General features: G+C 45.4%; 1 protein-coding gene across 2 annotated transcripts; it reads right to left on the bottom strand.

Annotated features, from left to right (window-relative positions):
* Positions 1-5,331: 5,331 nt before the first annotated feature.
* LOC108923413 (FYVE, RhoGEF and PH domain-containing protein 5-like) lies at positions 5,332-54,061 on the bottom strand. Of its 2 annotated transcripts, none has more exons than XM_018734124.2 (21): positions 53,976-54,061; positions 48,909-51,653; positions 38,514-38,640; positions 37,851-37,909; positions 35,849-35,879; positions 30,563-30,714; positions 30,154-30,310; positions 23,535-23,625; positions 23,180-23,230; positions 22,919-22,977; positions 22,017-22,088; positions 21,760-21,828; positions 14,447-14,530; positions 14,115-14,194; positions 13,906-14,002; positions 13,552-13,689; positions 13,368-13,470; positions 13,151-13,281; positions 12,509-12,637; positions 11,956-12,110; positions 5,332-8,533 (listed from the first exon to the last, which is right to left on the bottom strand). In XM_018734124.2, the coding sequence occupies exons 2-21, from the start codon at positions 51,578-51,580 to the stop codon at positions 8,497-8,499; spliced, it is 4,494 nt and encodes a 1,497-aa protein (XP_018589640.2). In that variant the 5' UTR covers positions 51,581-51,653; positions 53,976-54,061; the 3' UTR covers positions 5,332-8,496. The 2 variants fall into 2 exon arrangements, with proteins under 2 accessions (XP_018589640.2, XP_029103648.1); XM_029247815.1 differs by having other exon boundaries at positions 12,509-12,640; positions 48,909-51,528.
* Between the last annotated feature and the right edge of the window lie 6,887 nt (positions 54,062-60,948).

Genomic DNA, 60,948 nt, shown 5'->3' with positions numbered 1-60,948 from the left:
CCGACTCACCGGTTTGCCCGATCGCTCGCCTGTTTCTTGGATTACGGTTCTTGGATTTGCCCCTTCGGATTCCGTTTGCACATCGGTGACCCTTCGCCTGCTCCCTGACAATGTCTACTGAACCGCCCCTTGACCAAGCTTCCCGTGCCCCGCACTTGGGTCCGACGCAACCGGCTGGGGGAATAGCGTGACGGATGTGCTCTATTTGCTCATCCTTCCACATTTGAAACGTTCGATATTATGGATTTTCTTGCGGAAAAAGTGACATTTACGTGTATTTGTTTCACTGGTACCTTTCTCCACAGGGTCTAGCAGCGCTCGGCGACTTGCGACGACTTGCAGATTTTGACAGTCGGACGGACGGTTTTTCCTGGAGCCGTTCGGGGTAAAGTTCCTCTGTCCCGGTACTCGAGCAGGAGGTGGGATTTGAACGCAGGTCCTTCAGTTACTAGGTGGCACCTTTAACCCCTACACTTTGATCATTGAGGAGGAAGAGACATTTTCCCACGACAGGTGACACATCCATTCTACTTGTGACAGCAAATCATGACCAATTTAACCTTTAGTCGTTTCAGCAACTAAACGCCGTCTTTCACTATTACGTGTGTGCGTGGACCACATCGTGTGCAGTAGGCCGTGACTAGCGGGTGCCAGATAGCGTCGCGCTGGTGGGAATTGACGGCATCACCGAGCGGCACAAGGAGTTTCATCGGAACAGGAATCTTCACTTAAACAAAACTCGTGGCCTCATTTAACCCGCACGTCTCCAGTGCTCACTTCCGTTAATTACTTCAATGCCATTTTCCCATCAGCGCGCACACACACCTGTGTCAATCTCGGCGCCCATCCTGCGGCCGGAGCCCCCGAAGAAAGACGCGTCCGAACGGCGCCGAGCGGACGGGGACGCGACTGGCGCCAACGGCCCACGCAGAGACCTGCTCTTGTTCCTCACGAAACGAGGTCATTTACACCGAGTTCCCTGATGTTGCGCAGCAGCAGGAGAGGGACGGCGACCGATGATGGATTGTCCAGCGTGAAAATGGAGCAAGGTGTTTGTAACCTTCAGGTACTTCGGAGGGAAACAAACTTTTCCGTCCCCTTCTGCCATTCCAGCACTCTGCATTATGGGTCAGCGAAGCCCCGGGGAGCCTGGGAAATGGAGCAGCTCCACCCACCCGGCTCTCTCTCTCTTTCTGCTTCTGACCTGGATAAGGCGTCCTCCTCGGCGTGGTAGTCGGCTCCAAACTCCTGCTTCCGCTTTTGTTTCGTGGGGCTGGAGAGGCGAGGAGGATGTTGATGTTGGGCATGGATCCCATCCCCCTGTTTCACTGTTGAACTCACTTACATTTATTAATACTGGATTGGATGAGATAAATGGGGCAAAATATATTTTGTTCCTCATTGGCCTTATTAATGTATTCCATTGGTTCACTTGTTGCACTTTAAAACTATTCTCATGAAATGTCCATGGGTTGATGCTAAGTACAATATTTTACACTTTAATCACGTAGTCCAAGTTGTGCCAGTATTCACACCAACTGTGGACCAGCAGGCAGTGTTGCTGTGAAAGTGCTGTGAAGCTCCACACCTTATTTTTCTTGGTGCCGTCATAAGATGGGAACACGACGAGCGTTTGTGACAGGTGCCGGGAGAACATTAAACACGCCACTGTTGCTGAGCAGAGGGATTTGCCCACGATCACCTTCTGTAGAATTGAAAGTCCCAAGTCCGTTGTTCGTAGCACAAAACTCTCGCACTAAAAAAGTGCCAAACTCCAGTTTGACATTTAGGAGACCGAAATGCCAGGGCACAGGATTCGTACATTTAGTCCATTCCGCCAATATGATGCTCTGCGACGGTTCCCTGTCTTTCCCCCAGCCTTTCTGAATGGTGTTCCACAGGGCTCACTGCTAGGCCCCCTACACTTATCCATTTGCACCTCTTCCCTCGCTTCTTTCATAGCTCCTTATGACCCCTCCCCGTCACTGAGCAGTACACTTTTGTTTACTCTGAGTTGTATGTCGCGTTGGACAAAAGTGTCTGCTAAACGAATAAATGTACGTCTGAATGTAATATGAGTTTGGATTTCATTAACAGATATTACAACTTTTGCAACGCACACATCTGCTGTATTTACCGACTCCGCCATGGACGGTCCCAAGGACAGCTGAGAGAGGAGGATGGTTGGGCGTGGGGTTGTCTAGCTACTCCACACCGTGAAAACTTCGCTAGCTACAGAAATGCCAACGAGGAAATTTCAGCTGGAGAGCTCTTGTAGGGAGCCTATGCCCTGGGAGGGGTGGAATGCATAAGGAGAAGAAGAAGAAGGAGAAGAAGGAGAAGAAGGAGTAGAAGAAGATGACAAAGGAGAAGAAGGAGAAGAAGAAGAGAAGGAGAAGGAGAAGACCTTATTTACAGCAGTTGCAGAGATTTCATGGAGAGAAAAATGACCAAACCCTCTCTGAAGGTTTGGAAAATAATGACTGCTGGCTTGTTGAAAATTTCAGAAAATGCTTGTTCATGTTATGAAACGAGGCAACACAATGATGTTTGTCATTGTCACAAAAGCAAGGGAAGGACTTCAGTTGCGCGTGACGTAGTCGTACGCAGGACTTATTTTTACACATTGATATCAACTCTTTGTATTGAATTAAAGTATTTTGCTCCTTATTGTCAACATACCAGAATATTCCGGCTGTTTGCGTTGCCTCAGTTATCATGCTTTTGATGCAGTGCTGCCACCTCAAGGTTTCACACCAAACGTCCTCCTCATTTTGCAGGTATTTGTGAGGAGAAAAAGACATCTTGCTATTATTTCCTTGTAATATATACTCTGGGTGTGTATACGCACGCACGCACGCACGCACGCACTATAGGAATAGTGGCATAGCAAGTAGCACTGCTGTCTCACAGCACCTGGATGGTACGAGAGAATGTGGGTTCGATCCTCACTCAGTCTACGTGGAGCTTGTATGTTGTGTCTGTGTGGGTTTCCTCCCCTTTACTTTTTTATGTTGCAACTTTCTGCTAAAATTGTTTCATTTTCCCTCGTCAATCCATATTCAATACCTCACAACGGCAAAGCGAAAACAGGACTAGATATTTTTGCAAATTTATTAGAAATTGAAAAGCGAAATATCATACTGACAGAAGTATTTATAGTCTCACAGCGCCTGGGTGGTGCAAGAGGATGTGGGTTCGATTCCCTGCTCAGTCTGTGTGGAGTTTGCATGTTCTCCCTGTGTCTGCGTGAGTTTCTGCTGGGTGCTCTGGTTTCCTCCCACACTCCAAAGACATGCTGTTCAGGTTCACCCATAGTGTGTGTGTTTCACTGATGCATGGATGAGTGACCTGCTGTAAGTAGTGTATCTAGCAGTGTAAGTCACTGTGGTGAATAAGGTGTGTGGGCTGATAGCACTACATAGAGTTCATTGGAAGTGTCTGATAAATAGATAAATGTATAGAAACGGTAGATATACATGTATACGTACTCATTACAAAGATCGTACTGTGGTTGTTGACACTATACCTTGTTTACACAAACATTCCAGATACCTACAAGGCTGCACCCCACCCCCACCTCGGCTCCTCGGACCACATCATCGTTCTGCTAATCCCGGCATACAGACCACTCCCGAAACGTGCCAAACCAGTCCAGAAACAGGTGAGAACCTGGTCTGAGGGAGCTGTCTCAGCACTCGAGGACTGCTTTGAACACACAGGCTGGAAGATGTTCAGAGAGGCTGCTACATACCAGAACACCACAGACTTGGAGGAATACGCAGAATCAGCGACTGGCTACATCAGCAAGTGCGTAGATGATATGACTTCCTTCGCGACCATCGCCACACGTGCAAACCAGAAACCGTGGATGACTGCCGAGGTGCGCTCACCGCTGAAAACCCAGGACACTGGCTTTGGGTCTGGCGACAAGGCAGCGTACCGCACAGCGAGGGCCAATCTATCCCGGGCTATGAGAGAGGCGAAGCGCAACTACGCAGGAAGAATCCACCTTTACTTTCTAAACTACAAGGACACAAAGCGCATGTGGCAAGGCATTCAGGCCATCGCAGAATACAAAGCTACATCACTTGTCTGTGATGGTGATGCCTCGCTCCCAGACGCGTTGAATGACTTCTACGCACAGTTCGAAGCACGGAACAACATGCCAGCAGGTAAGGCCACCCCAACTCCCACCGACCAGGGACTTCGTCTGTCTGCTGCAGATGTCAGGAAGACGCTTTCCAGAGTCAACGTCTCCCTGAGCCAGGCTGTTGTCCCTGTGTGCTTCAAGATGACCACAATCATCCCGGTGCCAAAGAAATCATCGGTGTCCTGCCTGAATGACTACCGACCGATTGCACTCATGCCTATCATCATGAAGTGCTTCAAGCAGCTAGTTGTGAAACACATAAAGAACAGTCTTCCCACCATACTAGACCCATTCCGGTATGCCTACCATTCCAAGCGTTCAACAGAAGATTCCATATCTGCTTCCATATCTCCACCTTTCCCTGACCCATCTGGACAAAAAGGACAACTATGTAAGGATGCTGTTCATTGACTTCAGTTCAGCACTCAACACGATCATCCCTCCGAAACTGATTACAAAGCTGAGCCTGCTGGGTCTGTCTACCCCCCTCTGCAACTGGATCCTGGATTTTCTGACTGGGAGACCTCAGTCCGTCAGGATCGGCAACACCACCTCCGGCACCACCACGCTGAACACCGGCGCTCCCCAGGGCCGTGTGCTCGGTCCACTGCTCTTTACCCTGCTGACTCATGACCGTGCTGCAAAGTACGGTTCAAATCATATCATCAAGTTTGCTGATGACACTACAGCTGCGGGCCTCATCAGCAACAATGACGAGTCAGCGTACAGAGAGGAGGTGAACCAGCTCGCAGAATGGTGTAGAGACAACAATCAATCTCTCAGTGCTGATAAGACTAAAGAGATAATTATTGATTTCAGGAGGACCCAAGTAGACCGCTCACCTCTGCACATCAATGAGTCAAAAGCTCCAAGTTTCTTTGTGTGCACATGACAGAGAACCTCTCCTGGACCCTGAACATCACCTGCCTAGCCAAGAAGGCCCAGCAGCGTCTCCAGCGCTACCAGACAGCGACCCCAGCACTACACTACACCGCAACTGCCTTAAGCTCACAGCCATGTCCGCGTCCACGTCCTGTCCTGCCCTCCGTTCAGTGTTGCACCTCCATGGTCTCCGGAGAAACGACATTTTGTTCCACTGTGTACAAGCTGTATAGAGGAATGACAAGAAAAACAACTTGGAACTATATAGAAATTATAAATATAAATGTATACGTGTCAGACGCAAACAGGGACACAAACCAATACGAGAGATATATAAACATCCTAAAGAACAAATTCTGATGCAGTTGTCTAACACGCTGCAAACCAGGGTAACTGAGCCAAAACTCCCCTGGAATTGAGGCAAACAAAACACATCAGTCGTGTACATAGCGGTACGGGTACATTTCTATGAGCACGTGTCGTAACGGTAACAGCGGTCATAAAACTGGATGCCAGCAGAATACAGCAGAGCACATTTAAAATAAAAGTTTATTTCACTTTATGCCCCCATTCAGTGTAAAACATTGATTTTACAGATTGTACAAAATAACTTATATGAGTAAAAACCCAGCGACAGCTAAATCATTGAGCTGCTAATGTTACCACAGACATAGGTGGTCCTGTGTTAATAATAACTTGTGAGCAAAGAAAAATTGCATTCCTATCGGAGTTACTTTTAGCCAGTGCAAATAAAGCAAAAGAATGTTCACGTTCATGTTTATTTATATATTTACAATTAACGTTGCGCAAAGGCCATTTGAGAAGTAATAACATAAATGGCAAATACCCAGAGCACAAGAGATGGAGCGTAGAAGCGTCAGACCCCAAGTGATTCTGTTCCTCGTAAATAAATGTGCACATGAAGGACACATGAGCTCTCCATGACTGAAGTCTGCACAAACCCTTCGGCCTTTTGGCACGTTGCATAATACTGAAAAAGATCATTGTGAATACGTTCCGCCTACGGAAGGAGGCGATGTGATCAGCGACAGCGAAACTGTTAGCTACTCACACAGTCCCTCCCAGCCACTAAAAAGATCCAGATAATAGTAGGTAGAAAAGTTTTTTCAAAAAACGGCTCAGTGTAAAGAGACGGCGAGGCAGCTGTACATGGCAGCTCCTCGCGACAGGATTCCAGCTTAATGACTGCAACACGTGGCCAGTAACTTAATTCGGCTACTGCGATATTCTACAGCGCTACGTTGAACATTTCACTCTTGCCTGACATTAGAGAAGAAATGTTTTTAAAGGTATCGCTACTTTTCAGAATTCATAGAACACCCAGACGACTTAACTGTAAATACACCCACACATAGGCACTGGACCGACTTCGGTAACAGAGGAAAACAAATAAATGCGGAACTAAATAGAGCAGCAACTAGATGGCAACGTCACTGACTTGTTTGTAAAGTTGTTTTTCAACTATGGGATGTGAGAATGTTGCCAGCATCTCTACGGATCCTTTTCGTGGATAAATGACTCCAGTCCAGGCCATTTTCCCCACTGCCCGCTACACTGCACAACATGTATAGTCCTTTAATAAGCTGTAATATCTTCATCGCTAATCGCTCATAAATCCTGCATTCAGAAAAGCGAGCAAGTGGAAAAAGTGCACATTCAGTTCTTCCTCATTTAAATTACATGAATGAAACATCAATGAAAATGCCTGCTCACTCATGATGCACGTTGCTTTGACAACTTATTTCACTTCTCCTCATTTTGACTCCATGTCTCAGTGCCGCACGGTTCCTTGGGCCGGATCTCACACCTCCTGTTCCGTCGCAGAGACGGCTTTGCTCTCAGGGAGACGAGCCCATATCTGTTGGTCTCGCAGAAACACATACTGTACATCTGTTGTGTCCTCAGGAAGGCGATACCTCTCCCAGCGCAGCACCGCTCCGCAAGGCCGCCGCCGTGGCAGCACGGCTACGGAGATGGAAGAGGGAAAAAACCAGTTCTCTCATTGAACGCGGGATTTTTTTGGTGTCCGCTGAGTGAATAGATGATGACAGGCACTAGAAAAAGTGCTGGACGAACAAGTGGAAAAAGATGCAGAAGAGCCATAAGGCTCTGGAGAAGCACATCAGAGAGAAAGAGAGAAGCGGGAGGCTGCGTGAGCAGCCGGGTCGCTCATTAGGCAGCCTGGCGGGACGCGACGGCGGCCCAAAGCCAGGGGTGACCTGGCAGGACAAGGAGAGCACGACGCAACGGAAACTAGTAGGACAGCGAGCCTGAGGATGTGAACTTGGCAATGGAGGAGGAGGGCTTGCAGCAGCGCCTTGCTTTGCACATTTGTCCACACCGACAGCGCGCACAGCACAGCGCTGACATGCGAGCCGCCGGAACAGTCCTGGGGTGAAAGGTCAGTGAAAAAACTAATCGGAAGGTAAAGACAGCTAGTGTGTGTACAGCAGACTGGGCCACTTTGAGCCATCAGAAGAGCACTGAGGTAAACAACCACGGTTTTACCCAGAGGTATATCGGAAAAGTGTAGTGTCTGTCCAACACATTCAACGATCATCGTTTCATTCATCTGTCAGTCATGGAGACTCAACGTTTGGTTGTAACCATATCACACCGTGAGTGCTGAGACAACTGAGGTGATTCATGTCATTGACCTGATACAGGGACAGGGACAGGGACAGGGACACTTAGAGCAACCAAGTGAAGTGATTCAGCCTCTGAAAATCATCATCAGCATATTTGGCCAAATGCAAGATCTAAGACAGGAAGCGGCAGCACACACAACGCAACACGTCTCCTCATGGAGGCTGTGAGCAGATAACGGAGAATTGCTGCAGTCAGGTGTGATGGACTAGATCGCTGGCCAGCAGAGCCCCATCGGGGGGCTCTGGGGACAGAGGGGACACATGGCATCACATGGCACACATGTTGGAATGAGCTGCAATGCCATGCTTACAGCGAAATGGTGTTTAAAATGTTAGTAGGAAATAGGAATATATGGAGTCCATGGGTTTTTAGCACTGATTTTACTCGTTCGATAGCTCTTCTGCAGAGATGAGTGCCTATAGTATCCACTGGAAATATAAATGCAAGAAGCAGCAACACAAAGCAACTGCGTTGACCTCAAAGATCTTTTGGTTGCACTCATGTCTTGGTATCCCGCTGCAGACCTGGAGATCAACTATTATCGGTGTGTTCGTTTGCCTCTTAACAAAGCTTCTCCTTTATGCAGCACATCCGTGTGCAAAGGCACCGTGTCTCCATCAAAGAGCTGGTCGGGTGGATCTAAAGAGGCGGAAGGCGTTTCCTCTTTTTGTTTTTATATCCGGGCCTTGTGACAGCCAGCTTGGTAACTGCTGGGAAAGGTGGAGTGGAGGGGGTCTTAGGGTGGGCCGTCTCAGGCTCGGCGAAGGAGGGATCGGGTCCACTGGCTAATGCTACAAGACAGTGGCCTCTTCCATGGCACTGACCCACCTGCAGAGCAGGAACACACAAGAGCATCACATCACATCAGTGTACATCTAACAGTTACGTTCATTCATTTAGGAGACGCTTTCCTCCAGAGCAACGTACAGCGATTATTAACTAGTATCTGGCTGACACCTTTATCCCAGGCGACTCACAATGCAAGACACACTCCACTAACGCCCTGCTGATACACACATTTGCGATTAAGCCCATAAGTATTTGGAGAGTGAAACAATTTTCATGCCACTACGATGGATTTGACATGATACAATCAAGCTGTGCAATCAAGTGTAGACTTTGAGCCATGTAGGAATTACAGCCATTTTCACGCACAGTTTGAGGGGCTCAAAAGTAATAGGATGAACTAACATAATCATAAACTACACTGTCATCTGTAATACTTGGTTGCAAATCCTTTGCAGCCAATGACTGCCTGAAGGGTGGAACCCACAGACATCACCAGACTCTGGGTTTCTTCCCTGGTGATACTCTGCCAGGCCTTCGCTCCAGCAGTCTTCAGTTCCTGCTTGTTCTTGGGGCGTTTAGCCCTCAGCAAGAGAAATACACGTTCAGTTGGATTCAGGTCAAGTGATTGACTTGGCCATTGCAGAACATCCCACTTCTTTGCATTAAAAAAGTCTTGGATTGCTTTCACAGTACGCTTCAGGTCATCGTCCATCTGCACTGAAGTGCCGTCCAATGACTTTTGGAGCATTTGGCTGAATGTGAGCTTTATGTATCGCTCAAGCCTGATGATCCATCGCATGTGGTGTCGTTAACTAATTGTTTTACCAGTATAAAATTATGGATGAGTAATAATTTTTTATCTCTAAATGCCAGTAAAACAGAGGTACTTGTGGTGGGTGGTGATGCTAAAACTCTCGACATAATCACATCAATCTTTACAACAAATGGTATTACCTTCAAGCGTACCGATTGTGTCAAGGATTTGGGTGTCCTGCTGGATGGAAAGCTGTCATTTGTATCGCATGTAAATGCTTTGACTAAGTTGTGCTTCCTTCAATTAAGAAGCATAGCTAAAATGTGGCGATTCCTTTTGTAGACGGGATTCTGAGAAACTGGTTCATGTTTTTGTTTCCAGCAGGCTGGATTACTGTAATGCTTTACTGTCGGGTTGTCCGTACCAGACTGTATCCAGGCTACAGTTGGTACAAAATGCTGCTGCGAGAATTGTTACTAGAACTAGGAAGTATGACCATATAACACCGGTACTTAAATCCTTCCATTGGTTCCCGGTCTCTTATGGAGTTGATTATAAAATCCTACTTTTGACCTATAAGGCAATACATGGCATTGCTCCGGCTTACCTTTGTGAGATCATTAATTTTTATATCCCAGGACGATATCTCCGTTCATTAGAATGCAGGTTACCTTAAAGTACCTGTGATCAATAAGACCTCAGTAGGAGGTCGCGCCTTTAGTTATAGAGCACCTAAACTGTGAAATAGTCTACCAGTTACTGTCAGAAATGCCCCGTCTGTTTCTGTTTTCAAATCCCGACTTAAGGCTTATATGTTCACTCAGGCATTCCACCTCATAATGTAATTCGACCTGCCTTGCTTGTTTATTTTATCACCTTTACAAAAATGCATTTTAAATTTACTGAAGTAACAAATTACTAACTCTGTCCTATCTTCTCGTTGAGCACCACCTCGCTACATAAGACCTGAGGAGGCTGGCCAGTGGTGACAGACGAATCTCGTGCTGACAGAGGATGATGTCCATTTGCCGTGACGATCGAGACGTTCCATGCCGAGCTGGGGATCCAAGATGTCATTTACCAACATTATAATTACTTGTTACACACTGGCTTACAAATTGTTACTTTCTAGAATGCCCAGGAGGGGTGGGCAACCACTGGCCCGTGGACCCCCAGAGGTTTTTTTTCTCCCTCAACCTTCAGTTGGGAGTTTTTGTTCCTTTTCCCGGTGGCCAGTAGGTATACTTATAGCGCTATAATAAATTCTTCATTATGGTAGCTATTAGTTGACTGTCTTCTTTGTTTGTATAAATTTTTCTTGCTTTATGACTGTGTTAAAGCGCTCTGTGTCACTGCGTGAGAAGAGCGCTCTACAAAAATAAAATAATAACAATAATAATAATAATAATAATAATAATAATAATATAGCCCTGTACACTCGAGAATTCATCCTACTGCTTTACTCCGTAGTCACATCATGAATAAATACAGGGGAACCAGTTGCACTGGCAGCCATACATGTCCACACTATAACACCACTTCCTCCATGCTTCACAGATGAGGTGGTATATTTTGGATCACGAGCCGTTCCTTCTCTTCTTCATTCTCTTCTTTTCCCATCATTCTGGAACAAGCTGATCTTAATCTCATCTGTCCATAGGATGTTGCTCTGGAGCTGTACAGACTTTTTGAGATGTTTTTTGGCAAACTCTAATCTCGTCTTCCTGTTTTTCAGGTTTACCAATGGTTTACATCTTACGGTAAAACCTCTGTATTTACTCTGGTGAAGGCTTCTCTTGATTGTTGACTTTGACACAGATACACCTGCCTCCTGGAAAGTGTTCTTCATCTGGCCAGCTGTTGTGAAAGGGTTTTTCTTCACCAGGGAAAAAATTCTTCTGTCATCTACCAGGGTTGTTGTCCTTTTGGTGCTTCTGAGCTCACCAGGGTGCTCTTTCTTCTTAAGAATATACCGAATAGTTGATTTGGCCACACATACTGTTTTTGCTATTTCTCTGATGGGTTTGTTTTAATTTTTCAGCCTAATGATGCCTTGCTTCACTGGCAGTGACAGCTCTTTGAACTTGAGGGAATGAGGGAATAACACACACCTGACCATGGAACAGCTGTGCAGCCAACTGTCCAATTACTTTTTGGTCTCTTAAGCAGCGGGGGAGCACATGTAACAAGTGCTGTAACTCCGACATCGGTCTCCCAGGTTGGATACAAACACTCTCGAATTAATGCTTAAACTCTGCACTTTAAGCACATCTCGATTATTTCATTTCAAATCCATTGTGGTGGTGCAGAGAGCAAAAAGAATGAAAATTGTGTCACTGTCCAAATACTTATGGACCTAACTGTACACAGCAGTGCCGCCTAACACACATAAACAGTCTCCAGTTCACCTGAAACATACATCTTTGGACTTTGGAAGAAAACGCACGTGAACACAGGGAGGACACAGACTGAAGAGGCATTAAAGACATGTGTGGTACCAGCACTAACCACTGTGCCCCCAAACAAACTATGACACATGGCTGCTCTTACTGATGTATCAGTCAAGAGTATCTAACTTGTTTTTCTGGTTCATCCAAGTTACTTTCCAGAGATTATTCAGCAGAGGACAAGTGAGCTCTAGATAAAGGCACAACAGTGTCAATGATCCCCTCACCCTGGGCAGTGGTGTGGACTGAGCGGGACCGACCTGTGAGCAGTGTGGGTGTCCTCTGCTCTGAAGGTGTAGTACAAGGTCTTCCTGTGATACAGCTGGAAAATGTTGGCTGTGTCGTCTCCCTCCGGCTTCTCTGGCAACTTCACAGTGAAGCCCTGCAAGGGAAGGCTTTCCGAGGCCACCTTGTCCTAGAGGAGAGAGAGCGAGAGAGAGAAAGTGTGTGTGTGTGTGTGTGTGTGAAAAAGAGAGCGAGAGATGCCAAAAAGAAACACAGGTCAACAAAACATACATGGACTGGTTGGTTCACACCAAAGCCACTGCTCTGCTAAACAAACATTAATGGTGAAAACAATCACAAAATTACTTGCTCTTTTTCAGGTACTCAACGTGTTTACCTGTTGACATTTGTCTTTTTGTTTCAACATTTTCAAAAGATTATTCTCAGCTACGCACACTTTGAATTTCAATTTCTGAGACAAATCAAGACAACTCTTTATGAAAAGAGTGCAATGTGAAGATGGTGCTGGGACAAGAACTGAGTGTGGCACAGAGGGTGCTGCCAGGGGGAGACTTTATGCCCCCTCACCTCTCGTGTTGAGAAGGTGTAGAGCACCTTGTCTTTGATGAGGAACCAGAGCTTCTTCCAGTTCCTCTTGCTCCGCTTGCGCCTCTGCAAACTGCCACTCATGGTGGACCCTTCGGCTGAGCCCGGCACCTGCTGATGGATCGAAGACGCTCAGAGGAGCTGCCCCTTGCTGGACAGCGGTCCCATAGCGTTTCACACCCTGACTGACACTGAATATAGTATTTTGGATAATCTTTTCTTGCAAGCATGACACCACCCACTTACGTCTAAAAATATTCATTTAGCTGATGTGACTTACGCTCATCTGCCAATTTGTGCAGCTGGGTAATCTTTACTGCAGCAACTCAGGGGACGTACCTTACTGAGGGTTACTACAAAAGAAGGAGGCATCTGAACTTGTGTCAAATCCTTCCAGTGCAACGTGATTGCTTTAAGGTGGTTGCTCTAACCACAGCATCAGCTGCCCCCATAGCTCATACACACCATAATGGCGAAAGGATGCTTTTTTACTGATGCTGTTGACAACAGCAAGAAGTCACTCCAGGGACTCCCCATGACAAGTGACAAATAACCAGCAGGTTAAAGAAAACTTTAGTACTTTGGGGGGTTTAGAGGAGTTGCTGTCACTGGGTCCGTGGTCACCTGGCTCAGATTGGGAATGCTCCTCCTGGTCCTCCACAGACTGGGCGAGTAGATGTTCTGAAAGACAGCTGACAGGGGTCGGCTGGACCTGCAGGGCTGCGGACTGACGTGTCCTCCATCAGCATTGCCATCTGCGGGTGACCAATGACCCAATTCAGGTGACCTACAGTCCCCTCCATACTGAAGTATGAAGAAAAGGAGCGGGACGTGCCCCTACCTCTCTTCTTCAGCTCGGCATAGCAGTGGTCACACACTTTGCCCATCCTGTCCTTCAGGTACTTGAGTGGGTACTTGTTCCTGGCGCAGGACCTACACACAGCCTGCCAAGAGTCGGGACGCGCAGTTTAACAGCTGCGCTGAAGAAGAGGGCCAACGAGAAGGGGATGTGTGACAAGACCCACCTTTCCGCAACCTTGGCAGTGGTGCCGCCGTAGCGTAAGGGAGAAGTCGGTGGTGCAGCTCATGCACATTGTCACACTGGACATGGGGACCAGGGTGGGTGCTTTTTCCCCAAGGGCAACCCACAGCTTCTCTCTGGTCTGGAGGAGGGAGAGCTTGAGAAGCAGCACAAGCTGACTAAGCTCCTCTTCCCTTTTACACACCATACTGGTGTTGTTCTGCTCTTATACGCAACCGTGTCTCATTGACAGTGCACCCGTCACCCAGCCCCTTCACAGCATGCTGACACACCCTTTAATACTGAATGTCTGACCGCACCCTGAGCCTTGCTCTCCTCCTCTCCTCCTCCTCCTCACCTCGCTGCTGGAACTTCCAAAGGCTCCCAGTCCTCTGGCATGCTCTGCCACGGTTCGACTGAGCGTGTGGAACCAGTCCTCTCTCTCCCCACAGGAGCTACGAGCAAAAGGGCAAGGATGTGGAAACGAGTCTCCTGTGATCGCTGGTCTACTTTGGACTCAGTTTGGAGTGACACTGAGGAAATGAAAAGGCTGCAGGGGTCACACACCTGGCCGACAGGGTGATGCAGATGTCGGCCACCTCAATCTTCAGCGCATTTTGCACGTTTTCTATGGCAGGTTTGCTCACCTGAACGCAGAAAGAGCTCAGTATGTTCCGCATACAGGAAGGAAACAGAACAGAGGCAACGGCGCAGTGCAACAAGCTATATTATCGGCTCAGCTAAGAAGGATGTTGTATCTGTAAGTAGCTTCCCAGTAACCCTTCTTGCATATTTTATTGGCGAAAACATGAAGATTGTTTAATCTGCACATTTATTACAACTCAAATATTCTCTACAAAGAAAGTAATGATGGGGAATTTATAGCGGTGGATATTTACCCTCATCCCAGTTAAAGAGAGAGTGTTCTTCAGTCTGTATTTTCCGTCCTGCTGAGGGTAGGTGTAGAGCATCAGGTCGTTCATCTGTGTGTGGGAAACCAGAACACGAAGGTTGTTTTCAACAGAACCGTGGCAGGGTACTCCTCTGGACCACAAGGTGGCACAGTAGGACTAAAAGAGCTCCAGTGGATGTCTCTTTTTGCCCAGGACTCATACAAAATGTTATTCTTCTACCATTTTCAGTACAGACACACACACACACAAAACAGAGGCACACGTGGCACAACAATTTTTTCATATTCATCTTTCTCACTCATTTTGGAGAATAAAAGTATTGCATGCCTTGGATCATCAGGTATTCAGGGACAGGGGACGGACTGAGCTCAGCCACGACACAAACGTGCTTTCAGTGTATCTCTCGTTTCCAGGATGGTTTCTCCGCATCGCACAGCTCGCTGGGGGCTGTTTGTAGAAGCAGCCTTTGGTACACCTCCATTTGACAGTTTAGCTGCCTTTTCCCGTTACTTCATTTAAAATTTGGAATGTTTTTGAATCATAAAACAATGCATAATTCTACCGTAAAAATAGAAATTCTCCATTAAAACAAATCATTCATTTTCACCAAACTAACTGAACAATAGACACCTTTTGGCACGTATGTTCCTCCTTCCTTCGCCCTGTTCTGCGCTGTCTGAAGCACTGCAATGAACACCCCAACACACATTTCGGTCTATTGTGCTTGGGCAATGTGGTCTAGGACCTAACAAAAGGAATGACATAATCACCCACAAATGTGACTCAGTGCAGCACAAATGCGTGAACCAAACACGCACCACGCAGAGGCCGGCATCCAGGAATTCTCCTGGCCCTTTTGCTTTCTCTGAGAAAGTCTTGGGCAGTACAAGTGCTGGCATTGCTCTGACAGCTCAGCCCCGCTCCGGCACCCCTCCTCGCGCTTGGTCACCTTAGGTTGACTACATAATGTATAGTGAAAACTTTCCATAGTTTGTATAGTTTAGCTGTAAAGACCCATAAACCGGGAAACTGTCCAGATTTACCCCCAAACATATCCACTAATCCCAGGGTTGGGGAAGACTGAAATACCTCAAACACACAGCAGTAGAAGGTATTACTACAATAAACACCTTTTCTCTTTAACTCTCTCTCTCAGTTTGTCCCACTTTTCCCCCTAAAATCCACGAGAGAAATATTCATAGTGCACTAATTCACTGTGACCCACTGCTACATTTAGTACATGTATACAGTACACCACTACTGCACCTACTACATTTGGTAGAGCACCTTCTCCCAGAGTTTGAATGAAGAACAAATTAGTAAACTGAACTCAGGTGTTGGGTCCACGTTCTCTTCTGCTGAATTCCTCGGGATTTTTGAACAAACACGAGTCTCTACAGAACCTGCCGCATCCGAAAAACACCAACAGCTAGAGCCTGTTGCTGGCTGTCCCAGGAGCTCTCAGTGAAAAACATCTTCTTCTGAGTTTTTCTTTTGCAGTTTATTCACAGCTATTTCAGTCACACCCTCTCTTGCTGTGTTCATTTTTTCACCTAAGTGAACCAGACTTTTTGTTACTGTTGGAACTCCAGTCCTTCATACTTCCTTCACAACATCTCTGGTGTGTGCATCCATAAAACCTGTGACTTCCCCCCGAACAAGCTCCTCCTAGAGCTCTCTCCAGCGATCCTGATGGACGAGCAGAGGAGGTGTTTGTGAAGGAGGTGCACGGGTTGTGTGTTCCGGGACCTTCTGAGAATGTGGCAGGGAAACACGGCGCCCCACCCGAGCGTTTGTGCACTGCTGTGATTTATGGTGGAGCACTACTGAACAGACAGTGATTCCAGAAGCGGCATCTCTGTCTCCAACTCGCTGTCCATAACTTAAACTTATAAGAGAATGACCAAAGCAAAGTTACTGAACTGTGAGGTTGACATAACAAGCAATCACCAATATGCCTGTCAGTATTAGCATGACCCGTTGCAAACCCGGCTTCAGTGCCTCAAAGTGGCGCAACAGTGGCAATGGCTGTCTGGTAGCTATGGCGGTTGGATATACTCTGTATATCCTGGCAGGTTCAACCATGCCGCATTGGTACCGGACTATCGGTCATGCAGGTGGATCGCCTTAGCAGAAGCGGGCGTATGGTCCATCCTGTAGAGGCTGGAAGCTAGCTAAACTGAAGAGGTGCAATGGCCTGCCTGCCTAGCCAGCGGGGTGGCGTCATTTTCTGGCTAAAACAGCACGAAGAAATGGGCCTCAGTACCCTGCACGTCAATCGGACCGTGCCACGGCGGCGGTACGCCATCCGAGCGACGAGAGGCCGCTAAGAATCTCAGGTTCCAAGAAGCCGCCACGGAACAGGACTAACCTTGCCATTTGCACCTACAACTGCAGGTCTTTGGCAAGGGGGAACGGATTGAACCACCTGATGGAGGAGAAGATGAAGATCAGATGCGACGTGTTGGGTCTGTGCGAGACTCGGCAGAAGAAGGAGATGAGTGCGAGGTGGGAAGATGGATGCGCTGTAAGACTAGGAAAAGCGGATGGTAGCAGATCAGTTGGGGGTGTCGGGTTCATCATAAGCAAAGAATGGACTACGAAGATCGCCTCATGCCATTTTGTGTCATCGCGTATCGGAGTGCTCAACGTGAACCTCTTGGGAAAGGCCACCCTTAAGATCATCCAGACCTACGCTCCCACCAGTGCCAGCGACGACGATGAAGTGGAAGAGTTCTATTGCCAGCTAGACATGGTGCTAGCTCGGAAATCCACTTACACCGTCGTGATGGGAGACTTCAATGCAAAGGTCGGAAAAGGGAGGCAAGGTGAAAGGTATGTTGGAAAGTTTGGAACTGGAGAAAGAAATGAAAGAGGGGAACGTTTGGTCACTATGGTAGAGGCGAGAAAAATCTACATCGGGAACAGCCTGTTCAAGAAGAACAGCGAGAAAAGATGGACCTGGATAGCCCCTAACGCTGCACATCGCAATGAGATCGACTACATCCTGGTCGACAAGCGGCGCATTCTGCAAGACGTCTCTGTCGTAACGCCATTCAACACCGGCAGCGATCACCGCCTGCTCAGGGCCAAGATCGTCATCGACAGGACAAAGGAGAAGAAGACACTGCAGCTGACGTCGAGGGAAGAACGTGTGAAGGTCTACGATGGAAAGTGACTGCAGGAAGCGATGGAGAGGAAATCCTGGTGCCGAATTGACGGAATTGACGATGATTATGACTCACTGATCGAGAAACTGAAGGAATGCTTGAGGGAGGCAAAGGAGGCGGGCCCAAGGGAGCAGAAGGGAAGAATCTCGGAAGAAACCAAAAAACTTCTCGAGAAGAGAAAGAACATGAAGAGGACTGCGGAAGATCACCTTGAATATTCCATTCTCAGCAGGGTGATACGACTGCAGCTGAAGAGAGACTTCGAAAAATACCGGATGGAAAAGCTCCTGAAGGCCGCCGAGGAAAGGAAGAGCCTCAAGAAATGTGAAAGGGGGATGGCACTCTATAAATCGGAAGTGACGAAGCTGAAGAACTCGGATGGTGCTACAGCCGATGAAAGAGGCGAGGTGGTAAAGATCTGTAAAGACTTTTACACTAAGCTTTTTAAATCTGCTGTGAAGATTGAACCACCACCGTCACTTCAAAGGAAGGAGAATGTGCCCCCCATTCTCGTAAGTGAGGTTGAAAGGGCCGTCAATTTGATGAAGAGGGAAAAAGCACCGGGGAAAGATGGCATAACATCTGAAATGCTGAAGTTGGGCGGAGAACAGCTCTGGAAAATCCTCGCCGAACGGTTCAGTCACTATCTGAACACGTGCAAGATACCATCGCAGTGGAAAGAGTCAAGAACCATCCTGCTGTATAAGAAGGGAGATAGAGAAGATCTGAAGAACTATCGTCCCATATGCCTCTTGTCCCACATCTACAAGCTGTTCACGAAGATAATCCTAACACGATTATCAGAACACTTGGATGGACAACAACCAAGGGAACAAGCAGGCTTCCGAAGAACCTACAGCACGATGGATCACATCTTCACTCTGACCCAATTGCTGGAGCGAGCGAAAGAGTACAGGCTGCCACTATGCGTCGCGTTCGTGGACTACGAGAAGGCCTTCGACAGCGTCGAGATCAACGCAGTGCTAAAGTCGTTGGAGATGCAAGGAGTCGAGGCGCAATACATCGAACTCCTACGGGAGGCGAATTCCGGATGTACCACCGACATCGCTCTGCTGTCGTCGCCGATTAGAATACCAGTCGAGAAGGGCGTCAAACAAGGAGACACCATCTCTCCGAAGCTCTTCACCACATGTCTCGAGCAGATCTTCAGAGACATCGACTGGAAGGGCGGCGTAAACATCAACGGCGAGCTACTGACCCACCTCCGTTTCGCTGACGATATCGTCCTCGTCGCCGAAACCACAGATCTACTTCAGACCATGCTAACCGAGCTAGACATCAGAAGCTCGAGAGTAGGCCTCAAAATGAACCGCATGAAGACCAAGTTCATGCGGTCAGATTACGCAACAAGGGGCCGAATAGTGGTTCAAGGCGATGAAATAGAGGAGGTGGAGGAATACGTCTACCTTGGACAAGAAGTAAATATGCGTCGAGACATGGAGAAGGAAATCTCGCGGAGAATAAGGGCCAGATGGAAAGCGTTCAACTCCATCAAGGATGTGCTCAAAGGAAAGTTGGATAAGACCACCCGCGCGAACCTCTTCAATGGCACAGTTTTACCTGCAATGTTATACGGCAGTGAAACTTGGGCCACCACGAAGAGAGAAGAGCAAAGGTTGGTAACTGCTCAAAGGGCGATGGAGAGATCTATGCTGGGAATATCACTAAGAGAACATATCCGGAGTGAGACGATCAGAGAGAAATCCGGCGTGAGGGACGTCATCAACGAGTACGAGAAGCAAAAGTTGAGATGGGCCGGACACGTTGCTCGGTTCACCGACAATCGGTGGACTCGCGCAATTGTCGAGTGGTATCCGCGTGAGCGGAAAAGGCCACGCGGAAGGCCTCCAAAACGATGGATTGACGACATAAGAAAAACGTTTGGAGCTATGTGGATGAGGAAGGCGCGATCCAGAGAGGAATGGAAAGCGTGCTGTGACCAGCGGAGTCGATTCGACGCCCGATAGTCTGGTCGGTCAAGTGATCAAGTGATTAGCATGACATCGGTTTTCATTCATTCATTCAAGCTGACACTTTTTGCCAAAGGGACTTAGTGTGTTTAGCAATTATTTACCCATTTATACAGCTGACTTACTGTTTTTTACTGGAGCAATTTTAGGGTAAGTACTTCACTGAAGGGTACCACAGCAGGGGGTAAGACTTTGCAACCTTTGACTCCAAAGGCAGCAACTCCAGCCACTACACCACCAGCTGTCCCGACATGCTCTGTTTAATAACGTACATACAGAAAGATATGAATCTGGTCAGTCTTGTATCAGCTCCTTCTGCTTCCTTGTTCTTTCCTATTTTACACAATTTTTTGTTTATGTAGATTTGCCTACAATACAATACTTTCAATGTGTTTTCTTTAAATAATTATATCTATTGTTTTGCCTAATTTTAAAGTTATGCCAGTATAAATCATTTAGTTACTTAGCAACCCCAACTAAAAGAAAATCAAAGTGAAGTGGCAAATAACAAGCATGCAACATTACATAAGCTGAGTTCCACCAGAAATATGTCCACACGTTCAGCTCTCTGGCCTAGATGTTTCAAAAGCGCCACTCTAGAGAACGCGGCCTTCGCAGTCCTCTGAGCACAGCCCCTTGGACAGGAAACCGGCATCCAGTAACCCACAGCAAACATCCTGGCAGGAAGCACAGCTTTCAATAACAGTGTGGGCTGGTGCAGCCCTGCACTGGGTGGGGGGGTCCTGGTGTCCTTGCCTCCCTTCATCGAGGACAGAGCCACCCACAGCTAACCTTTCTGCTGTTTCCAGCAGCTGGAGAGTGAGCTACCATACGGCGTTGCCCCGGTGAAGGCGACCTCGGTATGGCCTCGGGGGGAGGTGTCTGGCAGTCACGTGCGCAGATCAAGGGAAAGATGCACCGGCTCCCATTGTCCACAGGCCACATGCGTAGCTGCTTCGCACAGGAAACGGGACCAGATCTGACCGCGATGATCGACTCAGAGAGCAGGAGTGCTATGGGCACGAGGGGAAGCTCAGTCATGAGCGAAGGGTTGCACTGAGACAAGCTTCCTGAAGGCGGTCGCTTGCGGAAAATGCACCTTGTGCTCTGCAGAACTGAGGTGTGTGCGCAAAGGCAGGGCTGCTAGCACAACAAAGCTGCCATTAAGCACCTTGGTGCTTGCTGTGCTAAACGCAGTGGGGGTGAAAGCATCATACTGGAGCGTGGCCCTCGGGGAGAGCAAGCCGCCGTGCTTCTCCTGCACTGCCCTTAATGCAGCAGCCTCAGTTAATAACCCAAGATGGAAACAAGTGCTGCTCCGCCGCTAGTGGAACAACAAGTGGAACCAATGCATTTCGCGGATTTGGATAAAAAACACCCAAAGGCATGTTGCAAATACACACACACACACACTTTCAGAACTGCTTGTCCCTTACGGGGTCACAGGGAACCGGAGCCTACCCGGCAACACAGGGCATAAGGCCGGAGGGGGAGGGGACACACCCAGGACGGGACGCCAGTCCGCCGCAAGGCACCCCAAGCGGGACTCGAACCCCAGACCCACTAGAGAGCAGGACTGTGGTCCAACCCACTGCGCCACCGCACCCCTTTATGTTGCATATATTTTTTAGTATTAATAGGTGTAAATATAAAAATGTAACGTAAAAACACAGAAACGATTCTGCTGCTGTTCTGTGAAAAACAACACGTGAGAGTGGTAGCTAGTAAAGTAGCTGAAGGCACCGCCTCTGGTGTTGGAAGTCGTAGGTTCAAATCCCACCTGCTGCTGTAATACCCCTGAACGAAGGACCTAGCCTGCAATGCTCTGGCAAAAAGCGCAGCTGTATAAATAGGTGACTAATTGTAAGCTCTTTTCAGACAAAAGTATGAACTGAAAGTCATGGTGCTTTGAAAGAGATAAACAGAACTGTATTTTGACATACAGTTTTACTTTATTTTGGTCTCTATACATTTTTGGGTCAACATTTTGTAGAGCGATATCATGCAAGTTCTGCCAGTCTGGAGTAGAACCATAAAACCGTGTAAAAAAAAGCGAGCTACGTAAATTAAAGTCAGGTGGTGCAAAATGGCGTATTTCCTGACTCCAAGCATACCACAAGTAGCAGAGTATTTTTACCAGAAACAAGTGTCGAGGCTGCCTGCTCTTCCTGGAGACTTTCATGAGGGTGCCCTCCTTCACAAACACCTGCAGTGTACACACAGCAACAGGAGTACTGATTTAATTATGGATCATAAAGTAAAATGACATGGTTTCAGCCCATCTGGGCTTTGGTGTCAGGAGGAGCACAAGGAATCTGATACAACGCAGCAGCTGTGCAGGACTCTCCCTGTGTGTGCAGCCCACTGGCGTCACGTGTAGGACGCACAGCTCACCCTGCCTGGACGCAGCAGGTCCCTCTGGCCCCCCACGCTGTACTCGATGTTGACCAGGCGCAGGAGGTTCTCCTGCAGCACAAAAATGTTTACATGTTTTCTTTAATTCATAGTCAAAAAGACACACACACACACACACACTTCAGCATTTTCCTATTGCCCATAATTTACATGTGTTCTTCTACCTCTAGGTCTTGGTTTAGTTATTATATTCAGATGCTGGTTTTGAACTTTGCCAACAGAGGAATGACTAATTCTGTGTTTCCATTATGCTGACCTGAAGTGAATGGGGGGGGAGGGGGGAATAAACTGAGAAGTGTTTAAATGTGGAGCTGGTCTTTCCAGGAAATTGAACAGGAGTGCTAGAGATAGAGGGACCCTGTCTGTGCGGGAGGTGGCGAAGGCGTGAAGGCGTGCCCTGGTGCTCCCTCTCACACTTGTGCCTGCCCTTTGTCATTTAGCAAGACGGTATAGAGTCTCAGCGAGGAGGGCTTCGTCTGTTCATTGTGCAACCACACTCATGAAAACACACACAGATGCCCCAGGACACTGACAAATACTGATGTTTTTTTCAATAAATATATTTCAGTGAAAAACTACCTGAATCCCGCAGTCTCATAAAACTAGCACCTCCCTGGACAAAGCCATCCACAAACAAATACAGATGTGTGGTACACGTCTTCTGCGTAGTGCTTCAAAAAGAAATTAGCTCCAGCGTAACGAGGATTTTCTGCGTGCGTACAGGTTACAAACACTCGGAAACCAAACGCACAAACGTACTTCTGCAAACACACTGGCCAGTGCCCTGTTCAACAGAAGGGCCCTGCGAAACCTGCCAACGCACAGCGGTAAGAGTTTGACCCAGACGTGTCTCTCTAAAGACCCGCAGATGGAAAACTTACCCCCTGCCTCAGGCTGTCGTTGGCCTGATCTGCCACGTCTGAGACGATCACCAAGGCAGCTGGCAACCGTGAAGAGATCAGAAAGAAACTGAATGAACACACACAACTGAAAATGGGCACATGAAGACAGCAATATACACACAATCAACTACAGGAGGAAAGCAGAGCACCTGTGTTGGGAGGACAGCCACATATCATAGAGAGAGACTAACACACAGGTGTGTGCTGTGACATGCTGAATAGCAGCGCAGACAATAGTACCTTGTGTGTCTTCATATTCTTGTGAATCTGGAGAGAGGTTGTTTAAGTAATCTATAAAAAGATGAAAACATAGACATATAGACATAGTATCTAATTCACGAGAAGTACATAACTGCTCAGTCTCAGTCTGAAATGGTATACCATCCTAGCATGACCCTAACTTTGCTCACACTTGAAGGCACAGATACAGTGTAAGCCGAAACAGCTTCACACCCCTAACCCATGAAACAAGCGTATGAGTAAATGTTGGTACCTCGCAACTCCCCTGGCACACAGACACACACACACACACACACACACACACACACACACACACACACACGCACACCTTGACACACGGGTGCACATTCCATACCTGTGAGCAACATGCGGTACTGCAGAACACGGATGATGACCTGCAGAAGCTGGTGTTTCATTGGGACGTTCCCTCCCACAGGACTCTGGTGCTACAAGGGTAAAAACATCACATAAACAGAGAGTCACTTTCACCATGTTCTAGGCTAACAACAAAGATGTAGTAAAGTACTACAGTGAAAGGATACGCCAGTGTGAGAGAAGGAAAGTCTGCTTTGAAACAGCAGCAGACATGGAATGTGAGACATTTCTTTGGCCATTAGCTGGGTTCATACTCAGTGAGAAGAAACATACAGGTGGAACACAGGTGAACACGAAGCAGGGAAGGTATGAAGAGAAGCTGACAACGTCGCAAGGGCTTCCTCGTACACCATACAGGGGCAAGAGAGAACAGAAACACTGAACAGTGGAAGAAATCAATCAGGAACTAATTGACTCTGACAGGCTCTTATTCATATTGTCACAGTAGAGCCTGGAGCTATGAGTCCAACTCCAATCTGCAGTTCTCCACCGCGAGATAATTGGATCAGCGCTAACGGCCTATTGCACTGTAGCCGCCCTAATTCAATAGAGTTTAGAGCTGTTCATAATCAAGGGTGCTTCAGGAGTGTGAGATTGTGCCCCACAGCAGGGTGCGTTTCATTCGTCAGCATCATCTCTAGTGGAATAACCTCTGGGCTTTAAAGACAATGACGAGCGCACACGGAGGACGGCTCTCGCGCAAGGTGGCCGTGGCCTTGAGTTCCTCGGTTGAGGACAAATATGCACATTCAGGCCCATGACGCAGGAGGGAAACGCTCTCGCAGGACTCGTTCGGGCCACAAAGGGCACGCTACAATGCCCGGAACGAGACCCGGCAGCAGGTTTGAAATGAAGAAATGAATACTTGTCATCAGTTTCAATGCTGCAGCCATGGTGCTCTTGCAGCAGAAAGCTGTGGAATTTTTATGGAGAACCTCAGCATTTGCATAGCCCTATCTCCTCTTACTGTCCTCTCACCTTTTCCATTATGGGGGAAAACAGTAGTGACGTTTCCTCCTTGCTTGGCCTTTCTTTAACACTATGCTTCCTGTTTGGGTCCCTCAGAGGTTCCTCCTCAGAAAAAATACACTTCTCGATTCATTGGGAGAAATCAAGGATTGCAAAAGGCTGTTCACGAGAAACACGGAAACACCTGATGACTCCCGAAAGCACTCCTAGCTAAGGGTGTGTTTCTGGATGCTGTATCCGATAAATACGGGACGACTGATTGCGGTAACACAAGTGGGTCCTTCTCCCAATTCTCCGAGTCTGCGGTGCCAGGTGTTTCGACGTGCCTGTCAAAGCGCTTGACAAATATTCATATCCAAACACGTTGACGTTAGTCCAGATTGTATTTCAGGGTCGCGAGGTGGAATTGCATTTCGTCAAGTGTAAACTGTGAAAAGTCAAGTACGTCAAAACACCTCTTTACAACAGAGCCTCTTTCTCGTACGGCCTATTTCGGAAAATCCCTCAGTTTTTCTATCCCCATCGCAGTCACTTCACACTACTAATCAATATTTAGGATGCTCTGCAATACTACTGCAGTGCAAAAGCCACTTTTTGGAGAAGGGTGTCGCCGCACGTGACACAATCACCACAAATCAATGGCGCGGTGACAGACACCATGATGGACAGGTTGCGGAGATCTAAAAGCTTCCCCGCCTCTTCCACACGAGACTCTGTCTCCCTCTTCCTCCTGTTTTCCTCATAACTGCATTGCACGGAGTTTTTAAAGAAACTTGTGAACCCAGAGACACATACACATAAAGCCTTCTTCGGAGCTGCTGGAACAGCTTGAGCCGTTTATAAACGGTACCATAACCGCAGCGGAGGCTGAGGCGACGTTAATCCTATCAAGTGACACGATCGAGCTGAACAGACGCTTCATCACTGTCATCACCAACTCCGTGATGAAATACGTCCTGGTAACTGTGCTGCTCATCTGCCTCACGTGTGGAACATTCTGCTGCCATACTCTGTGCATTGGGGCTGTACATCATTACACAGCTGGGTTGTGCACGACGAAAACCACGCGCAGTGCGCGCTGCATCTTTTTTGTGCCATTACCTATACAGAGCACGCGTGCCAACCTTGTGAGCATTAATGTGGCACATTAATAAAGCATAAATGGACGCCAGGTTGCCCTGTGAAAACACCCACAGGTTGCGTTTCAGGCACATTTAAAGGAGCAATTACATTTGTAACTGGTTATCAATAATTTGTTATTAAATGATTTATCTGACATCTTTATTCTAAAGTGACTGGCAATGTTAGATACACTACATTTGCATTTATTTACATTTACATTTATTCATTTAGCAGATGCTTTTTTCCAAAGCAATACACATCTCATAGAAGAACACAATTTGTGCATTACATCAGGAGAAAGAGACGTAGCTGCAGACTCTTAAGTACTACACTGACTCAGTCATTTTTTACTGTAGAAGAAGGGAGTTCCAAGTGGGAACTTTACTCAACAGCACTACAGCAGAAAGAAGAAGGGATGTGAACACATGTGCAACTTACACGTTTCAAGGCAAGTGCTGTAGCCACTACGCTACCTGCTGTCCCTATACAGTGACACATCGCAGCACCGGGGTGTGAACCTGGGACCTCTTGTTCTGCAGGCAAACAGTTTAGCACCGAGACAAACCCTCTGCAACAGCTAAATTTCCTTATTTATGGAACTAACATGAAGACATAGTGGAAGTGTTTACTGCAACCCACTGACACTCTCAGTAAGTGTTTGCCCCGACACAGGGTTGCACTGGTCCACAACCCATCCTTGTCACACCCTCCATCTCAGCGAAATGAGGCGCACCTGCAGTTTATCAGAGGATGAACACGTAAAAGGAAAGCGCGGAGCAAACACAAGCGCGGAACCGTGTTCAGCCTGGCCTCTCGCTCGCACTTCTTGTTATCGATCTCCTGACCTTCCCGCTCCTCGGTTACGACTTCCTGGTTTGCCACGACTTCTTGTCTGTTTTCCTGGACAACGACTCTCGGATTTACCCTTCGGATTTTGTTCACAGATCGGTGACCCTTTTGCCTGTTTTTCCTGACCATGTCTACTGGATCGTCCCTCGACTCCACTTCCCGTGCTTCGCGCTTGGGTCCGACGCATCCGCGCCGGGCGGACATCATGACGATCCTGGACGCACAGCATGCCAAGCCAGGCAGGGTCCAGTGTGGACAACTGCCCATCACAGGGTTATTGTTCTCTATTTCTTTTCAAAAAGTACTTTTTTTACAGTGGGAACACTGTGAGTTTGCAATGCTTAATAGGAAAAAAGAGTTAAGTTCTCCCGATGCTTCCCCTTGTGTCCATGTCCTGGTAGCAAATAGAAAAAGTTTTGTAATAATGTGTTCTGGGCATCAAACCCAACATAAATTAGTAAGAAGCTGCTTCTGTGTTGTCTCTGGTTTGTCTCTCACATACGAATGTGAGTACAGCGACACGTGCAGACTTTTATGGAAGCAGTTTTAAGACATCCTCTGAGCAGTTGACCATCGCGGTGGCCACCACCGGACATGCTGGTGAATTTGATGAAGTGGTACAACAACGGACAATTTATATGAAAACATTCTTCAGGTCGCATCGCTGATGATGTTTCCGTCTCCTCAATGCTTGATGCAAAATTCAGGAACAGACACATCACTCCTTGAACAACAGCGTAAAGGCAGCAATCTGGCAAGACCTTTCATTCAGTTTTTTTAATGAAGTCACCAAAAGGCACAGCAGTACATGGGGCATTTCAATGGTTGCGAAACGATTCCTGCATCCGCTTTCCAAGAAGTTGTGAAGCAATCGTTCATCTGCTACTGTTTCAAGGCAACAGACTTAGCTTTGACTATTTTTGGGGACCGTTCAGTGTCTCACACTGAAGGATCTATCCCTCTTGTCAAAACCAAAGGAATTCCAGTCAGGGCAGGTGCTTATGAATATTCATAAGCATAAAGACAGTGAGGCTGTCAGCCATGTGTTTGTTTCAGAGTCTAATCAAAATTGATATGTGTAGGATCCTTGTAGCAACCAATCATTCAGAATCAAAATACGTTCCAGGCCTTCCTGCTCATGTATATTAATGAGCGGAGCAATAGAGAGTGATCTTTGCCAGCAGCTCCAGGGCGGCATCCTCAGCAGCTCCAAGAGGGACCACAGGTCGCGCTATGGAAATTGAACTGCCTCTGTGAGGATCTCTGAGAACAATCACGTTACTTGTGTCCTGTTAATGCTGCAGCCGGGCCTAGCAGTGCCTGACCATCAAGGCTCTTTGAGAAACGGTTACAGATTGTCTAGGCATTTTTTCATAACGATAATCCTAGTGCCCCAAAGAGTCTCGTGATTTATCAACTGGCATGTATTGTATGGAGTAAGCAGATGAGATTTTAAAAAAATGCTGTGCTGTCTTCAGGGCTACTCTATTTGCCACACATCTCTCCTTCCCCCAGATCACCGTGGGAGATGATCCATCCAGATATGGAGACCTGGTATGATGTGCTCACCCCAGTCCACTTTCCAATAAACGTATCCAAAGACAACGACAACATCTGCAGTGGGGGAGGGGGTCATATGACACAGAGCGCGGCATTTTTTACAGAGATGCTAAAATCAAAAGGGGACACAGCGACAGGCGCAATCACAAAGTGAACCCCTAAGGAATAGTAAGGAAGCAACCAAGTACTGGCCAAGCTTGGATCTCACCTATTGGGAAAAGGGCAAGATGATATGAAAAATAAGGTAAATGTCCTCTGATGTCTCACACCACAGATCACATGAAATTCAGTTCTGGGTGACCTGCAAGCTTTGACAAGTAATAGAATACTCTCCTTACCTCAGCTGTTAGTAAACTAACATCCTTTTATAGCAAGAGACCCATTTACCGTACAGACCCTCATTTTCCTTTAACCAGAACTAAATCACGTCCTGAATCAAGGATGTCAGTGGTCTTTTGATGTTTTCTCCAATAGGATCGTACAATTAATCTTTATTGTTAGCAGTTTGAGATAATGACTGTTTGCAACAAGTCTGTGTGCTCTTGCATATGTACTGCCTTGAATATGCCTGCGTACAATATCACACGGTGGACACAACGACAGCAGGCTATAAAACCCAGCCATAAAATAAGGATGACAACAAGAATCTCTCATTCTGTGTCAATGTTGTTAATTATTACCCAAATTCCCTGTGTTCAGAGACAGGCTACATTGAAATTCAATGTCTAGCTTGTTCTAGAAGTGGGCAGTTCTCAGGTGGTGCAAAATTCAAGAAACAAAGTCTGTGATTAAAAATGTTGCCTGTTCAAATCCCTGACTGGAAAATTCTGTTTTTAATGTTCTTAGACTGTATTGTATGAACCATAAGGATATACACATGAATTCTACACTGCATGGCTTTGTTATATTTTTTCACGAATTTGACGGATGATTCATGTTAAAATAATCCTTATATACATTAATAAAATAAATAAAGTACTTAATTACCTTTTCATGTTGCACTGTAATTTTTACTGTCATTTATAAATCTATTGTCTTCTGCCTTTCCTTTTCACTGCCTCCAGAAAGCTTACTGCTTCACTTCCTAGCATTTTAAATAAAAAGTAACGTGAAGGGAATCACAAATGAAAAGTTTCGTGAACAAAAGACAATATCTGCTAGACACCCAAACAATGACAGATACAAGTGTGTTGCGCAGCGCGGCCAGCCGATGTTCTCAAATAGTAGACAGAGCAGTCATTGGAATGTTGGGACTCAAAAATAATAATATGAGATTGATGGGATGGTCGTTGTTAATTCCTGGCAGTTGTAGGTTGCCTATTTTGTAAATTGGGAAGTACCTGTATATATGAAGAGTTCTTCTGAATGACCTCAGTAATTTTCAAGCTGTGGAAGTGGGGAAAAAGGAAGTAACTGCTGTACTATAACAACCAAAGCCAAATATTTTGAGTGTAAACACAGACTGCCAGAGCAGCGAAATAGGCAGAATGACACATATTAACACGGGTCTCCAGCTCAGATTGCCTGGATATGCTGGAACAGAGACTTGATTTCTTTTTTCTCCGCATCTCAGGTGGCCTAGACTCTGGTGCCCTGGTCTTTGTCATTCTTTTCTTCTCTAGGTTGGCCTCCACTGGGTGTGACCTTTTAGAGTCGAGCTCTGAAGGTCCCCCTGCACACCACTGCAGGATAGGGTATAAGCAACCCAAAGACAAGTGCTATATCCATTGTTTGGTACCCACAATGCAATGCTCACAATGCAATGCAGGATTTGCATACTTTACAACGATACTCATCTTAGACGATCTTCACAAAAACTCCAAATGGCAAGTCTGTGCTGTCAGTCAGAATTTGTCCCCGTTCTTCAAGCAGTGAACTAACTAGAGGAAGCTGTCAGCTGTTTCCACATTAGCTGGACTGAAAGATGCTGGATGAGACTGAAAACTGGATCATTAAAAAATCAAAACACTGCACAGGCCACCATTATCCAGCAGTAAAAATCCAGTACTTTGAAGTATGAATGTTTTTCATCCATAAACAACAAAAACCTACCGCAATTCCTGTGAAATATGAAACCCAGAAAGATATCCAGTACATACCTCAAACTGGCGGACAATGGAGGAGAAGGCAGGCGAACGCTTGCGGCAATCTTCCAGCAGGGCCATGTTTCGGTCGTACTGATTCACGTAAGTTGTGAAGACGGAAAATTCTGCGCGCCGTGACAGAATCACGTCAGTGATTCTCGGGCTCTCCTCCCTAACAAAAAAGGGCACATATGACAGGTACATTGTGGAGATCATTTTGTGTATTGAGTTACTTCATTGTTTTTAACAGCAATAAACTGAGGTCAAATAAAAGCCTGAAATGAACGAATGTGTGTGTGTCTACTTGCATAGTTCTCTACAGGATGCGTTTGTGTATGTGTCTGACTCTGTCTGCTTGCGTGTGCGCGTAAGTATGTACTGTACGTGCTTGTAGGCGTCTTTATATGTGTGTTTCTCCTCTCACCAATGTGCTATGCGGTCCTCCAGCTCAGCAGCCATGTCACAGTGGAGACGGTACACCTCGGGCAACTGGCTCAGGATCTCCCTCACACAGTCTTCTTCCAGGGCCGGCTGACCGTCTTCCTCCTGCGCCTCTCTTACCGCTGCCCTGAAGCCCTGGTGGGGAGGGATGACTGATCAGTGCTCGGGTCCCAGTTTATGACATACACAAGCAGCTTTTTAACAGAGAGGCAACCATCAACTCTTCATCTGTTCTCCACCCCCCACCTGCCCATCATTCCCATCCTGGAATTATCGACTTCCTGTCTACATCAGACGCGGAGTGTCAGAAAAGTGCTTTGAACCCAGATTACAACCACAGGAACCTTCATGGCTTTATGGTGAAGGGAAGGGACTGTGGCCAAAGCACAGTAATCCACATTCATCTATGTGTGCAGGACCTCAGGGACCAGAGAGCTGTTTCTGTGTTCCAGCTTCACACCCCTGGGTCTATAGTATTCACACAAACTTTGCAGTGTGTTAAGCTGTAGACTACAGAGCAGTTGGATTGAACGTCAACCTAAGAACCTGGAAGCAGAACATTCCAATCCCTGGTAAAGCACTGCTACGCTCCCCTTGGGAAAGGGGCTTCATCTCAACTCTCTCAAGAGTCACTTTACAAACGTGCTAGAAACACAGAGAGAGGTCTAGCGAAGGGGACCGTTCATCATATTCGCATCTGCTGCACATGGAAGTCTCTTCAGGGACAGCTCTAATAATAAGATAATCCTGTGACATTCTGGCACAGCACTTTAAATTGCTCGCTGCTTTCCAATTTAATCTGAGCTACCAGTTATCACCAAACCAGCAGATCACCACAGCTCCTCCATGGGTTTTGGGTTCAGTCACATTTTTCCAGTGTGAAAAGTCCAAGGAGGATTTGGCCACAAAATCAATGTCCTGTTTACATAAACATTGCCTTAAGAGTACTGCTGGAGAGGAAAGATAGCATGAATGGGCTGTTTTTGAAGAATCTGTTTTTCTTGGCTGATCCCTCAGTGTAGAAAATAGGTGAAGTCATAGTTCATAAGAGCAGCAGAGCACTCTCTGCAGCACTGACAGGTTGTCAGTAAGTTCTGTTTCTCTGAAGGGTGCCAGGAGGGCTGAGATTTCAGGGCGTCCTTGTAGTACTACTGACTTTGAGGAACCCTGGGCCCTCTATTCCACTGAAAGCAGCTCTGCCTTATTTTTGTGGACGGGGATGGGAAGCCTCTGTGTTTTGTTATCCCTTGTTAAACAATAGAACAATAGTATGGGTGTTTTTGTTCTGACCCTCTCAGCGGTGCGCAGGACGGAGGGTGTGTGTGACCTGGAATCTGTGGATGATTACAGAAATACACACAGAGCAAAAATACAAGTCTTGCCTTTTATTCACCACAAATTTGCAGAAGCCTTACTCACATCTGGGATGTCGTGGCTGGAGGAAGATACTTTCACTCCAAACAGACCAGCTAAGAACGATGGACTGGACATAAATGCTCTGCAAACTCAGCTTGGCAAGGGCATCAGTAAAGTGAATGAATAATACAGTGATGGTAGTCGTAAAAAGGAAAAGCATTCTGCTTGGTTGTTCAGCTTTTACCAAGATCCCCTCAAAATTACCCCTTCATTATTAAACATTAAAGAGCTCTCATTTACTGCAGTGGCAGCAACCAATACTATAATTAAGAGAAGCATATTAGTATTAATGCGGTGTTAATATTAAAGGAACCCGACCTTCCACCGTGACACAGGTGCACTGGTATCTCCTGTGATGATATGGAACAAACATTTTCCAAATTATCAGCAGGAAAAAATGCAGCTTTATGTCTAGCAAATAGGTTTGACGTGTTACAAACACAGGCTAGTACAGACATTGCTTGTGAAATGTTACTGAGATGCTGTTGAGAAATGTGAAATGTTATTGAGATGCGTATGTATTTTTCAAACAGTTGTATTCCTGTTTTGCAGACCACCTGATCCATGGTGCACTATGGTGAGAGTACTTATGTCTGTCACCTCCTGATGTGTTTTGGAAGCCAAGCAGCATCTAGTCCTGCAGACAGCTGCACCTCCTGGATGTCTAAAGCAGTAGCACAGGTCACTTCAGCTATGCTTACACTTCACAGATGGCAACCTACTGTATGCTGCATACTAATAATGTGAAGAATAATGACAAGTAAGATATACATGAGCATTAAAGCTACTGGAGCCTTGCAATGATGTGGGTACTTCATGCCCTACTGCCCTAACAAGTCTAACCCAAAGAGATGTCTGCAGGCGACCAAAGAAGTTAAGCCAGTGATTTCACAACTGTCATGCAGATGAATGATAGATGTTTGCACTCTGTACTCAGCCCACAATTTCTGGTCTTCCCCTAAATTGCACATAGACCTTAACTAAAAATTTCAGGGCCCTTCTTTAAACTCAGTGACATTTACGTTTCTGTCTTTGTGCGTCAACAGGAATTGTTTGCAATTATGACAGTGTAATCAGCTATGCCATTTCTTCATATATATTTTAGACAAATACCAAAAAACCTTTGTTAAATGTAGCTTGGCTTCTACCAATAATAAATGGAAATGATAGTGAACAATGATATTCCTAATGTAGACCAAAACAAAAAGTTTCGCTCTGAGAGCGGAGGCCCTTCTAATATTAGAGATCAGTGGGAAGGGCAGGCTTTCTTGTGCCAAGTTTTTTTTCCACTGGATTGCATTCTCAAACATTTTTTTTTTTTAAATTGAACAATGCTGCTGTGAGGAATTAGAGCTTTGCACCACCTCTGATAAGTGCCTGGACCTTTATGTGACCTTTCCCCATACAAGTCCTGTATTTGGGCATTACCTAGAACTCGGCATTGTACTAATGCGGCCACGCACGGCAGAAGGTTAGCCAAACAAAGGTCAACCATGTACGCTTGACGTCACTAAGTGACGGCTCTCCCAGGAGTGACCTCGTCACTTGGAGGAAGTGCACTTCACTGGATCAACACTGATAAACGTGAGTTGCACCTCGGCTGGGCAGGGCCTCGCACTCCTCCATAGATCAGAAGGAGAACCTGCCCAGAGATAGCAGGGCGGCACACTGCTGACACGGAGGAGGTGATGTCATACATGGTACTGCCAGACTCGTGTCTCGTGCTGTCATTCTGCATGTGAATTCAGGACATAAAATGTGAAAAACCTCAGGCAGTCCTGGAACTCTTGTGATCACTCATCATATTTCATCGAAATAAATGATGCAAAACGAAGCTAAAACAAAGTGTACAAGCACTTAATAACCATGCGATGTATCAGAATTTGCTCAATCATGTTCTGCTGTAAATGTTATAACAGAGAAGAGGAAAAAGGTGAAAACTGATACCACATCACACAACAAGGCAACCTCACACACTGATTTCCTGAGACAATGTGACAGTCTCACACAGATGCTCATTAAACAAATAGCTAGTGTGGATCAATACTACCAATAAAGAACACCAAAACTGCTCAGCAGAGTAAAAGAAGATGTAAAAAAAAATCATTGCCTTCTGACTAATAATAACTTTGTACATGGCTTGGTAATGGAACTTAATTAACACACACTACATAAGACACTGAAGTCCACATAGAAATTACATTTCTGTGTACTGGCTCTAATAAGCTCTTAGGCTTGTCATTATTACATGTTGTACAAATCACGTGGTCTGAAATTCCCCCAAATAAAGATGTTAATTACAATACTGAAAAAAATCTGATATAAAGAAGAGGAAACTAAAGTTAACCAAAAAACAGTAAAGCAAACAGAATTCAGTAACAAAACAGTGCAGTTATGAAATGTACTAAGTGGAAAAAATTGAAAAATATTGTATACAAGAAGATTTGCAGATGATGATAAAGGCTGCACTGGTGAAGCACTGTCAGCATCAATGCAGATATGCTGAAACTGAAGAGATGATCTGGCAGACAAAGATTATCTAAGCAAATGAGAGGTAATGAAGAAAACTGAAATGCTGGAGATAAAAGACAAAGTTGACATGAAATAGCAAGGAGGAATAATAAAGGAGGGTTAATAACACAGCTTGAGCTTTAGAGATCCACTATGGACCGTGAGAGGATGCACTGTTTGATTCAGTCCCTCATGGGGGAAAGGAATGAACAGTCGTGATGAGGGCTTTAGTAATATGGTTAAGGGGAAGTTTCTGCCAACGCAGGTATCTTTGTTTGCGACAAGGCAGGAGTGCAGGCTGTGAGGGTTGACTGGTCTGCTGATACTGTAGGACAGGAAGCAGTAAAAATGCTGTATGTAATGACCAGCATCCAGTGACTATGTACACGTCACTGAGATTTACACACACACACACACACCCACACAGAGAACATGGGGGGGGGACGTAATACTCAAGACCACTCAGCAACCCAGTGTGTGAAGTACTGCTGCAGGTAGTTTAACAATCTCCCCCCTTCACTTCTTGCCACCACAAATGCCAAGCTGAAGAACTCAGTCCCTGGCAGCTGAGGAGCAACAGTACATTTCCAGTTCCACCCATGTGCTGTATTCCCCCCATCCTCATTAAGGGCACATTCACCAAGCCTTGCCCCCTTCTACCTTCACTGGGCGATCGCATCAGATATGGCCTAGGGAACACTGCAGTGTATGAGCTATGAGACCTGTTCACAGTCTTGGTGGAGGCAGAGGGGGGCAAAAACATGTGAGCTTGAATTGGTGTGAATAACAATCAGAAGATCCAGATGAGTCCCAGGAACCCGATCCCTGTTATGGCCCAGAGAGCTGTCCAAGGTCTCTGGGCTGTGCTGTGCTACGAGTCTGTGATGAGCTGAGTCCCACCGGTGCTCAAGACTCAACAGGACACTGTCTTCTCGAACAGTGTCAGTCACCAAAGAGATCATGTCCTTCACAAAAAAGTCACATCACTTTATGTCCAGCCAATAATAGTGGACATATTTTATGCTACTTGATACAAATCAGAAAGGAATTTTGTCGGGGTTTAGCCTGCGATACACTGACGTACTCGGCTGCACGCAATGCCAACTCCCAGGTGTAGTGCTGTTGACAAAGCTGTAGTACAATCAGTGCACTAACATAATACACATATGATCAGTCCTGCGCATCAGCTCAAAAAGGAACGTGCTGCACTGTGGACAATTTGACAAGAGCACAAAGCAGACACAATCAAGCATGAAGCTGACAAAATCAAAGGAGTGCTACAGTTATTTCCCAATCGGTTCTTCCATTTTGCAGATGGGCAGGAAGCTTCTGGACCACTTACCTCATGTAGCAATCTAAGTCCCCTCACATGCCTGTAAAAACAGAAGGGAAACTTTCAATGCATTCAGTGCAGAATTCCTTCCAAGAAGAATACAGCAAGTGACATTCAGAAATGAAAAGTGAGAAAGAAAAAATATTTAAGGAAATGTTTCCTAAATCCAGCATACAGTGCCGTGAGAAAGTATTTGCCCCCTCCCTGATTTTTTTTTTTTTTTTTTTTTGCATATTTGTCACAGTTAAATGATTGAGATCATCAAACAAATTTTAATATTACACAACGATAACCCGAGTAAATACAAAATGCAGTTTTTAAATGATGATTTCATTTACCTACCTGTCCCCATGTGAAAAAGTAATTGCCCCCCCCCCCCGTTAAATTATGAAAGAACTGTAATTAACCACATTTTTTGGAAAGCTGAGTTAAATTTCACTTGCCAAACCCAGGCCTGATTACTGCCAGACCTGTTGAATCAAAAAAACACTTAAACAGAACCTGTCTGACAAAGTGAAGCACATCTCAAAAAGTAACACATCATGCCACAATCTAAAGAAATTCAAGGACAGATGAGAAACAAAGTAATTGACATGTATCAGTCTGGAAAGGGTTACAAAGCCATTTCTAAGGCTTTGGGACTCTAGCGAACCATGGTGAGAGCCATTATTCACAAATGGAGAAAACTTGGAACAGTGGTGAACCGTCCCAGGAGTGGTCGGCCTACCAAAATTACTCCAAGAGCGCAACGACGACTCATCCAGGAGGTCATAAAAGAACCCAGAACAACATCTAAAGAACTGCAGGCCTCACTCGCCTCAGTTAAGGTCAGTGTTCATGATTCAACAATAAGAAAGAGACTGGGCAAAAATAGTATCCATGGGAGAGTTCCAAGGTGAAAGCCACTGCTGACCAAAAAGAACACAAAGGCTCGTCTCACATTTGCCAAAAAACATCTTGATTATCGCCAAGTCCCCATCAGTTTGTGACCTCAAGCTCAAGCGCACTTGGGTTATGCAGCAGGACAATGATCCGAAACACACCAGCAAGTCCACCTCTGAATGGCTCAAAAAAAACAAAATTAAGGTTCTGGAGTGGCCTAGTCAAAGTTCGGACTTAAATCCGATTGAGATGCTGTGGCATGACCTTAAACAGGCCGTTCATGCTCGAAAACCCTCCAATGTGGCTGAATTAAAACAATTCTGCAGAGAAGAGTGGGCCAAAATTGCTCCACAGCGATGTGAAAGACTCATTGCCAGTTATCGCAAACGCTTGATTGCAGTTGTTGCCGCCAAGGGTGGCACAACCAGTTATTAGGTTTAGGGGCCAATTACTTTTTCACATAGGGCCAGGTAGGTTTGGACAGCTTTTTCCCTTAATAAATGAAATTATCATTTAAAAACTGCATTTTGTATTTACTCGGGTTATCTTTATGTAATCTTAAAATTTGTTTGATGATCTCAATTATTTAACTGTGACAAATATGCAAAAAAAAAAAAATATCAGGGAGGGGGCAAATACTTTTTCACGGCACTGTATCTTTATTATCAAAAACATCATTTTGATTATTGGTATTAAATAATTATAAAATATATAATTAATTATTAGATAAATTACACACACACACATTTTCTGAACCGCTTGTCCCATACGGGGTCACGGGGAACCGAAGCCTAACCCGGCAACACAGGGCGGAAGGCCAGAGGGGGAGGGGACACACCCAGGACGGGACGCCAGTCCGTCGCAAAGCACCCCAAGCGGGACTCGAATCCCAGACCCACTGGAGAGCAGGACCCGGTCCAACCCACTGCGCCACCGCACCCCCATTAGATAAATTATTAATTATTAAATAATTATTTAGTGCTTACGGACAAAAACCCTATTTTAAATGTGTAATAATAAGATAAGATAAGAGAAAACTTCATTCATCTTGAAGGAAATTCTTAATGACACATGTATCGCGATGTTTGAGTAATACTTTGCAAAAAAGCACACACTAACAGCTACTTACAGTTTTTCTGAGTCCACAAGCTGTTTCGCAATGTAATATGCTCTGGATCGGCCATCAATCTGCGTCACATAAATGAGCACAATAAAAAATTTAATTGTGAGCATAAATCTGTGTGTGGTACAGCAAGGAGTGGGGGATAAGAGGTACACCTTTCTGAGTTCTGAGAAAAAAATGGATTCTCTCTTGTCCAAATAAGATTGATTATTTCTTGTTACAGAGCACCAGGAAGACAAAGAGAAACATAAATGGCAGGTTTTATATGAGTGCTTTAAATTCTGCTGAATTTCAACACAGAGTATCAGTGGCCTATTTTTATACTACTTTCATACATCATAGGTTTTTAATGACATCATGGTCAGTTGGCTCGGGGGAAAATGTTCATTCCATGTAAATATGTGCAGGTCTATAATTCTGCAATCCTTGGAATACTCTTAATATACAGTAAATTTTCAATAATTAGTTGTGTGAACATTAGCATGCAAACACTGAAACACTGAAAATTTAAAAATGAGCAAAAGCAGCAGTTGTCTGGTCTCACAGTGACTGGAAGATAATCTAAATAATACATCAAGTAATTGTGTAAGGTCTCACCGAAGAGCCAGTACAAATTTTTGGACATATTTTCAGAACCTTTTGTTGTCCTTGTTTCTCGGTTTGACTCACATGTCTATCAAAGCCGTGGTCTACACACCCATCTTCCTCCTCTGAGGTCCGCCCATGGTCTTCCTCACCTGCCACCTCACCTGCAATCCCCGATGTAGGGCATACTTTGTACGGCTCTGTGTAGGCACTACAGCCGTGGAGAGAGAGAGAGAGAATTTGATGAGGCAAAGAAACACTGGTCAAAGGTTTGAAAAACTCCTTACATCATTACAGACCAATGCGTTTGCTCACACACACACACACACACAAATGTACAACTTCTGGAGAAGTATTCAAGAAACCCCTACCAAAGAATGCTATAAGTAGCTAACTGACCACAGCAAAGACGAAACAAAAAACTTCCAACAAAAAGTTAAAGGAGAAAAAAAAACACTGGGCTCCAAGTGCCAGTGGCTGCCCAGCCTCCTGGGCATGAATACGAACATGATCTGCGTTTTATAATTCTGCCTTGGTCCTACATCCAAAGCATCGTGTATTGCATGTACTGTAGTGCTACAGCTTTACTTCTTCCCTAAAGTACTACAAGCACAGTACACTGCTGAAGGCCACAACACTAGAGAGGCCGAGGTTAAAGAAAAACAAGAAAGGCACAAATGAGTTCTTCACTGCTTTGGAAGATGAGAGACACAAATGGGTGCACATGCAGGGATGAGAGCAGTAGCTGTCGGCGGGGGATTGTTGAGTGTGACACACCATTCATCCCGATGTCTTCAGCCGCCCTCTCTGCCCAGGAGACACGAAGAAAGTGCCATGTGGCTTTACTAATCTCCGACAGCTACTGTGTGCCAGAGGTCAAAGGGACACCAAGCCAGGCAACATGCTGGCAGGAGAGCGCTAATAGTTCACATGGCCTCGTTGTCCACGGCGAGACCCTAAACCAAACTCCTTCCTCCATGGCCTCGAGGCGCCAATCGGTGTCTCATGCTGGAAAATTCTACAAAGCACTACACAGCAAATTTCCTAGCAGACTCAGTTAGCGGGTGGCACGGTGGCACAGTGAGTAGTGTGGGATGTGAGTTCGATCCCCGCTCAGTCTGTGTCTGTGTGGAGTTTGCATGTTCTCCCGTGTCTGCGTGGGTTTCCTACCACAGTCCAAAAATGTGTTGTGCAGGTGAACTGGTGACTCTAAATCACCCATAGTGTGTGAGTGCCAAAGAGTTTTTGTGTTTCACTGATGTATGGATGAGTAACTCACTGTAAGTAGTGTATCTACTAGCGTAAGAGACCTTGGTGAATAAGATGTGGACTCATTAGAAGTCACTTTGGAGAAAAGCGTCTTAAATGAAGCAACGTCCTCCATGACGTTCAGCTCTTTGAACTTTCCGCATATTGTCTCTGATGGACTGTGTGTTACCAGGAACTCGGGAGGCGATCCCCTCCTGCTGTCCAACATCCATCCTCTGCACCTTTGTGGCAAAAGGCTACAAACTTCATGTGTCTCCTTTTTCCAAACCAGGCTGTCAAAACCACCTTCCTCTTAGAAACCTGCGACCCCACTTCCTGTGGCTTTCCGGTACTTTTCGTGTTTTTAAATGTTATGGTTTTGGAAGCAGGCGGCAGGATCTTCCAGCAGGTAGCGCTACTGCTGCACAGCTTTTCTTTTGGTTCCAAGATCCCCTCTTCCCTGAGCCGACAACAGCTGATTTCCTCAGTGAAGTTAAACACCAGATAAAGAAAAAAAACCCATAAATTATTATAAAATGTTAAGCTATTAAAACTGCCAAGTGGTTAACTAGAGACTGAATGCTACATCTCTCACAAATATGTTCAATGGTCCCTTGCTCACTGTCATACAATTTTAAGCTTTGCACCATAATTTTTCCAGCAAAAATAACTATCAGAATAAAGTTTAAGATGTTCAAGCATTACCACTAATGTAGCACAATTATGAGGACCCGCTCCTTCTGTGACCATTACATTTTATTACACCCTTGAGCTAAATTTACCATGGCAAATTACAAAGGACATAACATGATTTTTTTAACAAGGCTATTTGTTCCTATTGCCAAAGCATTGTTGAGGCTTGTAATCTGCAATTCAATAAAGCTTAATATTGGACATTAAAGTATTCTTTACAGGCAAAAGAGAGAGACAGAAATAATTCTGTTGGCTGTAATATTCTTACATGAAAAAGGATGATACAAATAGGTTCATTTACTCTGATATGGGCTTCATTCAGTCTGACCCCAAGAACAATGTGAAGGAGGTTACGGAAAAAATGATAAGAAAAAGACAGAAAGGAAGAACTCCTTTAAACATTCCTGCATCCTTTGTGAAAAACACCTTGCGTTCATCCTTGAAAAACATACTACAGTTTAGGGCAATGAACACAATTTTGTTCAGAATGATTTCTCAGTGGGTTACACGAGCATCACTTTTCGCCACTTGTTCGTACAGATAGTGAAGTGGCTCTCTAGAAATGCTGCTATGGACTGGACCGTGGCAGCCGCCCTGCTGGACCCATATGACCCACCCCTATTCTACTGCACCATATGAGCTCATTCTGACATCCACAGCTTATCTTATCCCAGCTCCTCCACGTCTCATGACTGTGTACGTCAGTGCAGCCTAAACCGGTGTTACATGTAGTCTTCCACTACTAATGCTTCTGTTCAACTTGCCTGCATTCTGTATACTGTCTTTACATGTTAGGTCATATTCACATGTGGGTCAGTGTGCCCTTCCAGAGTGAAAAACTGATTCAATGTGATGCTCAGGTTCACTGGATTTCTGAACTGTACGATACATAGAGATAGATCTTGTGCCACATTGTCTTTCAAGGGCAGATTCCATGCGTTGAACTTTGCATTCAATGCTTTTAGAAACAATAAGTACTTAGCTGTTCTCTTTGGGGAGGGTGTGTGCCAGACATTACGTATCTATTTTCTTCTGGTGGTCTCTCAAAACAAAGTGAAGTCTAATCTTGAAAGATAAAAAAAAAAACAACTTGTGGTGTTTTGAAGACGATTTTTCACAATGCTTTCAAGTGAATGTTGTGTGCACCTGTGCGTGTGTGTAGGATCTGAGGGTGGCCACACCCCGCCTTGTTTTTCTGGCCACAGGGGAGTCTGGGAGCGCCACACTCCACGCCCAACTCCAGTGGCATCGTGGCAGGGCTCTTGTCCAGCATTTCCTGTAAACAGCAAAGTGGAAGCTCCTAGGCAGGACACTTCCTCCCTGAGGATGACCTGGAAACGACCTCAGTGCGACTGATGCTCTGTGTGGCCCACAGCGTTCACTCAAGTCCCACCGTAGCCCACTCCTACAGAACTGCTCTTCAGTATTGTGTAGAGAGATACTTTAGGACAAAGGGCAGCTTACCGCTCGCCATGCAGGGTCTAAGTCACATGTTTGCTGACTGCTTTCCATGAACGGTCTAAGTGACATCAAGGCTGAGCAGTCAGCAATAAATGGACTCTTGACTGCTCGGCAGTTGACGTCCACTGTTCCATCTTATCCTCTACTCAGTTTAGTACACGGACCACCTACATTTACACTTATTCATTTAGCAGACACTTTTTTCCACTTAGAACATTAAGCTACATAAAATTATTTACCCATTTGTACAGCTGGGTAATTTTTTTACTGGAGCAATTTTTAGGGTAAGTACCTTGCTCAAGGGTATTACAGTTGGAGGTGGGAAATAAATGTGCCACCTTTGGGGCCAAAGGCAGCAGTGCTAACCAGTACGCTTCCAGCTGCCCTACCTGGACAGGAGCACCTGTCCTACTATTGCTGTTCTAACAAGAGGAAAGGAAGAGTCAAAGTCCACTCATCTGCCAAAACACCACATCCATAGTGTGTCTTGCCACCACCACGGTAAAACACTCATCACCCATTTCTCAAACACAAAGAGGGTTCCTGGCTACGCAGATGGAGAAGATGTTAAAGAGAAAGCAGAAACAACTTTCTGTAACTCACAAAGACCAATAATATAAAACTTTGCTTATTAAATGGAAAATTTTATTTTGCTTTTGTCTCCAGAAACATCATAAGATGCTGAATGAATAAGCAAAAGTGTTTTAAACACCAAACAAGAACAGCTGAATACTGTTCCCATATCATAGCTAAAACGTGGAAGACACTCCCATGTGAGACCTTCTGAAAAACAGCCATCAGTGTTTCTATTACAGCAACTACTGTCCACCATGGCAAAGGCCACAGAAATATAACATTCAGGCGCCACCACAGCCCTCGCATACGGAACACCATTGCTTGGCTCATGTTTGTCTTATGCTTGGTTTATTGAATTTGACATAATCTCTTAACTTCATTTGGTTTCATTGTCACAAATCTCATCTTCAAACTGTGTCAACTGTAAACACAGATTGATTAGTTTAATTTACAGTCTCCAGATTACGTTCCTCAGTCTCTCTTTAAGTCAAATTTTGACGGAAGTCGAAACACCTAGGTATGGTGAGTATCTAACGTCAGTTTGTCAAATGTTTGTTTTAGTACATTGTATACCTTTCTGTGCATAAAAAACATTAAGGAAACACTTCCGGATACACTAAAACATGTTTAATATAGCAATACAGTAATAATAATGATATAATGAAATGAGGTAATGAAGATAATAATAATAATAACAACAACAAGGCGCACACACATTGACTGAAACCGCTTGTCCCGAGCAGGGTCACCGCGAGCCGGAGCCTAACCCGGCAACACAGGGCACAAGGGGGAGGGGACACACCCAGGATGGGACGCCAGTCCGTCACAAGGCACTCCAGGCGGAACTTGAACCCCAGACCCACCAGAGACCAGGCACAGGCCAAGCCCGCTGTGCCCCCCCCCCCCCCCAAATAATAATAATAATAATAATAATAATAAATGGAACTACAGTTTTTATAATAGAGAGAGACACAGAAAGAAATAATAACTGTTACTACTACCATGACGAACAGAGGACACGGAGGAGGCTGGACCCAAGTTCACGATAGTTTATTCAAAATCAAAGGACTAGACATGTTATCATTGTCAGAGAATGGCGAATGGTCAGTCGGTCGATCGGCGAACTAAACAGAGGCAAGGATCTGAAACCATGGTCGAGGGAGAAGGCGGGCGGTCGTTATCAAAGAGACGTGGAATGATGAGGGAAAGGACTTCGAAGAGCAAAGCAAGGTGGGTTTGAGAACGAAGAGGGGACGGTTGTCTCGACTGAGATTCCGCAACTGAGAAGAGGTTGAGAAGTCTCTTTTATAGGCGAGTGCTCCGATTGAAGGTGTTGGTTGAGGTACGGGGGTGGTTGTGACAACTACAGTATTTATAATAGACAGAGCGAAAGAGAGTGTGTGCGTGCGCAAAGCATTAAACAAACTTTAATGTTCACTTTTCCAATGTTCGTTGGTGTTTTACCTTTTTCTGATCGCTTTATTATTTCCACTTTAGTTTCAATCATGATAGTTTTCCTTTTCTCGAATGCATTACCATCACTTCCACCACATTTACGCTCTGGTGCCATAGTTATGAGGGTAAAAACAAAAAAATTAAAGCCAAATACAGTAACACAGGAGTCACTGTTAACAGCAACATGGTTCGACTGAAAAGAACGAAGGCTGTCCTACCTCGGGCGCACGCGCCCCGCCCACAAGCCAACGAATCGCTGTAGACGCGTAATGTTTTGATGCGCATTGCAAAGTAGTGTCCATTTGTTATTGCAAATAATTGTATGTAACTTGAATTTTTGACATAATAGGCTTAATTAAAGCGTGAAAAAACAACTTGAACTTAATTATGAAGTTTTCATTAGATTGTTACTTTCGGGTGACAAAAAAAATTTACTTCTGGCCACTAAGGGGGTGGTTCATAACAATGAGTAGTACGTAAGTCCGATTTTTATAACCGGGGGTCTCCCAGTACTTTGATGTGCATAAAATCAATAATGTTCTACTAACACATCCAGGCCATGGTGACATCCCATCTGGATTCTGCAACTCTTTCCTGTGTGGCCTCCCAGCTACTCCCATCAAACCTCTACAGCTGATAGAGAACGCTGCTGCTGCACATATTTGACTTGCTGAAGCGTTCGCGTGTATCTCCTCTACTCGTTTCTCTGCACTGGCTTCCCATAGCTGCTGGGATCAGATTTAAGACCCTGGTAATTGCCTACAAATGCATGAACAGAACTGCTCCCATATATCTACAAGACTTGATCATTCACTACACCCCAACCAGACTGCTACGCTTTTCCACATCTGCCTGCTTGGTGGTCCCACACATGAAAGGTAAAGCACGAAGGCTCTCGGTTCTGGCTCCGTTGTGAGGGAACGATCTCCCCCGTCACTCAGAACTGCTGAATCTTTGTCCACATTTAAAAAGGCTCTTAAAACTCATCTCTTTCAAACTCACTTTATCCATGATCTCTTAAGTTCATGTAAAGTATAAATGTTCATTCCTGTAAGGTATAAATGTTCATGATGATGCTTGGATCAATCCTTTACAGAGCCACTCCTGCAATGTAACATAAATGCTTATATGTATCTCAAAAAAAAAAAGACAGTGATTAGGAATTGGCAATATTCTGGTAAAGTTTTATGCAGCTACTTGTGTGATGAACATCGGTGCATATGGTGAAGGAAACTAAGTGTACTTGAGAGGCACACATCTGCAGCTATGTCTCTTTCTCCTAAGGTAATGAACACATTGTATTTTCTATGAGATGTACATCGCTTTGGAGAAAAGCGTCTGCTAAACGAATAAATGTAAACACTGCCAAGACTTTTCAGCAATGTGACAGGATTTGAAGAGTATACACACACACACATTTTCAGAACCACTTGTCCCATATGGGGTCGCGGGGAACCGAAGCCTACCCAGCAACACGGCATAAGGCCGGAGGGGGAGGGGACACACCCAGGACGGGACGCCAGTCCGTCGCAAGGCACCCCAAGCGGGACTCGAACCCCAGATCCACTAGAGAGCAGGACTGTGGCCCAACCCACTGCGCCACCACACCCCCCTGATTTGAAGAGTAATGCTGTTAAAATGTAGGTAGTTATGCATTAACTAGTAAATGGTATTGTGCTTGTACACTAACTAACAAATAAACAGTACACTGTATGCACTCAAGCAACATTATTGTTGATTTTGTATTATATATGCAATATATAAAGCAGAAGCCATACAGGAAGTGCTTTTAAAGAGACATTCTTACAGCCGGCAGTCACACCAAGGTCCTTAAGGGATATATATATTTACTATTCTTTAGTCCAACAGGCAGTGCTGGCTTAACAGGCACTTAATCAGTCATCAGACAACAGATAATCATTTGTAATATGTATACCAAGGTGTTTATGCAGCATATGAATAAATAATTTCTGAACACTCAGCAAAATCGCAGCAAAAATATGGGAATACATGAACTAAATGAATAATTACAGGATGACGTTGGAGCAAAAAATTTGCATACACAAGGCCCGCTAGGAATTCGGCTGGACAGTGCTGCGCTAGAACAGGAGACGGCACACGAAACAGGTGCTCCGATCCGACTGGTTGATGAGTAGAACCGTGGTTTCAGAGCACACCAACAATAAATCAAATTCTCCTTAGAGGACAGCAGCAGTGTCAGCTCTTCTCCGAAAACAAACACCAGCAGCGGGAGTACACTTCAGCTGGAGCCCCCCGTGGGCAGCTCAGGAAGCCCTGGGACCGTGACACCACGAATTTACAATGGTGCTAGTGATGGCGTACCCCAGAAAAGGACATAGAGCCAGTCCTCAGTAGCAAAACCATGTCAACTCCTCATTAATCTGGCAAACTACAGGTACAGTAAAACCAAGTCATTCTTGGCCATTTGTTACCACCATTGCACAGAATAAAAAAAAAAGAAATCATACAAACACCACACTTATTTGAGAAAAAAAAACATGATTAATTCTCGTAGGGAAAGTACTTTTGCAACATTCATGTAATGTGACATACAATATATGCACTTTCCCCTCCGAGTATACACAATCCCCTCTGAGAGAAAAACTACTGGAGCAGTTTCAGGAACATAACGAAACACTCATTTTGTTACCTGCTGAGACACACAAGTATGTATTTTGCATTCAGTGTTATTACCCACAGTAATGGCTTAGGTCTTCCACAATTCTAACACACGGAGACACATTCAATCTGGCTTTATTGCACTGACACCACTTCAGATAGTTACTCCCAGTGGGCATATCCACATGGAAAAGTTGAGGGAGAATTTTATGAGTAAGGGTTCAGTACCTACATATGTATATATAGATTTAACCATGTGTCTGGTTACTAAGAATAAGCAAAATGTGGAGGGGAGACTAAATACATCTTAAGTTAGAAGGACTGACGAGTGCTTGTGGATGGTGAGGGTGAATAATACAGTATGTCATATAAAGCAGCTGTGGTGTGGAGTAATAGATGCAGTTATGTGTAACAAAATGTACGGAAAAACCTGAGACAGAAGAGGGCTATCTGGGCCAGTGGAATGGTGTTCAGGCTTGTAGACAAAAAATCTCAATATTAGAGGGGCATCAGGAATAAATAAACTAAGTTTTATTTTAGTTAAACTAATAAGAAAAAAACAGTAGATTGATGTCAAACAGTGTCAGGTGTCATCTTCGCACACACTTATGCACGTGTCACATACACAGTGCAGTCATGCAACTGTTAAACAGCAACTGATTAAAAAAACTTGTGAGATTAACCAGATGTAATGTTGTTATAGTAAGTTCACATTTGCTCACTTAGCTAATACTTTTCTCAAAAGTAACTTCCACTGTTAAGCTACCGATAATTATTTACCCCATTTATAGGCCTGGGTAATTTTTAACAAATCACTGTAAGAGGATGGTAATACAGCAGGAGGTGGGATTCAAAGCTGTAACGTCTGAGGTGAAAGGCACCAGCTCTAACCACTGCACTACCTGCTGTGCCATAACAAAGTCCCAAATTAATAAAAAAAAATAATAATAATGCAACTTGGGGCGTTAAAGAGGCTGAATTTCATTGTAGTTGCATAACGACAATAAAAGTGAACTGAAAATAATAATACATTATAATATATTAGAATATATATTATACAATAATAACAATTCATTTATAATAAACAGAGACTTTCTTTACTGTATCTTCCCATGATTTTTTTCCATCAAAAAACTATTAAGGCTTTTTAAAACAACCAGTCCGGGCAAGCAAATGGCAAAAGGAGGTTAGTCAAGTGGGTTATAATAACGTAGGTTAAACTTAAGCAATTCGGCTGTGGCAGAGAGACAGATCTTTCGTTTAGGGAGTGACTGTGAACACTCAGCTCTACAGGGTCCAATAAACGTGACACAGCTTGGCGAATCTGCTTTAATGAAAAGGCTGAACGTTTGTACAGAGGGTGGCATTCACACAAGTAGTGCAACAATGGGAAGCATCTGCTTAATCTGAGCTTTAGCTGTCTTTCTGTGCCCCTCACCCCCCATTATGATTTAATAAACTGAGCTGTGTAATAAGTGCATAACAAAATTACTTATGCTATAAACATACCTCCCTCCCATTGGCTCTGTGACCGCAGCGGACAACTCCCTTCTCTTTCACGAACGCGAACCAGCCAGCGCTACATCGCATTGTGGAATGTGGTCAATGTGGGGGGCCTAAATCAGCCAGCTGTGACGCTACCACCTGCTCTTCCTGCTTGGCCCTCATAGCAAGACTATCCTAAACAGCATCCTCGGGAGACACGCAGAGGAATGTACCGACACACGTTCAGAAACTACTCCAACATTCCCCCAGATTGCTGATGCACGAACGACTGGAATACGTTGAGGCTGTGGCGAAATTCGGGAATCAGCTTAGAGGTCAGGAAGAATTTTTCCACTCTGGTGACAAAGGACATTTGCTATATGTTTCAAAGGATAACACGGACCAGCAGCTTTTTAAGATGCTAACATTAGCAGTTTAGGTATTGGTTCAGAAAAAAAATGACAGACGGAAAACACAGCGTGGAATACAAAATAGTTTATAACTTCCACAGTCACACATTCTCAACAGACACCCTAAGGCACATCAGAAAATCCTGAATTTGTAATGTAGGATAAAACTGCACTTGAAACTTTCTCACAATGAGTACTTCTTTGCATCTGGATTGAGAGTTAATTACTTACAATTAATCAGAACTAATTTTTAATAAACTTTACAGTCACACAAACGGGGAAAAGAAGCTGAAGGAGGTTAAATAATTTCACCCAAGTAGTCAATCTAAAAAGTAAGCCCGAGTAGCTATAACTGTAGATAAACCATTCTTAGACAATTTTGTTACCACTAGCTCCTGGATGATTGTGAATGCGTTACCTTTCACATACAGAGTCAGACAGACCATATGGTTTAAGTGTCGAGCTTTAGCAAAAATGTGACAAATAGATTTAGCAAAATTGTTTACATTACCTTTCTGATTCCTGGTCCGGAGTCTGAGTTTTGCTCTCAAACCCAGTGAGGCTGCTCATGTCCACATAGCCATCGTTTTCATTGGCACTGGAGGGCGCTCTACTGGGGTCATCAAAGAAGTCCGTGAAGGTGCCCATTCGAATGGGTCGTCTGGGTGGGATTTGTATGTTCTCATAGTCAGAGCTTATGGCAGGGATATTCTCATAGTCAGAAGTATCTGCACTGGGGAAAGAGATTGATCTTGGCTTGGTCAGTGGAAGGGGCATGAAAGGAGGCCGTGACCGGTCCTCAAAGGACTCCACCCGAGACACACGATTGCCAGTGGTCTTGGGCATGCTCTTTCTAGTTTGGCCATCATTGTAGAACAGGAAAGTGGTTATGGAGTCATCAGATAAGCGCTTTGGTTTCCCTGACCGAGAATGAGACTGTGGGGAGCTACCCACACTCCTTCTGTCCATGTCCATAATCCGAAATGGACCATGGTGGCTGGACTCGGAGGAAGATCGAGAGGGAGGACTGTTCAAGTCTAAATGGACCTTGTTGTCCTTCTTCCTTTTAAACTTCAGAGCTAGAAAACGCTTAAAGGATGACTTTTTCTTCTTCTGCTTCTCTGGGAGGTCATTCTCAATCAAAAGTGATGGGGAGCTTTTGGTGATGGGCTTCTTAGTGATGTAAGCCAGCTCAAAAGGTGGCGGGATGTCAACCACAGAAGTTGGTGTGGACATGCCACTGGAGGCCTGGTGACTTCTCTGAGAAAAGCTACCAGATGAACCAATGACACATGGCAAAGAAAGGGTGTCATCCATTCTCTTCATCCTTCCTTCCTCCCCCAGGGGGCAGTCAGTCTCTCTGTAAACATTCATTGGCATGTCCCGCCCTTCCAAAGAGAAAGACCGTGGATACAAATTAAAGCGCCAGGGTTTCGAGGAAGGAGCCATTCGATTTACGTCCACCTGTTCAGCATCTCTCCTTGGGTCGTGGTTTTCATCCATGGAAACCGTGTAGTAGTCATGGGTCTGGCACTCAATTCCGGGCTCCTCGGGAACAGTCTCAGGAACATAGCCAGGTACCTTCCCAGAAAGGGATCGTGAGCGAGTCACGATACTCTTCCTCCCTAGAGAAAGGAAGTTCTCCCCTTCGGACTCCAGCCCAGCTTCCTCATAGACATGCTCATCACTGATGTTGTCTCTCTCTGTATCTGAGTCTTCAAAGTAAGGCACAATGTGGCCTTCAGCATCAATGTCATCCTCTAAGGCATCTGAAGTATCAGCAAACACTAGTCTGTTGGTGTGCTCTGTTCCACTGAGGTCCATATCAGCTGGCACTGTGATAGCACACAATCTAAAACGGGGCTGAGAGCTTCTATGATTCAGAAGTGGCAGACAAGGTTTTTCTGTCTGTTTAGAATCCTTCTGGATTCTCTTGGGGTCTATATCAGCAGTTTCATCATCATCCCCTATCTCCACATAGTCCTCCGAGGATGGGCACTCAAGCTGGTCTAAATCGCCAGCTTCTTCAATATCCGCATAGTCGTCATCTTTAGACTGGGGCATTTCCTCACATGTGTTCAAACAATGAACATCAGGATGTTCCACTGTGAGGAATTTAGGAATAGTACATTGCTTGCTGTGAGCGTGGCTACCCTCTATTTCATCCACATCATTTGATGAGACATAGCAAGGCTCCAGTTTGCATATGTCTGCAGTTCCTTGTTCCTCTGAAGTCCACTGGCCTTTGTGAGGATTCCCAGTGCTTATTATATTGACCTCATCTGCAGGCACTGATTCAATAACTGAGTAAGGCTGAAAATTGTCCCAGGTGTCTTCTGATTTGCAGGAATTTCCAGAGGGAACGAATGGGATCCCTGAATGAGGTGGATCTGGGTCACATGGAGGACCTATCACATCATATGGACATTCTTCAAACAATAAAGGAAGGATGGTGTGGTCTGCACCAAGAGGGGGTCTCCTATTTTCCAGAGCTGACTCTCTGCAGTGCAAGTATCCAGTGTCAATGATGCTGCTTTCTTGAAAAAATCTGTGTTCAAGGTCTGCATCACTCTCATGGCACAATTCTTTCCCAGCCCCCTGAGGAACCTCTAGATCTTCTTCAGCAGTTTCATTTTCCTTATCTGGGTGCTGCTGGACCTGAGAGCTAGTGATCTCCTTACTTAAATCATAGCTTTCTTGGTTACCAGGCACTGTGCTGCATTCAAGGGGTTCACCTGTCTCTGGGAGCATATTGCTAGTGCAGCTGCCCTCAGATTCAGTGTCGTCACTGCCTCCAAGATCACTGATTTCAACACTGTTCACAGAATCAGGTGTAGATTCCACATCACTAACCTCTACTGTGTCAACTGAATTAGTGGCCTTAGCTTCAGCAGAATCTGGTAACTCATCACCGTGCAGCTCTCTCTTTTCCTCAGCCGCCCCTGTTATGTCTTTATTGCCAATTCTGACATCATCTGAGTGCGCTGTAAGCTGTTCATCTTCGTCATAGTGTCCCTCGGGATGAGCCATGAGGTGCTCTTCCTCAGACTCGTACTCGTCCACTGAGCCCAGGCGCCCGTTGGGGCCAGACAGGTAGCCCGTTTCCTTCAGATCTTGCCCAAGATGGGGTTCTGGAGCAAAAGCAGAGCTATAACTCTTGCAGGAGAACTGACGTCTGGACATCAGTGATGAAGGCAACTTATGGCAAAATGACTTGAGATGTTTGATTTTGGATTAAGAAGTGGTTTGTGATAACCTGAAAATAAGAGTAAAAGCTATCATTAATAATGAAACAAATGCATTCCTTAATCAAAGACAAAACTGTGATCCAGTTTATTTTGGTTCATTTTCAACGTATGTGTTTAAGCGGTAGCAATGTAATTCCAAAGAATAAAAAACAACATAATATTCTTTACAAGCAATGAAATATGTAAGAAAGGTATTTACAAATTAGAGATTTTGAAAACCATATCTGTATCCTGACCCTTCCCCAGTTTTGACCCAGCTCTTCAGGTCTCGGTTTTTATTGACAGACATTGCCATCGCTTGGTAACCTTAAAACAGATTAACTGGGGCTCTTTAGCCCTAAACTTCCAGATTCCAAGAAAGCTTGTCTTGGCTGAGCTGCTTTCACTCTCCTCCTCATGGACTTCTCAGATGGAAGACAACACAGAGAGATGGAACATATTCTGAAGTGTACTGTCTCAGGAGTGTGGATAAACAGCTCTGAAATGCACAACATTTTAGGGTATCTGAAATCTGCACTGCAAATAATGCTTCAAACAGAAATTGTTTCGCCCATGCTTATGGAAACCAAAGATGACACCAAGACAAAGTAGAATGGATTATTTTTTTGTGCATGAAACACGGTGCATTGGTTTTCCTGATTTAAAAGCATGCTTCCAAGGCTTCTCTTGATAAGGACCCTCCCAGAATCAAAACACCTTATACACCCCTGAAGTCTTCCTGTTATTCTGTAGCTATCACAACGCACGTCCCACTGAACTATGCTCACTTTGTGCTTTTTCTGGTGACATGTTGTTTTCCACAACAGCGATTAACTATTTCAGCAGACGATGCATGAAAGACACAGGAAGCACACAGGGGAAAGACATTAAGACTGAGCACTGGCTTTTCTGTGAACCGCTTGGAGTCCAATGTTCGCGACATCACTGGACTTCCTTCTTATCACTCTTCCTGTGATTCACAGGGAGAAACACGTTAGAACGTCTGTATCTCCATTGTGGCTCCTCCACTTCGTCAAAGTGCAACAAAAACAGATGCAAAAACAAGGCAAGTTTACACATAAATGATACCTGGAGGGACCCAAAAATTAACCTGAAAATAAAATGGAGATGAGCCTGGCAGAAAGGAACACGTGTGAATACGACTGCGTATGAAATGTGAAAATCATGCTGATGATGTGATTCGTAACAGGGCACTAGCTACTTATTCTTCATAGGTATCTAAAAAGTCCAGGTTTTCTGATAACAGCACTGCACTTTCAAGTTTTTTAAGAATAAATGTTCGGTAGTGGAAACATAAAGCGCATTGTTATGATCATACTATAGGCAGCTCCCTTCCAATTATAATGACGGTAACAATAACCTACTTTTATTATAATAATTGTTACTTACTTAGTTTTATAAGAAGACAACGGGGACTGAAGGAGCGCCTGGAGGAACGTTGCAGGAAAAACTGAGGGAGGCCACTGAGGTTGTAATCAATTAATTGACTGATTAATAAGCGCTAATAACTGCAAGACAACAGCAGCAACAGTAACAGTGACAGTAACAGGAAGAACAGGAACCGTAACAGTACAGAGTAATAACAATTAGTAAGAGAATGAACACAATGTTGCTAAGAGCTTACTTCTAACACACACACATTTTCTGAACCGCTTGTCCCAGACGGGGTCGCGGGGAACCGGAGCCTAACCCGGCAACGCAGGGCGTGCAAGGCCGGAGGGGGAGGGGACACACCCGGGACGGGACGCCAGTCCGCCGCAGGCACCCCAAGCGGGACTCGAACCCCAGACCCACCGGAGAGCAGGACCCAGCCAAACCTGCTGTGCCACCGCACCCCTAACTTCTCATAATCATGAACAGTAATTGACACACGACCACGCACGACGCACGTTCTGTGCCAGTCGTGTAAATAATTATACTACAGTCCGACTGAGCTGAGGGATCATGTTCATGATGATGATGATAGCGTCGGTCGGCGCCTTCCATAAATTATGGCATAATTCCACCACGATCATCATCATCATCATGTCCACGATCCGATCGCTCCTCCTCATGATGATGCCGGTTCGTTTCTGAGCTGAGGTAAATTCACGAGCGGTTTGCGCTCAACAAACTCGTGCTGACAAGTTGTTCTCGTGCGCATCGATCGATCATCGGCAACAACAACACAACTTCAACTTGTTCTCGCTCCTTCTCTCACTCACACTGACTGAGCGACTCGGACTCTTCTCTCCGCACAACTAGTTGGCCACACCGCACCGCACCGCACCGCACCGCACCGCACGACACGGGGGCCAAACAAACTGTCCCCGAACGAAGGAGCTGCTCACCTGCTCTGTTCACACTTACTTACTCGTCGCTCGTCGCCGCGCCAAGGAGGAGGAGAAGAAGAAGAAGAAGAAGAAGCTCCTGTTCTGTTCTGTTCTGTCCTGTTCTGTCCTCCTGTTCTCCTCACGTCTCCGCGCACCATGACATGATGATGATGATGATGATCCCTGAGTGAGAGGCTGAGCCGCGGTTCCCGCGCGCAACACACACACACACACACACACACACGAGACGCGCGGTCACGCGGACAGGTGTCCCGCAGGCAGCGGAGAAGCCGTGGAGCGGAGCGACGTCCGCCGCGGCGCCGCCACCACGTCCTCGCGAAGCGCGCGGTGCCCTCGAAGCGCGCTCCCGTCTCTCCTCGGCGGTCCTCGCGCTCTGACGGGGAGCGCGGTCGCTGCGCTGCGCGCGCATTCAGGATGCCTCGCTCGCCGCGGCGCGCGGGAGGTGTTTCCTCTGTCGCGCGCGCTCAGCAAACTGCCCTGCGAACGGATTTCGTCTCGCGCCGCGGTCACAGCGACGGCCTCGCAGAAAACATGTTATTATTCAAATTATTATTGTGTCCACGCGACATAATAAAAAAAAAAAAATCACTAAAACTGCGAGCGGTCGCTCACTTTGGACGCAGTAACGATCGAGCGCTAGTTAATGTTGTAACAAGTCAAGATCATCGTGTGGAAAACTGTTCAGAAAACGTTCGTTCTTCTGTTTACGTTTACATTTACATTTCAGAGAGAGTTAATAAATAAGCTTAAATAGGCAATCATTAAAAGGTTGAAAAACCAGTTTTCGCAATGGTTACGAATTCGCTGTTGCGACAGCCAGTACCTGGGCTCTCTATTATATGTTATATGTACAGTACAGTATGTAATATTTTTACCTCAGAGTGTTTGAACTTGAACAAGTTGAAGCGAAGGTGCTCTGGTCGGGGGGGCATGATTTTACTCTACTAGGAACCCGCCAGGTTTCTTTCTAGACTGCCATAAGTACATATGACACAATTAAAAATAAATAACTGCCTGATACTCGGAGCTAAAACTAGTACATGATGATAGTTTCACTAATACTGAATTATGTTTATATACACAGTGAGTGAGTAGTACAGTGAGCATGGTTTCTTTAGCTCTGAAAGCAGCCAAATGAGACGTTACATTATGATTAAAAGCCTTCTGAAAAATGTTACTGTCTCTAATAACTGCTGCCTGGCTTCGCTTCGCACTCTCTCCTTTTAAGTCCCAAATAATAATAATTATTAATAGTTTTCTGCCGCAGATTTTCGTCACATGATTGTTCTGACTGCACGTACGGTACGATACATTCACCACAGCAGTCATCTCTGGCTTCATTAATTAATACTGCACTGCTTAAGTTAAGTTTCTATTCTTACATGTCAGTGAGATTTGGGGAATTCTCGAATTATAATGAGCCTGTAGTAAAGTGAGGTGTGAACACGGACACTTGTGTGCAACCTGCTGACAGACACCGGGCCGCTGGGGCAGGTGAGGGAGAAGCAAACAGGGGGACGAAGAGGTGGACGATGAGCCGCAGCACCAAGGAAGGGAAGTTCACACTGTACTTTACTCGCTGTACTTTACTCTACTACTCTACTCTGCTGTACTGTACACGGATTTTCGGCACCGCAGCAAACAGCTCTGTCTGTGTGTGTGCAGCGTGTGACTTTCACACGACGGATCCTTCAGACCTCATTCATTGCTCGCTGCGTCGCCTCACCGTCCTTTCTTTCAGCTCCACAAAGTTTCTGCAATGAATTCCCCCAAGATACCGCTGCTGGCCTGTGCCGCTGCTTGGTTTCCTGGAGAGGTAAATGTGGCTCGAATGGATGAAAGCATCCCTTAAAAAGCCCTTCCTCTGCATAACAGGAAACTGCTCTCCCCCTTTCCTGCACAACATGCAGAGCTTCCTTAGCAACAGATGGACAGAACTGGCACCTGGCACCACTGACCAACGAGAAATACGTTTTCGCGGCTTTCGCTCGGAATGAGACAAACTGACAACCGTCCGTGGCCCTTTTGACCAAAATGTGCCTAAAAAAAGCCCCGCTCCTCTACAGAATGCTTCAAGTAAATTGAAGTATTACATGCTATTCCTTCTTCATGCACAGGTTAAATAATGTGGCAGTATTAGTGCAGTATACCGTACTTTGATACTGGCAAAAGCACATTTCGATGAGCTTTAGGCACATTTTACGAAGCAGCGGTACGGCATGAAGGTGCTTTATTGCTAGAGAGCGACGGCGAAGAACAAAGGGCAGAACAATGTGTGACACGTGAAGGTGTGAAAGGACAATCCTGGAAGAACTTCCCAACAGGGGTGAGCATTCGCTGTTCAGGGACACGGCGAAGTCCTTGAAGAGAGATGCAGCAGCGCTCGCCCGCCTGGGGCTCGCTGACAGTTCGCGGGGCGTGGCAAACATCCGCAGGCCAGGGCAAATCTCTGCGATTTATTTTTTTCATAACGCTGGAAGTTGAGAGGTCACGGCTCCTGCTGAGAATTGTAACAATAATCGGTCAAAGTCTGAACTGAAAGTATCTAAACAAATCTTTTTATAACATAAACATGTCTTCACCAGGGGCATTTTGTGGCTGTGAATGTTCATATTTACATTGTCCTGCCAGCACGTTCCCATGGTTTCATCTCCTCGTCCCTCCACGTTGGCGTCCCGCAGCCGCATGTATCAAGTGTAGGAGGGCAGTAACAGCTGACAAGATGGTCAAAAGATCAGTGCCCCATACAGGACCTAATCACTCCCAGCACCCAGAAAAGTGTTGTCTTTCCTTCCTACTCATAAGGGCTCTAAAATCAGAAGCTCGTCAGTTCCTGGTTTTGGTTCTAGTGGCTTACAATGAGCTGCCCCTCTCCCTCAGAACTGCTGAATCCCTGGCAGCCTTCAAGAAAGGCCTCATTAACCATCTCATTTAGACTCATTTCTCTCCTTGCTGACAGCTTCAGTTATTATTCAAGAATCGCCTGCAATTACTGTCTGTGGATTTCTGTGTGAATCTCATATATGAAGGTGACAACTGATGTGATGTGTACCAGCTGAAAGGTGGTATTAAACAAAGAAGCTGCTCTTCGATAATCGTGTCTGTACATGAAGCTCTTCATCTACTGTTGGATGCACTTTTGTCTACATCGAATTTTTGGTTGATCTGAGAAAAGCTTCTTGAATAAAAGGATTGTGCTTCGAAATAAGGACGTGGGGAGTACGTGACTTTTAAAACACAGGTAGCGGAGGAGAAAGATGGAAATACAAGCAGAATGTGCATTGCAGGCTCTAGAGGTTTTGAGTGCTTTGAAGGTCTTGTGGCTGCAGTGCAGGAGTCCTCTGTGGCCCTTTAACACCTGTACAGGAGACTTTTAAGGTTTTTTGTATACAAACTTCTGTAGAAATTTTCTGTGCTCTCTGGTGGGGACAAATTTGCAGGAGGTTTCGGTGCCCAGTCTTGCATAAACAGTGTGTGAAATGAAAGTGATTCCAAGGTGTAACAGAAGAAGGAAACACAATGTTTCCATTGGAGCCGAACCCCTGGATCCTAAGAAACCTTCTAGACTGTATCAGGGCAGCTAGTAGCGTAGTGGTTAGAGGTGCTGCTTTCAATCCCGACAGTTACAGACTCAAGTCCTACTTGCTGCTCCCGTACCTTTGAACGAGGTACTCACCGCTACTAGATTTGACTGTAGATTTCAAAGTCTCACAAAGATGCTTTTTCCCTCTACCCTAACAGACAGATATAATTCACCTGCCTTGTGTTCTCACAGAAATATAGCAGGTTACCAAACAGACAGCACCGCACATGTGGTGTGGATGGTGAGAACATGTTTCCATGCAATGTGTGACAGTGAGTTTTCCTGTTAACTGTTGCAGGTTTCACTCTGAAGTCTCACTTTACCTCATGTCTTACCACAGTGTTAGTGGTGTGTGTGTGACAGGTGAGGCACCAGGAAAAATAAAAAAAATGGGCAAGTCCTGACACACTCACACCGATTTTAAAAATTATGCACAGTTTCCTAAAGGCTGAAATAAGAAAGACGGTCAGCTCAGAGCTGGCATTATTACTTTTGCACAGTTATCACACTTTGAATTGTCCAGACAGTGTCTCGCGAGTCTTTTCAGTTTTATACATTCATTAGGAGATGATTCTTAGGTAGCATGTCATATTCCAGGTTGTAAAATGCCATAGAGATGCATCTTTCCTTAAGACAATGAGCCATTTTTACAGATGCAAATTCTATCTTCCATTGGATAATAGTTCAATAAACACTTTCACTACAACGTTCATGTAAAGAACGTAGTTCGAAGTGTTATGCTTGTTGTATACAAGTGTTACACTGTCCATGTTGAGAGGCTGAATTCTGCATGTGATGGTGGACAAGACGTGTGCCCAGGTGAACCTGGATGTCAGCTTATTGGCGTTTGGCGATGATGTTTATAGATAGCTGTCAATTGACTTAAAATTCTTTTTTTACACCTAGAATGCCCAGGAGGTGTGGGCAGCCACTGGTATTTGGACCCCCAGAGGCCGTTTTTGCTTTTTTTACTCCCTTGCCATTCGGTGGGGAGTTTTTCTGCTCATTTCCCTCCTTGGCCAGTTGGATCACATATGGATTTAATAACTACACAGTTATTGTAGTAATTTAATGTACAGTATAGCTAACCTTTCCTTTGTATTATCCCTGCGATCCTTTGTTCAGAGCTCTGTGACACTGTGTGGGAAAAGTGCTCTCTAAAAATAAATTGAAGTGAATGAAAACCAATTTGCTTCACAAGGAGCAGAGTACCATTGTGATTAACGTGACAAAAACATGGTGTAAAAATACAATGCAACACTGGACCACAAAGCAGACAGGTTGAGTGAGAACTGGAAGAACCTTGAATTTATTATTTTACCCTTAAAACCCCGCATCCTGAGCTTTTCTAAAGCCGCACGTCTGACGTTGCGCACCAAATAAAAATCCTTTGCCGAAACCAAATCGACACAAAAACTTGCAAATCGGTCATTCAAGACTTGTGCTTGGAGGTTGCAGGGTTGACTTCTACCTCCCCACAATAAACAGGTAGGGCTCAAAGTCAGCACTTTATCAAAAAAAAACAAATAAAGCCATTGGTCCCGGGGGGGGGTCTGGCCTCCACAGCCGATCAATAGCGCTGCCCTTTATTAAAATGTAGACACAACGCTTTTGTTCCACACGCCGCTCTGCTTCCACAACACACCTAGCAATTATTGCCCTTTCTGCTCTCCTCATGGGGTTGGGCTGTGGGTGCAGGAGGTTCACCATGAACCCTTTTCTTCTCCGTTAAAAAGTGCAGCACGAACAGCAGTCGTCACCTCTGGCCCGCCGTGTCTTGTCTCCGTCTGCAAAGAGAGATTTTGCCACCAGCGCCGGCGACGCCACCGCCAAAACTCGGCCAGGTGCAGCCAAGACCGTGCGGCAGTTAGGACAACACGCCCGTCGGCTTTTCTAGCTCAGATGTACAGACCTTTCCGTGGCCTCTATGAAAACCTCAAATATTGTTTTCTCTTCTTTTCCGTCTTCATTCTCTGCTATGAAAGGTCAGATGTTAATAACGAACAGCTGTTTATTTCTAGGGCTTTCGTTCTAGACCCGGCAATGGCACGGCACTCGGACGACAACCCTGAAACAAGTGCAAGAGCGCTGCTTTAGAAGCTTCAAAAACCCAGGAAGGTAAAAGACTGTAAAAGAGAGGCCTGTGGCCTGTGGCCTTGGACAATGCAGCTCAAGGGAGCACTGGGAAGAAATCCATCAGCTGAGGTCCTCCAGCATTACTGATGAACAGCAGTAAGGTGCTGTGGCCCAGAGCCCAGGTCTCACACACGCCGTCGTCTGTGCGCTTTCGCCGCGAAGGGGTCGTGTCGCCTCTCTCTGCCGTCACCGTTGCTGGGGGAGCCGGACAGAGCGGGGAAGCCTTGGGCTTTCAGGGCTGCTGAAAAACCCCTCATGAGGGCACAAGGGCCAACCTGGGTCCCGCAGCCTCCTTGATGGACTTTCTCCTCTCGCTGCTTTCGGCTCTTTCAAGCCGACGGCAAAAGGCGGAGGGAAGATGTGGATTCCGAGCTTCGGACGACTACTGCTTCGTCACCCTCGCGGATGCGACGTCGGCTCGTCGGAAGAAAGATCCGCAGCGCAGTTCGGCCCTCGTGTTCTCACCGCTCTTGAGCCTTGCGGACGTCTTTCGGGCTCAGCGCATTTCTGAAGGGATGAGACGGGAGAGGAGAGTGCCGGGAATACTCTGGAATTGCGCTGTAATTGCTTTCTTGATGACATTGACAAGGGTCACTCTTTGCTATTCCAACAAGGACTTTTCTTTTGCCTCTGGGCGCATTCGGTGTGTGGCATCAGGTTCGCTGTCTCAGGTGACGGTGAAATCTGCTCTGACCGGCTCCATGGGAGCCAGGGGGCCATCGCTGATGGATGAATGAGTCTGACATTAACATGGCAACTATCGATCATATTACTGTCCTTTATGTACAATAAACTTACATTGACAGTATAAGGTATGTGCTTCAGTCCCGACAGTATTGCTGCTATAAATATTATACGTGGGCTTAAAGGTTTTTGTGCTATGCTGTGTAACTCTTCCGGTGACCGTAGTGAGGATCACAACCTGATCTTCACTGTATTTTTACCATATGCACAGTATACATTATAGTATTAAAGTATATACTGTATATATATATATATATACATTTTTCTGTGTATATTACTGGAAGTGTCCCCAGCACAGCACACATGAAGTAAATAGTAAGGACTGGATAATTAGATGGGGTCAAATATTAGATCAGTGTAGATGACAAAATATTTCCAGAACAATTTCTATTGTAAACGATTATTTTTAAAATATTCAATACCGTATTGATATATATACAATAAAACAAATTTTTGTTTAAGGTATAATATCCCAAAAACAGGCAGGCAAAAAAAATAGCATCATAC

Source organism: Scleropages formosus, chromosome 22, assembly GCF_900964775.1.
Source record: "Scleropages formosus chromosome 22, fSclFor1.1, whole genome shotgun sequence".
NCBI lineage: Eukaryota > Metazoa > Chordata > Actinopteri > Osteoglossiformes > Osteoglossidae > Scleropages > Scleropages formosus.
Note: the sequence above shows the minus strand (reverse complement) of the source record. Positions and strands in the feature narration are given on the sequence as shown.

Excerpts from the sequence above, each read along its gene's own strand:
- LOC108923413 (XM_018734124.2), bottom strand. The coding sequence starts at position 51,580 with ATGTCCAGACGTCAGTTCTCCTGCAAGAGTTATAGCTCTGCTTTTGCT. Across the intron at positions 14,003-14,114 it reads TGCATCACCCTGTCGGCCAG|CTCCTGTGGGGAGAGAGAGG; the intron begins GTGTGTGACCCC and ends TTTTGCTCGTAG. Across the intron at positions 13,690-13,905 it reads TTGGAAGTTCCAGCAGCGAG|ACCAGAGAGAAGCTGTGGGT; the intron begins GTGAGGAGGAGG and ends TCCCTCCTCCAG.